Genomic DNA, 72,045 nt, shown 5'->3' with positions numbered 1-72,045 from the left:
ATATATATATATATATTACATTGCTTTTAGACTGGATATTTCTTTATAAATGATAAAGTAATCTTTATCAGGGAATTCTTAAGTGAAGATTTTCCTGTTGATTTTTGGAATATACTTTCAACTAATAAGGGACCTATATTTCATCCATAAGCATCATCCATCGATTATTCAGCTGGGGTCACTTAAGGCCAACCGGTTTTCGATAGTTTATTTTAATATGAATATTTACACAACTGTGTTATTCACTACAACTCATTCGATAAAGTAGCTTATCTTACATACACAAGTTAATGTACCCGGCTTTGAGCTACACTATTTGTGTATGAATTACCAATGAGTTTTAGACTTGAAGTCATATGTAAACCAGCTGAGTAATATAAAAATAAGGAAAATGTGATTTAAATTACTGTCATATTAGTTGATAGCTATAAAGTTATGTAGCTTCTCTGATCAGCTGATCTTACTAATGATACTAGTTATTTAGCTTTGACATTGATCATACGTTAATTGGGAATGTCAATCTTGATGATGTATATCTGGGTATGTATGCAACTTGAAAAAGATGCATACAAAATTTACGTATTTTGTCTGATTAGGTTAACTCTGTTTCTTTTTTTAAGGATTCATTGTATATGACATTCAAACTAGGCTATTGATATGAGGTATTTATATTTATTAATCTGAATTGGATACCAACTAACTGAACTATAAAAAGGCTAATTAACTTGAAAGTGCAATAAATATGATTGTGCTGTTATAATTCTGCCACCTGTCTTCGTTTAGTGTTGTGTAGATTGTCTTTTTTATCATTGGCAATGATAAGTTGCGTGGCTGATTCCTAATAGTTTGGTACTTTCATAAGGATGTCCTTCGATACAGAACAGTGATAAGCTGTTCTAAAATTTCATGTACCGTTTAATCATAACTGTTCCCTCCCACTGAAACAGATTGAGCTAAAGGTGAGTTTCGTTGCTACACAGAAAGATTAAGCTGTTACTATGTACTGTGTCTCTGAGACTCTATACAAGAACTCAGTATGATATATTGGATAATAATATGTTTATCTCCGAAGGTTCTCTGTTTGCATTCAAATCGGATAGCCGGCTTTATTCATTGGGAATCTACAATCTCGTACCACTAACATATGTTATGTCTCTAAAACTCGGAGTGAAGATCCGATTATGGACATTCACTTGACCACAGCTAATTAATAAAGAGAACTGGTGCGATTTAACCTCCATTCATCCGGCGACTTGCTGCTACTTCTCATAGCCTCGATAGCGTTGGTGTAGCACTAGGCTAAAGAGCAGAACAGACTCTCCTAATCTGTATTGTGGTATACAGTGTCTTGTGTTCTCCTCTACTAAAGGAAAAATTAAGTGTTATATCCGAATGAATAATAAATGAGTGGTAACTGATAGGAATTATTTATGAACTATTACATGTATTCTTATTGGATAACTACTAAGTAGGTATATTATATGTATATTCATATTCCTTTTATTATAAGCTTCCATTCGATTTATTGACTACTATTATACGATTTACTGTTCTTAAGTTATTCCCAGTTACTTCCTTCATACTTACAGCCACTTTGGTTTGGTCTTGTATAATTGTTATTTCCTATTTCATGGTATGATGCAGTCTGAATTGCTTGTATATAAACTGCGTATGTCTGAAATATATGATTCGTACTGTGGGAGCTGAGAATGTGTTCTGGACTCAAACGGGCAGGGCTAGGAGAGAAGAAATAATAGGGACTCTAGGCTTCTCGTACTGGTTAACGCGCCATTGATCTGGCACAATGCCAAGGTCATATAAGTCGGTGTTCTATTGGCGATTTTATCACGTGCTAATTAACAGGGCATAAGACCACAACAGTAAGGACGCAGAAGGAGAAATGCACAGTGTTGTTTTTTCGTCGTCTCTACTTATGCTCCCACCAATGGCAATCCGGATGAAGAGTAAGGTGAGGTTTACAGGAAGCTTTCTGAATTTCTTCGAGACGTTAAACGCCCAGACTTAGCAATCGTAGCACGTGGTTTACATAACCAAACAAGAAATCTAAACCAAATCGAAAGGTTTATATGAGTCTTAAGGTGCCCCATTTCAGCAAGCACATAACGACAATCATCCGCTCCAAATGTTCTCAAACAGGCATTTACTTCTACCAAGCACCAACCTTAGGCATAAGGCAATCCCCAGGATTAACTCGATGATGAACACAAATGGACCTTATCATCATTCATCATTGGAGAGGCTTGGTAGAAGACCCACATATTCTGGAGCAGATGTTTTAACTCTGATCATACTTCACTTAGGGCACGGGTTTGATAGCCGCCCGGGTTACGTTCCTAATGCTGGTTTGCAGGTAGAGCGTGGCATTTGAGAATAACGGATATTCGTAGGTTACTGGTATTAGTCTTGTAGGACCAGGCAGGAAGTTAGCTAGTGGAGGTCAAACGAAGAATTGGCACTAGTCCATGAAGTCATTGATAACTGGAGTGGAGTGTTAATAGGTGTAGACTGCCTGGTTTGAGCTCACTCTTTTATCGTAAATGATGGTTGAAAAATTTGGCTATTATGGTCCAGGTGTATTCACTCTTTGTCGTCCTTTAAAAATTCAGTCCTGAAGTATCCCTATACCGACTTATACTTTTTTGTGCCTAGTCTTTTTTTACCATTTCTAATTCGCTTACTACTTTTAATACTGTAGTATTTTTCTTTATAAAATTATTTCACTGAGTTAATATATTGTCGAAACATGAACTGCTGCACAAATGTGCCCGATACTACGTTGTCCATGGTAGACAGACTGAGTGACTCACTGAGATCTTAATCCCAGCCTTGGAAGTGTTGTTATTGTGCTTTTTGATAGTGTACCATCTTCATTTAGTGTATTGCTAAACGCATCTTCAAAGTTTTACTAACTACACATTTTCATTTTTTTCATGTATTGAGATCAATTGATAACATTCAATTCCCCTCATTCAATTACAGGCTTACTTGTGTTCTTGGCTTGTTTCGTGTGACAGAGCAAAATACAATTCCTGAATATACCTTTCGTTATAAAGAATTCAATTGTCGTTGGTGCGTTTTTACCTGGCTTTAGAGATACTCGTGAGTCTAGGATTATCGTATGATACTCGGAATCAAATGCAAAAAGCATATTATCAGCTATAGGATCACCATATATATATTAAGGATTTAAATTATTTGACGATTATGACGACAGATCTCGTTTATCACAAGTTATTTGCATAAAGACATTTCTGACGAAATGATTTTCTTTTAGATGTATGGATTACTGGTGCAAATTTCATTGTCTTTCTTTGTGACTACATCACTTGAAATTGCCCGGATTTTCCGTCTTCTCGACATAAAATTTCTTCCTGATTGTGTACTAATTGTATTATCTGCAGAGACTATATCATATTAGTGGTCTAACTACATAGTTCCGCACTGCAGAAAGTTCCAGATAACCAAAAACTTTGGAATTAGTTACCATCTCACTTAAATCTTAGAAGTGGGAAATCAGAATAAGATGGGAAGTTCACATTTTCCATTGCGACGTTCTAGTTAATGGGATCTTCTGATTTTATTTCCCAGTCTAATATCATTTCAAATCAAAACGTTTTTATCAGTTAAGCGTGAATTTAGTTCAGTAAAACATGTGTGAACACTCGTTCAGTGTGAAAATTATGATCTTCGTATTATTCTGTGTGAACTCCGTATTTGTTTCACAGTAACCTAATGGGTCTTTTCGTTTATATAATGTTTATGAACTATTCATCAAGTGTGGGTAAAACCAGCAAGCAAGTATGTATATTTAGTTTAACCACTTTGCGTCGTGAGAATTACAATGGTTCCTGTTTCCAAGTATAAGTAGTAGAACTGAAGATATAATGGAAAGCAATAAACAGCTGAAACAAAAGTAATTTAATATCAGAAGGGGTTTTGTGGATATTATAGTGATTTTAATAGTTGAAATCATGAGTCAATTGAGGGTAGACCATCATGGAAAACCTGGAATCACTGGACGGTCGTGTTGTCCTATTGTGGGACTCCTCAGCAGTGCGCATCCACTATCCCGCCTCCCGAGATTCGAACCAAGGACCTATCATTGACTCATGATCCCAACTATTAAAATTAATTTAATATTATGTTGGTCCAAACACATTTTTATTTCATTTTAGTCACACTACTACCAAGTAGTTTTAATAGTAAATCAGACTTCATAAATTTCAATTAAGTGGAACCTAAAAAGTGTTTAGTTTCAGATAGATTAGACAGAAAAAAACTTAGCCAAATTCGCTAGTCGTAAGCAGAATATGAAACTTGTTTACAAATACAAATCTTTCAGAAGTGACAAGTTTAAATGCTACGCAGCCTAGCGACAACTTTATTGTCATATAAAATCTTATTTTCAAAAGCGTTCAGTGATCACTGTTTGAAATTTCACAGTGTTTATTCACCTTCATTGAATTTGAGTATCGATACTTAAAATAAACGGATATCTTAGACTAGGCATTCTCCTTAACATTTAAGAGACCCAGGCTTGATGATGATCTTCATCATTGTACCACTTTAGCTAAGGAAATCATTGTGAATAAGTAGAATTCAACTTAAGAGTAAGAAAAATGAAGATTATTCATAGTTTTATTCAAATAGAAATTTTATGAATAATCTATGAACTATATTTGTACTAGTGAAAGACTATAAACTGTTCAATACTCTAGGGTTTTAATCATTTTACAAATGAAATTATTTTGCATAGAAAATTCATGACAAATTTTTTGTTTTATTCAATTCACAAAATTATCTCTATATGTTTATTTACATCAAAATATTCATTTTAAAAATATAAAACATTCAAATGTATATGCTGTAAATTTCCTGTCTAATAACTGTGGAATGTCGTAGTATTTAAATGTCATTTATTTAAATGCGCATAATGATAAGTAAAACAAAAGTGACAAACTTACAGCCATGTGTTTAGTGAAAAAAAATATGGTAAAAAATAACAATTAACACTATAAAGAATCTTATAATTTGATTTGTGTTTGTTTTTTAGCAGAACATATAGTAATAATAATAATAAAGCCCTCAAACGCCCTGGTACGGCCGAGAGTGGGGAGAGTCTGCTCTCCCTCTCGAAATGCTATCACATGGCCACGCGTATATAGCCTCTGCCAGGGAAGTCCTACTTACTACCTTCTCGTGGCAGGGGTGTTGTTTACGAAAATGAGAGGACGAAAAGCGAATGTTCGGCGATTTAACCGGGTTGGTGGACATGGATAGTCTAACTAGGGGAGTTGGAAAACCCCGAATACAAACCAATGGTGCACATGGGCTCCAATATCCTAAAGGAACAAATGGCGTATGAACCAATTGTTGGTCACCGGCTACCATGGGACTGCATCTCCTTACGTTGTTACACTGCCTTGTCAATCAGGCTTTTATGTCGAGGGCTCCGAGTGTGGCCCGTAAGAAAACCACCTGCTTCTGTTTGGGCACCCGGCCAGTATCACAGCCCACACACATAATGAATGAGATTTGTGTAGCGCATATGTATTTAATACCTCCTTGTACCAATACCTATGTGTTAAAATAAATAAATAAGTGATTTTACTAAATAACTTTAAAAGATCATCGTGGAAATGTTTTCTGAAAATTTATTATCTATTCAAATTGATGACATTTTCATTGTACTAAAATTATGCCTTAAAGTTTTAAAAGTTACAATGTGTTTTGAAAATAAAACCAATTTGGATTTTACGTTTTATGAATTTATTTCCGTTTAAAGTTTATGCTCTTTTTTAGTGGTTTTATAATCACTAAACTATGAGAAATATTCATCGTAATCATTATGAACCATGGAACTATTCCTTCGTAGTATGAGACTACTCATCAGAAATCACCTATAGCGCCAGGAGAAATAAATAAATGATATTAGAGCGTCTATACAATAGTGTTTTTCTTAGACGCCTGAATTGATTTCAATCTCAAACGTCATTTAGTTTACAATACTGCTGGAATGTCCCATACTACGACGAAATAACTCTGTTGATACCTGGTATTGAATGATTATCTAGTTGAAGTTTGTCAGGAAATTTAACTGAACAGTCTCTAAAAGCGTCTCATTTTTTTACTAGTACCTAAAGTTTAGAAAATTCATGAATTCCTAGCAAGAAGCCTTCACCGTTACAAGACAACCATATTGGACGTCAGATAAATATCATAAATAGTGATATATTATTTTGTAGAAATAGTGAATTTGGAAATATGAACCATTGAACAAAAACTTAGTATTTTGATGAAAATAAGAAGTCTGAAGATTTTGAGTTTGATTTGTGGAAGAGTTGAGGGTGCGCATTGTTGAAGTCCTATGCTAGAACGAAACATATGTCCATAACTTTCTAGTTTTCAACGCATGTGTGTCTACAGTTATTCCACAATGTAAACTCTCTTCAAAAAGATACATCTTTTCTTACTCACAATTTAAAAGCGAACAGCATATTTTTCTGGTCAGCTATAAAATATCAGCCAATCCCAATTTATTAACCAAGCTGTAGTTAGTCAGAATCTTTCTAGTTTCCCTCAATTAAAATTTCAGATATAGAGTTCTAGATCCATGTAATAATCTAGTAATGAAACTGCAATTAGAGACAATTCAGAAATCAGCGTATCACTAAATAACCTGTGAATCAGTTAAGCTAGGAATAAACGATTAACTCATAGTGTACATTGTGTGACGAAAATATATTATGAATTGACCAAAGTACAAAAATTTTGAATTATTGATTTATGGTTCAGTTGTTTCGTGATTTAATGATCACTGTGAGGTTCATCTTTTAGTTCAAACTAGTGAACAGTCGTTAGTGCATATTTCAGAAAATCTTAATTGCCAGTATAAGTGAATTTATTGAAATTGTAGAATTTTAATAATTTAAATCGCAAACTGATCTTAGGCATACCACCACTGAGAACCAGGAAGAACCAGATAATTGTGTTGTCTTAGTTCGAGCCTCCTCAGCAATGGGCACTCATAATACCGCATCTGATAAGTGAACCCAGAACTTTAGGTTTCGAAGCTTCAAACTAACACTATTAGATGCGGGTTCAATAGTCTAGAGTGTAGGAATTCGCATGGGAAACCGAAAGTTTTGGGTTAGGTCCTTGGATCTGAGTTTATTAATGCACACTGCTGGGGAGTCCCATACAAGAACGACATGGTCGTCCAGTTTAGGAAGGTTCTCAGTGATGGTCTGGTTAAGATCATTTCGAGACTCATACAATAAAAGGTCCTGTTTAGCCCAAAACAACTAACCAGCATAACTTGATATTCGGTGGTTTCGGTTTGTTATGGTAAAATATATTCGAACTAAAAAATCTTCATAAACCATGTTAGGTCGTCGGAAATGGTCTACAGGAAATCTCAAATTGCTTAATAGTAATATCTTACATTGTTAAGCTGAGTGAAACTAGCTCAGATGCTAGAAGAAGCATCAGTTTTCTCAAGATCGATGGTACACCTTAATAAAAAGTACTAACACGAAACCTAATTCACTTGGTTTCATGTCGACTATCTCCAACTACTTTACATCCTAACATAGTGCACGTGATGTCGAGTCACTTGGACTATTCACTCTTTATAACTTGATAGACAGAATTCGATTACCATTAAAGGACTCGACAAAACATGACATTGTTCATTACTCAGTGATCAATCTATTGTTCTTCATCAACCAAGTTGGCAAGAAATATTAACGATTACAATATATTTAAGATAAACGGTGACAATTAGTAAAATGGCTAACTATGGGATAAAAGTATTTCAGTTCTCTACTACTGAACAGAATCGCTAAAAATATACATCAGACAACCTAAACAAAATGTACTAAAAGCATTTGGCCTTTAACTGTCTTCTATTTTTTTTTCAAAATATGATAAATTGGTATTCAATTCGAACGACATATAATGTCGAAAATATTTCAAAATTTTCAGTTCAAGTAGATTTGGAAGTTTTAATTTTTGATATTTTGAATCCGTAAAAAAAAGACTTGAATGTTTTATTTCAAAGCATTGTGGGAAATGATTGAGCGGATCGCAACTGAGATACTAAGAATATTGAACAAAAGCTACCCCATTCTCCTACTAATACATAGTGTCTCCGTTTGTCCTAGGGCCGTAACAAAATACAACTAGTTTCTATTTATAAAACAATTGCTATTCGGTAAAAAGCAACTATTTTTATACTTTTTAGCCGATTTAAATTTACGGTAGAAAGAATGCTTTAAGGGTTAATGTTAATTAATTCAAAAACAAGGCATCCAATAAGCTTCTTTAGAACACATCTGAAGATAATTTGGAATCCAGATTAGAAAGAAACCAACTTTTCAGTTAAGAAATGATATGTTACTATTTAATCTACCAATTTATTTTAACATAATACTTATGTAATGGATAATACAGTAAAAAGTAAATTCCTGAAACTTGTAAATTTTACTACCCACTTAAACCCAGTATAATTGGACGATAATGATTTTAATAGAAAGCACTTTTAACGTCGCATGCCTTTTGTCGATTTAACATGTTTACAATAACCGGTAAATCAAAAGTCGAATACGAAAATAATGTTGGATACAATGTTTTCAGACACCAGTTAATGCAGACAAAGGGGAGACGCCAAACACTCTTACTCGGTGACTGATGAATGACTCAGTATTCGAAAGCATGAAAGAGATACAAATAGAGTAATAGACACACACGTACTATCAAACCCATAAGCCCGAGGTAAGATACATAGAAGACAGAATGATGGAAGGGTCAGAATAATTTTCCATCCACTGAATAAAAACTAAATGATCAGTGGTTCACTGAAATTAAAACCCTACAAATAATTTTATTCATTTCATTGTATGAAATTTAAAACGTATTAATTTATTGATTTTCTAAATAATCCATATATTGTCTATAATGTATTTTATACTTCTACTTTTTTCCCCTTACGTCTAAGACTTAATATGAATAACTATCTATACCAGTTGATTGCTGAATGGTTAGCTGAAAATTTTACAATCCATCAGGAATCACAATAACAGATACAACTTTCTTAATTTAATCGATTTTGCCGATTCAATTAGAAATATCGATGGAAATAGTAAAAAAATGGTCTCATTGGATGTTACTTCTCTCTTTACAAATGTTTCACTCACAGAAACTACGTTTTTCATGTGATTATATTGAAAATAACAACTTTTATACTTGTATCTTAAGACGTTATCTAAAAGAGCTACTTCTACAATGTATTATCAACGTGGAATTTAGACTTCGTAATGATTTCTATAGACAAACCGATGGAATTGTAATGGGTTTACCACTGGGCTACCTCGTGGTTCAATATTTCATGGTCAATCTGGAAAACACGGTACTTAGACCAATACTCGAGAGATTTCATTTATATTAAAGTTACTTTCACTATTTGTGAAGATATGGACCACAATGAAGTTTTGGGATCGATTCAATACTTGTCTTCACTCAATTCAATTCACATTGGAAGCAGTGGCAAACGAGAAATTTCATTTTCTTGATGTCTAGTTGAAAAGTTCAGGTGATTCTTTAGAGAGATTTATATATAGGAAAATGACCTGGAATGGTCAGTACACGAATTTTCATAGTTGGTTCTCATTGAGTTGAAAGAGAGACTTAATTCACTACCTATCCTCAAGGATTAGATGATTATTTTCCAATGACACAATAGATGAACTACTTCAATTTTGACAGACGCTCACCAGAAATGATTATCTACATAGATTTGTCAATAGTAACTTAACACCAAGACGAAATCCTTAAGAAGCACCGACAGTTTAAAAAAATCACCTTTTTTTATGAATATCGAATTTAAAGGAGACACGACTGTCGTACTCTTGAATAAACAGACTTGAAAACCTTTTACTAAGCTAAGCTCCGTATCGTCTTCTGAAGCTGGTCTACCATTCACGGATGTGTTATGGATAAACTTCTACATTGATCCACATCGGTTAGTATCTATAAATTTACTTGTTCCTGTAGGACAAGTTGCATTACCTGCACAAAGCGATCACTTTCTAAACGCATCTCGGAACATTATCTGGTGTGGATTTTAAAAGGAGAATGCAAAGCAGTCACTAGTTCGATACCGCAGCACATAATCATCTCCAGATAAGTTGCTCCAAAGGAGTCTTCCTTCAAAACAACGAACGCAATCAGAGGAACTGAATCGAGAGGAGGCCGAATCAAAAACTTATGCACTGCTTAGACGTTGGCGGTCCACCAACTCAAACCCGATCCCGGCGAACAAAAATGATACGTTCAATCTCTCATCCTTCTTTAGCCCTGTTTCCCTTCTGTAGGATGTTTTGGTCTTGTTTTTTTAGAAATTATTGTTCCGTAATTTTAAACCGTAATCAGTTATCATTATCCTTTAACAATTTTTGATGATCATTATTCAGTTATTATTATAACCTTTATGTTTTTCTTTTTTTGCCTTCATATATGTCAAGCGGACAAATATCTTAAATAATTCTGACCCGTAAATTATTTTCATCCTTCTACTCTTCTCTAAGCCCCTGATTACTACACAACCTCATTTGGTATTTGGAGTCTTAAATCACTTAATGATGCAATATTTTCTATCCTTCTATAGACATATATTTACCATACCACTATGAATACGAATGTACAGCTTAAGTAAATGGTTTCATCGAAAGGAAAATTTTCTTCGCTGAATTCTCTTTATTTCTATTCAATGACACGATTAGTTATTTTAATTATCTGGAGACTTTTACCCTTGTACAATGGTTTTTGAATTCCGAGTATTTTGGTAATTACGGTTAAACGGTTGCCATATTCTCATTTTAGGTTATTTTCTCTCACTAGACTACTTCAGTTAAAGTGCCATGGATAACTAGAGAACTGTGATTTTCAACTAATGTCATTACCTCTGGAGAGCAACCTATCTTGATAACAGTCATATGTTTATTCGTGAGCAGCATTGGGATTATTATCGTTGGGTCCCAGTAAAAAGTTATGACTTGAGAAATTAAACTAGTTGGAAGTGAGATAGTAACTCATCAGTCACATTTAAAGAAACTTATATCATATCACAAGTTGATTAAACTTGGCAATGTAAATCACTGACAATCACGAGTTGAATCTAATGTGTGGTTTATTAGCAATTACCATTTCGAACAAAACAGTCGATTAGTACTTTCAGGTTTTCAATGATTTTTTGGTTGATATCAGTTCCTGACATAAGATTATCCTCAAATTGTTATACTCATTCGAATAAGGGCATTCACACGTAATTTTCTTCGACAAATATAGATATAACAGAATGTCTTCAGTTTAATCAGTGATTGACGTAAAAATGTTGAGAGACCGTGATGTTGACATGATAGCTATAACAAAGACGACAGTAATTTCATGAGTATTAAACAAATTTAATTTTATAAATCTAATAGTTTTAGAGCGGTGGAAATTTCATCTATGATGTGATCCGAATTACTGCCCAACATAGAGGAATGTTTATGGAGATTTTGTTAATATTTCCGTCTCTGAGGATATGCTAAGTTACTTTCATCCTGTAAACGTTAATTAATTAGTTGAATATAAGGTTGAATCATGCAGAAACCGAAACTGTCATTAGCATTTAGATTTTATACCTCAAAAAAATTACTGACATGATTGATCTAGGTGATCAATTTAAAACTGTACTTGACAAATTCAACAAATTGTTATTATTTTAGAATTCATGAATCGTGATAAGCCGTAGACCATTAAAATTATCTGACAAAATCTTTGGTATCTGTCAAAACTGTTCATAAATCACTTTTATGTCCAACAAGTAATATAAATGATGCATTTTATTACTTTAGAAATGCTAATAGAAAACTCGGTAATTTAAACTGTCATTTAAAGATTTATCACTAATCATTCTTATATGAGACGAAAAACGTCATTCTTTTACCTAATCACTAATAAAACACTTTTGAATGAAAGCACAATCATGTTATGAAAATTTATATTTAAAATCTATGATATTTTATTTCCCAATGTAATGAAAAGTAACACCGTTCAAAACATACTAATGGAATGAAGGTGGAAACAGGTGGGGACAGCTATTGTACAGAATGTCTTGGTAAAATATGAGAATCATACATTGAATGCTTGTCCTTCACATTCTATACGATTCTTTCTATTTACAATTCCTTCTTATTTCCGTTTCCATTTTCTTCACCTTGATCTTCTTAGCCTTCTGCTGCCAGGTTTTCCACTTCCGACTGGATTTACATGCTACTTATGTCTACCGACATAAGTAGCATACACAACACCATCTAGAAATAGGATCATGGTATGACAATACGAACTAAAATTTCCCATAGAATATTTAAGAACAAAGAGTATTAGAGTGAATGATCGTTTCCCCTAACTTATTCGTCGGACTCTTCAGTTATAAATACAAATGAAGAATGTTTCCTATCAATCCATTGATTAGTACAATCAAATACAGGTTATTTAAGCATCGTATATGAAAATGTATGATTATTGTATTCTTTGAATCATCATTAGTAATAATATTGTGAAACTTTCTAGGTTAAATGTACTGAATCAGTTGCATTGAGTGACCTGAAGACAATAATTAGCACTACTCATTAAAGTGGTTTTGTAAAGAGTATGTGCAATTTGTAATCAAGTGTTTATCAGTAAAACGCTTTTTCATCTTTGTTTTTTTAATTAATCAACAACAGGCATTCTAAGTCATCCTTATGGACAAGTTAAAACTATAAGTATTTCTTAAGTATATTATGGGATTTAGGTAGTATGTTGCAATCCAACAGTTGATATTTTCCTAGTTTATATAACAGACTAATCTTAATAAGATGGCCGGTAAAAATCAAGAAGCACTGGATAGCTGCTTCATTCCAATATGAGACTAATCAGCAGTGCATGTCCATGATACCACCGGCAATTAAACCTAATACTTCCAAGCTTCACAGGGAGCCCTTAATCATTAGAACACTGAGCCGGCAACCAATGTTTTGCATGTCTAACTTCAATCAATCAGTGAATCCCGACTCAGTGGTCTAAAGTTTAGGCGCTGCGAAAACTGTAAGTGTTAGGTTCGATTCCTGGTGGGTTGGTGAATGGACATCGCTGTGGAGTCCCATAATAGGACAAGACTGTTTACCGGCCTTAGATCAGGTAGTAACCTTTTTATATGTAAATTGAGCATTCGGTAGAAAGTTAATAACAAAATTAATAATATCTTTATGATATCCGATGGAGTAAAAGTTTGTATTTTTACTCATTGGGATATTACTAATTTATGATTACTTTCTTAAATGAGTTTTTGTTAGTCCACATTCACCATAAGTTAGTTGTACATTATTACCATTATTATTGTGTTTTTATATGAAAAACCTAATGACTAGTGATCTGAGTAACCAATAAAAATGCTCTGTCACTTTATTGGTGTATAAACACACAAATTATATTTTTACTTCCATTAATAATCGATCACGTACAAAAAAGGAGCAAATGACAATAGATGAAATACACTGTTATCAAGGTTGTTTGCGTGTATTTGTTTATTGATGTATGTATTGTGTGTCTAGTATGAAGCAGAATTTCAAAATAATTACACTTTACATGTGCACACTAACATATTTCTATGCACATTGTGTGTAGGCGGATAAAGCATAAATTTGACTAGATATGAGTTTAATACCTAACGACTGAATTGTACGTATTGTACGTATTATTCACATATTGGATAACAAATCATTTTGAGTTTATTATTATTTTGTAATGATGACACACACTAGAATATGATGAATCAGTATTGATATCTACATCATCGATACTCGTTTTTGTTTTATTATCTCAAATGAAAACAATGCCATTATACAATGATTGAATAGTTATCATTTTCATCATTACTTACATTGATGTATTGTTAAAAATGTTTCCTATGATATTATTCTTTAACAGTTAATATTGTCATCAAAAGTATTATGAATGCTAATTTCAATTTATTTAACCTAAAATGTTGTATTATGCAATAGTTCTTATTCAAAGGTTCCATAGACCAGTTTCATTTTAATCAGGAAATTTAAAACGGACGCAATAAAACTATAAAAATAAGTTTGAGAAAGAAAGTAAGAAAGAAAAAATAAACTACAAGACAATTTGTATGATCAATTACTAATTCATATTGGAATTTCAAATATTAAAAAAAATGAAAGTTGAATTTGCTTTACCTTCAGCTCTTCAATATGGTGATTGTATTGAAGTGAATGGAAAAGCCGGTAACAACAAGTAAGCAGTATATATAATTTTCTTGTATTTCAAATAAATATTTGGTTTTCTGTAGCATCACGAATGCTTTGGTTTTTAAGATGTGGCAATGCTTTATGCACACAGATACTAAATGAATTGGTATTTATTTTCCTCAAACCATCATATGTACTTGATATCATTGAGGTGGAAATTATTTTGAGGGGTATAATGATCAGTTGACAAATTTTTTTATTTTCCTTGAGATTTTTCTGCTAATACCTATCTACTTGTGAACACTTGATTATAGATAGTTTTTATTTTTAGAAGAGCTAGTTCAGTGGAAGTTAGGAATTTTCGATAACTCACTTTGTTTGTTTATCAACATTTGACATTGTACTGTATTTGAATTGAATTCAGATACAGGAAATATTTACGTTAAACTACATTTTGAAACTTCATGGATAATTTGTCTTTAAATTATTGTCTTCTACAGATTCTAACAGGTTTATATCAACTCATTGATTATCACGCTAAACACTGTATTGTCAGTTTGCAAAAGTTACAAGGAGACATCTCTATGACTCACACTATAGGTTGATAATTATTTGTATAAGATTAATATTTTTCTGCACACTGTAACAGCCTATATGAAGTCATACAAACCAAATAGATAAAAATCTCAAGTTTTTTAATTGATGCTGATAAAATACATACTGTAGTAGTGTTTCATTTACTATTTATATATTATTTATAATAATTAGTTAACAAATGTTGTGGAGATTTTTGAGTTTTAATGGAGATTATGAACCGAGTTCCATAATAGGAAGAAAGGGTTGTCCAGTGCTTCCAGGTTTTTAATAGTGAATATATAATGAGATGATGTGACCAGCAAGGTTAATCTGTGTCAAGTAGAGACAGACAATCGAAGATGGTCGCTCAAGTTCGTGGCTTAGTTGAAGTTAGATATCTAAACTGTTTGACGGCGGCTCACTGGTCTAGAGGTTATGTGTTTGCGCGCGAAACCAGAAGTCCTGGGTTCGAATCTCACATGTGGGATCATGGATGAACACTGTTGAGGAGTCCCACACTAGGATGAAACCGTCTTTCAGTGCTCCTAGTTTCTTAATGGCGGTCTAACATTGATTGGTTTATGATCTCAATCAAAAACCCAGCAGTCTCCACAACCTCATACTGATGAAAATGCTTCCTGAATTTACTACGAGCAATTGTTACAAACTTACATATTATTAATTTTTTTATCGTTTCTATACTACTAGAACTATTTAGATTTTACATGTGATAACACTTGCTATTTACAGATAAATAATGTAATTTTATAAAGCTTGACATTTTATTTAATACAATAAACTACTTAACATGGAAATGAAAACAATTCAATAACTGGTTGACTTATGTATGTGAACTTGTAAAAAGTCATATGAAATGATTAGTAAGGAAAATGCATATTCATATCTATATTTTTTAAAATATCATCGTTAATTATACAAATGAATGGTTATGTGGAATAATTATTTGTTCCAGATGTTCTCTTAATCAGATTATAGTTAGTTGAAATAAAGCATAGGTCAGTACAAGCTTTCTACTTCACTGTTCTCTGTTATCATGATTAAAGCTATGCTTTTTTAGCATAATGTTTTATTTATTTCAACAGTAAATTGAGTTGTGCGAAATGAAAAGATTTTTCGTAAATAAGTGGTTATTTTATAATATTTACAATTTTGAAAAATTCACCTTTTTTAAACGAAATCTAATTCACTCTAGGATAAATTAAAACAAACGTATTTTAAAAAAAACATATAATCACTGTTTATGTTGGTCAGTATGATAATAATGTTTACACACTGAAGATTATTCAAGAGTATATCCACTATAGGGACGGCGTTCTAGTTTTCATCGTGAACTTACATCATCTATAATGTAACAATGCTCTATGACCATATGAATAAATAATTTTTAAACGTAAATCCAAGAGACACCGTCTAACTAGTTCATCTGTAAAATATAGCGCGACTGGGTCTGGATTTGTCATAGGATTACGGATTGAGAGCTAGGATTTGAGTGAATATCGACTTACCTATTATATGATACAAAATTGAGCGTTTGATTTGTTTGACATTATTGTTTTTATTCTGTGATGATAAAAAGTAATTTTCCGTTATCAGTTTAAATGTTTTGAACAGTATACATAGATATTTCTACAACTTGTTATACGTGATATTTAGATTTTGTGCCTAAAACTTTAAAGTTACGTCTTTGTTTCTAATTGGCTTGTTCTTATATAATACTTTCACAGTGAATTGTTTATTTTATCTAGTCTTAATTGACTTTTGTTTTCGTTGAAATAAAAACAAAAGTTAATTGCATTATCGAATTAGCATAATTTTGCAACATTTTAAAATGTAGTAGTATGGTCATATATTAGAAATAAATGAATAGTTGTTTTGTTCTAATATACGATTTCTAAATAATATAACACTGATAATCTTATCAAGCGTGTGAAACACAGAAAAAAATCAGGCGTTCAACGATTGATCAACTTTTTCAAGGGAAAATAAACACTTTCCAATTTTTAATCTATATAAACTTTACAACAAGTAGTAGGCTAATATTTTGTAAATATTCATCTTATTTTGGGTATGATAAAATAAATTTCATATTACAAACTTAATAAGATAAAGAGCTTGTATCATTTTAACTAATTACAACAGAAACAAAGTACTCGAAATATATGAGCTATTTCAACCATACATGAACAATAATAAGTATTAAGTGTTTCCAGTTTATTCAACTATCGAAAAACAAAGACTTCATATGGTGATTTGTGGAGAGTGTAGTAATTTTAATAATTAAATCCATGAGTCGATTTAAGACAGACCACTACTGAAGTGTTTCCAGTTTTTCAATGGTGGTTTAGCTTAGATCAACTCATGAATTCAACTATTAAGACCTCATATATAACAATGAAAACTTAGTCATTATATTGTTTACTATTAACTTGTAAGCTGACTTTCCTAAATTTTCTAATTTGTATAATGATCTTATCATATTCCTAATGGTTGTAAGTTAACAAAATTGATTTATCCAACTTTTGTTTGGCTTATAAAATGTTGTTTTAAATCCTGCTTTATGATTTAAAACTAATATCAAGCCACATAATAGTATTTAGTGAATATTATTATTCTGAGGTTGAGACTATATGTTCTTTTTAAAAGGAATGTTTACATCTTATCAAAATCAATATGATATAGTAAGCAAAGAAATTTAGATGGTTAAATTAATCGTATAACTCTTTAAAAATATTTGGCAAAATATGATTATTATTAGTATTATTATTATTACTGTTGTAATGAACGAAGATTTGATTAGTGTAAACCAATTTGGTGTATTAGATAAAATTACACACTACATTTGTACAATATGAAAACAATACATTCAATACAGCATTTGCACACCTTTCTTGAATTGTCTCTTACAAACTCTATCGTTCTTTCATTGCTGTTGTTACTCGGACTGCTTTTATTTTTTCTCTTCACTTCAGGTTCTCCTGTCAGTAAGAATCTTACTTCCAATTTCTGATACATGCAACTTATATCTATCCCTTTAATAAATTTGGGTAGTGTGATAGGAAAACAAAGATTATCAGAACTATGTGAATGATTGACATCCCACTGTGTTTACCAATTTAAACGTATGTGTGGCCACATATGTATAAGAAGGAATAATCGTGATCTCAAAATTAGGGTTTATGAACATGTACCTAAATGGTTGCTGAAACAAATAAAATCAAATGATTCAATGGTAGTAAATGGTAAACATCCATCATCCTCTTTTACCAAACATATAGTTGAAAAAGGCCATAAGTTTGGCCTTAACATGGCTTTTGTGATATTGTACAAAAGTTTGAAAGGGCGTATACTAAGGTTTACTGAAGCCTTAGTCACATGGAAACTCAAACTCCCTTTATGTATTCAAAAACGGTTTGTTCTCACCTTAAACCTACCCTGGTAATATTGGCTTATTATCCAGAGTGATGGATTTTCATATCGTGTTTCATATTAGAGCACTAGACATCTACTACTTTCTAGTATGGTACTCCTTAAGCACATAAAGAGGAAACAGTTATATATATATATATATATATATATTTCAGACCTATTGAAAATAGGATAGTATAACTAGATAATAACCTAGTGTTTTTAATTGTTATGTGTGTTTCTCGAGAATTATCCTTCCTAAGTCTGGTCTCTGAAGTAATAGTGAATTCATACTGTTGAGAAGTTTCGTACTTTATGATAATGGTTGACTGAATTGACTTGTCATTATTTTAGAAGCAATATGGCATTAACATTTATGTCCTGAAGTTTGCGTTGTTTATTTTAAAATATTCGCATTACTAGGTATACTTTTATACTTCTAATTCTATCCTACATTATTCCTGGTGGTATTTCTATAATTTGATTGTAGTTACAGACGTGATATATATATACCATGCTAAGAAATAATTCTATTAGGATTCGGAAAAACTTGAACATTTCATTTCTATAATTCTGATTCTTTTGTTCAAATGTATTTTATGCTATCATCTTAATAAATAGATGTAAATGAATATGAACTACTGTTTCACATCAAGAAATAGACATAAATTACATCAAAGTGCTCAGATTCTTTCAACTATACATCCTTAATTAATTTTTAAATGTTAAAGTAATCTATTTCAAAACATGTTTGATAAATGAACTAATCTCTATATTTGTTATGAAGTAGAATTTTCTACATTTTATATATTACTCAAAATACAACGTGTTAAATACAGTTTAGTTATTTTCACATTCACCATTATTATAATCCTTAATGTTTAAAAGTATAAATATCCAATAATGGTTTTAAGTATTCAATAACTGTTCAACTGATAAATAACTATAATTCAAATCTTATGTAGAACATTCATATGATCCATTATTGTTCATTATAATTATTATATCATTATCATATTAGTATAATATTACTTATAATTTGTTATCCAATTAAATAATATCATAAATATAATAAGAGGAGAAGCCTTCTATTTCGAAATCAATATTTTATTAAACAATATTTCATTACTTACACGTATTATATGTACTTTTATTGAAAATTAAACGTGAACTTATATTAATTAAGAAATAGATACAGAAAGTACAGCATATTCTGAAAATTCTTTATAATAATCTCTAAGAAATTTTAAGTATTAGTTACCTATTATATTTTTTTATGTTGAGTGTTTTGAAACATGTTTTCTTAAATTTAATTGAAGACAAATGTTAATATCTTATAGAAAACAAAACGACTAAAGTTAATTAATTACGTAATATAAATTTTTTTCGTTGAAAGTTCAATACTTTTCGAATTCCGCGAGCGGGATCGTGAATGCGCACTACTGAGGAGTCCCACAATAGGACGAAACGGCCGTCCAGTGCTTTCAGGTTTTCAAAGGTGGTCTAACATCAATCAGTTCATGATCTCAATCAAAAAACTTAGTAACCTCCACAACCCCTCTACTAGTAATTTATGTGGGCTCACTAGTGACAAGCTTCGTGAGGGAATTCTCGGAGTCCTAGTGAGAAGCCTTGACCAGTGGAGCTAATCCATGTCGGGTTGAGACAGGTATGTACTTCAGTACAATGGAAGATGGTCGCGCAATTTCGTGGATTGGTTGATGTTAGACACTATCACCATTGGATGCCGGTTCAGTCGTCCAATAGGTTAAGCGTTAGCGCGCGAGACCGAAGGCCCTGGGTTGGAATCCCGCGAGCGGGATCGTGGATGCGCACTGCTGAGGAGTCCCACAATAGAACGAAACGGCCATCCAGTGCTTTCAGGTTTTCAAAGGTGGTCTAACATTAATCGGTTCATGATCTCAATCAAAAAACGTTTTGGACAATTGGTTTAAAGATGTTAGCAGTTTGTGGATGTCATTAGGAAATATAAATTTTTAAAAAAATGTTGAATATATTCTATCTTTAATTTGTAAGTAATAGATATTCTCTTCCCTTTAGTAATTTATTGACTGATTTTAGTGTAATACTACAATGTTTTACACAAAATATAGATTTTGAACAGTGATGGATTTTGTAATACATTCATATTGTCAAATATTATTGGTTGTATACATACTAATTTTTGTAATACAAATATTGATTGTGACATATTCCTGTTTTAAGAAATTTCATATAGAGAAATGTAAAGACTGAAATTCAACCAGTAAACATTGATAAATTGTGTCTAGAGAGTAGTTTATTTTGTAATTTCATTTTTTTTTTAAAATACTATTTATCATTTCTTTATTTTATTTTTGCTGTAAACTGAAATCTAATAATGAATACAAACATGAAATTGGCAAAAAAGAAAATCACATCTTACAATGAACACTTACATTAAGTAAATTTATACCCTAAGAAAAATGCTATTATTAGCTATCACTGATTTTTCATAGTATTGAGTGACCTGACATTCGATAAAACCTATTATTATTATTCTATAGAATAATGCTTTCATTCATTAGGATTAGTTTTTATGTTGTTATTCTCTAATATCTAAATAAATGATTGTGGAATTTCTCTTAAAACATATTTCCTTCTATTATATCATTTATGTTTGGAATTGTGTTAGAAAATAAATTATTTTGAGCAGTCAAAAAATGTTTAGATTTCACATAAGTTTAAATAGCTATTCAGTGTTATTTTAATGCCAAGACATGAACTGATCAATATGTACAATAGTACATAAAATACTTATTAATGTTTAGAAGTTAGTCAAGACATTGTAAAATCTCACTAAAGTTAATATCATGTAATGTCCATTTGAATAGTAAAAAAAATATTGCAAAACACCGGAAAAAATTAGTTTATCAGTAATAAAATGCAATTTTAAGTTCATTTGAAAATAATATATTTGATCAACTATGAAATCCAAGATGTACTTTTTTGTCTTATTTTCGACTTGTCAGTTATTATAGTGTTGACATTTACATTGTCAATACCACTTACTTCAGGAGTCTAACATATACCCTCTGAGCTACTAAGTTCGGATTGACATTAGCAAGTTAATTCAAAGTGAATATCAACATAAAATAATCAAATGAAGTTAGAAAAACAATGTATCTATGTATTTCAATTAACTTACATTTATCCGAATATTATCCTAGATAACTGTCATTTGAATTTTGAATTTCAAACAGAATGCATTGTAAACTTCCATTCAATCATAAAATGTTTTCTGTCATGAATTGGTTTCGCGCCAAATATTGTTTTGTTTTATTTACTCTTGAATTGGAAAATAATTAAAACCTTTACATTTTTAACACCGTAATAAATGATTTCTTGAAGTTCAATTTTTTAGTCTTGCAAACATTGGTAAACGTTTCAATTTGTTTACGACTGTTAACTTGATGAATTCGGACTGACGGGAATTTCATCGAATTTTTCAAGTTTACACAAATCTTCAAAGTAACAAAAAACAATAATTAAAAAAATAAAATATAAGAGATGGTCGTCGGTTAGTAGGAAAATGAAAAATAAAAGTACAATCGATACCTAACAATTCGCAAAATTAAAACTGGTGTTAAAACTGTGAAAAAATGGTGACGTAAACACGGTTCTATTGTACATGGAGTTTAGTTTTGGATCGATGAATTAGTATAGCTTTATATATGCACTATTATATGATTTAAATCATTTCTGAGGCTGTACGTCTTATTATTAGCATGTGACTAGAGTTGACCGTGTGTTTAAGGATTGAGCCGTTAACTGACTTGTGTTCCGTTTTAGACTGCTATGCAGAATAGTATTCGGATATACAATTGCTTAGTGAATACTTTGTACGATAGTAGACTGAAGACTTGTGAGCGACAGTCATCCTCTGATTCTTCATTCTCCTTAAAGTTGTAAAGCAGAAATCTATCTTTTACATTTAATTATTGTTTTTACTACTTTTAAAACCATTACGTAATTTGGAATCAGTCCTTAAAAACTTCCAGCTATTTTTGATAAATTGGTCAAACGACAATAGCAGATTATATAAATGATAACGTCGAAAAAGAATTTTCCTCATGTGTTTTGTTTTATTTGGTGTTGAGTGACAAATATTTTGTCGTACTACATAATAATAAAGCGTTGTGTCTGAAATATGTTTTTGTGACATTAATTATATTTCATGTAAGTAACAGAATCCTAGATCTAACACACTAAACAGATGGTAAAACAGATATTGATTTTTGGCAAACTCTAGTTTTCCATTAGGTTTTTTAAAGAAAATAATAATCATTAGAATCTAGTTATTGTTTAAAAAGGTCACTTACTCTGCGCTTTTTTCCAACTGATTCTAGACGTTTGTAAGTGTAATGCTGTCATTCCTAATATTAATCAATTCAACCGATAAGAAAGTGTTTTTTTTAAACATGTCTAAACAAAGTATGTCATAGGATAAACGCTCGGGATAAATGATTTTGAATCAAATAACTTCTTCAGAATTAGGATCATATTTGCAGATGCTTTTTAACCAACTGGAAACATGAAAATAGGGGTTCTTAATTATTTACTTGAAAGCACGTAACATTACATACGTCTATCATTTAGGCATATATATGTATATATATAAGATTTTCACAACAGATTTAAAATGATGCGGTCAATAACAACCGGTAAAACAGATCACCCTATTCAATTACACATCAATTTTGCAGTATGTCAACTGTTATTACCTAACACAAGCGATAACAAAAGTATTAACAAGAAAGCTTGTTACTTATAACATGAATACACAACTCACTAATCAATGTCAACAATATTTCTAAAACGTCTTCTGAAGGTTTGTTCCATAGTATCTTTTATTTTGGAAATGAGTGTGAAATTCTAATTCTCAGAATGAATTAACTTAATACATCGATCGATAACAAGAGAGATAAATCAAGAAAATTCGACTAAAAATAATGCCGATTATTGTCATTAGCAACACAAAAAATGATATTAATCACTTTGTAGAAAACAAAACTATGCACCTATAAATATTTACATGCAGATGTTTATGCGCTAACATTCATTAATGTTCTTACATATTGTGCTACCAAAGAATACTGTAGAATATATATATCCTAAAATATTTTATTATCTGTAAGATATGGTGCACTTCTCCAGAGAATAATGAAAGTATTCATGGGTATCTGTTAGAATCCTAATAATTTCAGCATACACATTCAACCGTTATTGGAAAAGATGCTATTACTTTCCAGTTATAATATTTTATTGGAAGATAACTTATTCCATATTCTTCTTTTCATTTTCAATGAGTTCGTACTAAAAAAGCACTAACGATTTCATATACTGTACATTGATAAATGTCGTTAATTTAAAGATTTCCATGAAATATTCGAAAAAGTAAATGGTTCATATGGAATGATTATTTTCAATTATTCAAACATTATAGTTATCAATAAGTAATCATTGTATAAGGAATGCATATATAAGTCATGACTGAAGTATTCTGTATTATTAATTACGAAACAGTGAACTTTAAGTTAGTTACATCTGAAGTACTTAGAAAAACTATCATTACTAAGGTTAGAAGGATAAATATGATCAAGTTTCAAGATATTGATCCAAAAAGATGGAGTTACATGAACAATATAAGTAAACTTATGTGATTAAAAACTTTATATTAAAGGAAATGTCATATCATTTGATAATTGAAATATTACTATTAATTAGAATTCAATAGACTCTGAAAGAATATTTCACAGAAAGGAAAAAATGAGGAGATTGTTATGACGGGATGAAAGATCAACATTTGATTGATTTATTCATTATGATTCTTATTCAACATTAATTCCGTTTTAATTCAATGTGATGATCACTCAGTATAGTATTTGTTTCGTCTTTCTTTATGACGTATATATATTTGGTGCCCCCTTGTACCAATATTTATGCGTTCAAATAAATAAATAAATATATAATGACATTTTATTCTGTATAACATATGATATTCTTGTATGAAATATGATTCATATATGTTATTTATTCTGATTATTAATCAAAAATGGATGTATAACCTAATATATAAATGAGTGTATTTCCGACTAGACTGGTCGAGATCACTCATGCTTCTGGATACTTGCGGAATATAGTTCCCTGTTGGGAACTTGAACTTCTCTCTATAGTTAGCGGGGCCGGGATACATTAGAATATCTAGCTTATTGGTCTTTGGTCACAAAGTTTTAGTTACGTTTGTAGATTAGGTGAACTCGTAATCGCTTCAAACATATAGCAGAGACTAACAAAAAATTATTGAAAATTATTGAATCTCTCAAGTTGCCTTTATATATATATATATATACTTATATAATCTTATATCTTCAACGGATGGTACTTTGTTTAGTTTATGGGTAACTTCCAGGTAACCTTCAGTTTTCTTTCAAATATTTCATTGTTTATTATATTAATTCATAAACTATATTTTATAATGTTCTCTATTAAATATTAAATATTTTGAAAGGAATTGATTGTTTTATATTTTCTCAGAAAAGTTTTTCTTTTCTCTTGTATTATTTAACAAAATATTTCTTCATATATTCTTTTCTCATACAAAATCGTTGACATGAATTTTGTTTTTGTTTTTTTTAATTTAAGATTTTTCAATGTTACATTCAAAAATATGACAAAATGGCTACAAATTTAAATCATCATTAAAATATACCATAATTATTCATTGTTGACCTTGTTAAAACAAAATTCATACATTTTTATTGTTTCTTTTTATTGTTTACTTTAAATTTTCTATTTTTTGAATTTTAAAATTAATCTAAGTTTTCCTTTTGTAAGAGAAGAATATTTTTAATAAGAATTAAACAGAGAAATTTAAAAAAAACTTATATGGGTACATAGTTTATAAATTTAGAGAATACAAAAAAAGGTGAACTGTAAATGTCAAAAGATTTAGTTGTCAAGAAATAATGTTTAAACCATTGATTACTTTTATTATTATTTTTTATTGAAAAATAGTGAAGTTGTAAGAAAAGTTGTTATCAGTTAGAAAATAATAATTTTAAAATAAAAAAGAAACAAAATTGGGCGGAAAAACACCAACATGCTTACTTACTTACGCCTTTTATTCCTCGTGAAGGAGCATAAACCGCTCACCAGCATTCTCCATCCAACCCTGTCATGGGAAATCCTTTCCAGCTCTCTCTAGTTGTTATTCATTATTTTCATATCTGATTTTATTTCCCGACGTAATGTGTTCTTTGGCCTTCCCGTTTTCCGCTTCCTTTCAGGATTTCAAGTTAGTGCTTGTCTCGTGATGCAGTTTGATGATTTTCGTAATGTATGTCCTATCCATCTCCATCGTCTTTTCTTGATTTCCTCTTCAGCTGGAAGCTGGTTCGTTCTTTCCCACAAAAGGCTGTTGCTGATGGTATCTGACCAATGGATATTAAGTATCTTGCGTAGACAACTGTTTATAAATACTTGTACAGTTTTGATGATGATTGTGGTAGTTCTCGAGGTTTCAGCTCCGTACAGTACATGCTTATATTGATGTAATTCATTTTTAACACATTAATTTGAACAAAAAAGAATTGTCTCATTCACATATGGTTACATTCATTATCCTTAAGTTTGCAAATCCAAGTAAGGTAGTACAATGCTTTAGATGAAACTTTTCGGTTAGCTGATATGAGTGTATTTAGATATTGTGAGTCATTCATATTTTTTACAACTAGTTGTGTTTTAGGTATAAACTACATCACAACAACAGATATGCAGACATTAATTACTTCTAGCTTTCATGTAAACAAGCAATCTGGTTACTTGTGTGTGATTGGGGCTGAAGTAGCCTTGTCATTCAGCTGCATTTCTCTTTAATAATTCTACTCACACATCATTTTTCATAAACTGTACTTTAAAAATAATTTTAAAGCTTTAACTATCGGTTTTCAGAGAGTACTGCTGTTTAAAGAAAAAGGTACCACAAGCATTGTAATGCATAAATATATTCCCTGTTTCGCTAATTGATTAAAAATACTCAAATATAATTAATTTCACCATGAAACGTAGGTTTTTACCCTGTCCTCGTATAGATTGCAGTCAGAATGATTCCTTACCCTAAAACCACAAACTTTGCTAGTTTACATAATTCAATCAATAGAAAAAAAAAGAGTAAACACGAGATGATATTCAAATGTATGATAAGTAAGGCAGTCAAGAACTATTTATACTAATATACCAAATACTATTTTCACGGAATATTGAACAGTAATAATACAAATTAATGGGATGTGAATAGACTGTTAGTTGGTCTCATGATTAAACGTTTTTTCATACCATACTTCATTATGAATGAGCAAATAGAATGGATTTATACAAAACCAGTGATAACAGTCGATCACACAGTTATTATACTATGGCATTCAAAGGTGTGCCACTGTTAATATATAACAAATTAATTAATATTATGTTATGTGTTTGAATTGTTATCTTTGAAATAATTTATAATATTTGTATGAGAATAAATCATAGTAACTAAAATAATGATTATGTATGATTAAAGGCATAAACCTTAAAGAAAATCTCTTTTTTAACATGATTAAATGATAAAAGTAATTCTTGTAATTATTGTAACAAAAACATTTTAATCATCATATCATAATCACTAAATCCATTGTTTTGTATCAGAAGGGGTTTTGTGGAGATGGTAGTAACTTAAACAGTTGAGATCATGAGTCAATTGAAGCTAGACCATCATGGAAAACCTGGAAGCATTGAACGGCTGTTTCGTCCTATTGTGGGACTTGTAGTGTTAAGCCCATATACTTTATTCTAACTTTCGGACAGCCCAATCTATTCATTCTACTTGAGTCATATTTTGACCTTGTTAATTATTCGCTTATCAGTCTTGACTGTTTTTATATGAGCGTATATGTGTGTACACTTCATATCCCATGTCTCATCACATGTCTGTAGTTTATTTTGTCTGCCTATAAATATTGAGTAACACCTGGCTAAAAATGAGTTGTCTTACCAGCCATCTCCACTGCGCATCATTTTGCTTTGTTCTATCGCATTCACTTTACACACAAAATATATGTATTAAAGGCCATTCTCGTTAATTGACATATCTAAATTCCGTTTTTGACTAACGTGATTTAAGTCGATGATTGTATACGAGGATGGGTGATAACAAACATCCATACGATCTTATTGGAGTCAGATCCACGGGCCACTAAAGACTCCTCAGCAGTGCGCCACCACGACCCCGCCTCGCGGGGTTCGAACCCAGGACCTATCAGTTTCGCGTCAGGCACCTAACCAACTGTACCACTGAGCCGGCCGGTATCCAACAATGTTAATGTCTAACTTCAACTAATCCACGAAATTGAGCGACAAACCCACTATTGTCATCAGTGAGTTACTACCCGCACAACTGACCCGGTTGAACTGCACTGGTCACTGCTTCTCACTAGAACTCCAGGATATATATCTATTGTTATTAGTCGTATCACGTAATCTAGTATTATAATCTTTCTATTACGTCATCTTGGTTATTTTTATTCACATAACCCAACGGAATTAGTACTTTTACAAAAACAAAAAAGAAATTTTCATATATATATATATATACGATTGTACAACTTGATAATAAATTCGTTGAAAAGAGATCCTTTCCCTGAACTTCATATTTTTAATTCTTATTAATTTATTGATTTATTGACATTTAATAGTTTCAAATAATTTATTATGAAGAATTTCAAATTTTTAAATTTACGGAAAAAAATATGCCAGCGAATGGTTTCTTTATATAAATGTGTTAATAATAGGTTTTTATACGCTGCTTAGTTGATAATGAATCAAAATTTCCGTTTTTACAATAGTGTGAGAAGTAACATCAATTCACATTCTTATTTAGATTTGTTAGTGGTGAGTAGTAAGATTCAGAACATGCATTTTGTTCGATATAAATATCATCAACTGGGTATAGCTCCATTCCATTGTGGATGTTTATACTATGATTTGAATCCATTAAATTTTTCATCAAATGAGAAACATGAAAAAAGTAGAGTCTTGAATTCTACTTCAAAGCACTATGCAAGTTTAATAAAACATTTGTGGCTAAATGGCAATATTGTGTTCATTCGTTCAAGATACAATACAGACTGGCCAATTACAGATCTGAAGACCAACTAAGGGAAAATATAAATATTACAAATAAAATTTAATTTACAATCTCTTGGAAATTTTGAATGATATCCGGAAATCTAGTGAAAACAATTTGTGCTTTCCAGTGTAGTTGTTGTATTAATTTTATAGACTCAAATCAGCTATGAACAATTAAAATAAACTATTGATAAGTAAACTAATTACCTTCACAATTGATTGATCACTGGGTGGTGATCAATCTCATGCTTGTCTAGTCCTTAATAGTGCAGATCGAATGCTATCGATCATGTTGCAATGTGGCCACCAGTCTAGGTGACTCGACACTGCGGGCACTATGTATTGAGATCTAATCTAAACTAGTTACCTTATAACACAAATTTTGTACAGTAAATTTAAGTAAACACTGACTTACTTACTTGCTTACTTACTTACGCCTGTTACCCCTCATGGAGGAACATAGACCGCCCACCAGCACTCACCATCCAACCCTATCCTAGGCAATCCTTTCCAGTTATTATTCATCCTTTTCATATCTGCTAAGTGGACAACGCGATGGCATTTGAAGCGAACGGTACTGGGTTCGAGACCCGGAGTCAAAATCAAGTCTGGGATGCAGGTACATCCATCTGACGAGTCCCAAATAGGACGAAACACGCTTCCTATATTCCACTGCTATCCACTATCCATATTATTATTAAAGAATATTTGTACATACTTATAAATGCCTATTCAATATGTTTAATATTAAAATTGGTATTTTTCTTGGATACTTATCTAAAATGTCATTTGTTTTTTTCTCAACTTTTGACTAAATTACTGTAAACATTTATGTGTTTTACAAGGTGAAAGCAACAGAAAAATGTCAAATATAAAATTATTTTTGAAATTTTAAAGTTATTTAACAAATATTAATATTGAGTAGTAGATCATAAATATGTCGAAACATTGAGAACGTCTAGTGTCATTTTGTCTTGTTATCTGAAAAAGAATATCCGAAATTCAAGTAAAAAGCAATGAGATATCCTTTCTTTAATTCAAAGTCAAATTCATTTTTTAGTCAAAATAAATTGATGAATAACATTTGAAAAACAGGCAGTAATATTGATCATAGAGAATATAATATAAAATTTAACTCCCTGCTGTTACATATGTATATACATGTATGTATATATATAAGCCTTTATATATGTTTATATGTACAGTTACTGTATTCTTTCAGATAAGAAGAATCTATAGATCGGAAACAAAGTTAAATTTTTGAAAATCTCAGTGATTGAAGATGCAAAAAAAAGCGATTCCAGAAGTTTGTTTTTCTGAGTTTTTATGTTTCTTCAGATTCTTCTGGAAAATTACCAAAGATGATCTCAATCGCCTGAGATGTCTTTTTTATACTTGAAGTCCAACTTTACTGAAAATATTTATTCTAACTTGAAGAAAGGTTGATATAAAATTATTTAGTCGATAAACAATTCAAGATTTTATGTGTTTTTAAAACACATACTAACTTCATTTAGGCAGTTGATGAAACCAGGAAGCACTGAATAGTTGTTTCTATCTAACACGAGACTCGTCAACACTGCGCATCCTTTAGCTTACCGAAAATCGAACCTAGGGTCATCGACCTCGTGGAGGGCTTTTGGCCCTCAGAGCAATGAGTCGGCGTCCGATATGCATTGCTGAAGACTCCCACATATGAATGAAATAGCTGACCTGTGCTTTTTTGTTTCTGATTGTTGTCTTACTGAAATAAGTCTGTAAATCAAACTATAAAATTGCAATAATCTCCGAAAATCCGTCTTAATAACAGTTAACTAATTTATTGAATTTTTGACCAGGTAAATTCGGATTACTTGGTAACTTTTGATTCAATTTATGACAATAATTCATTATATAAATTCCTTAATATTTATTTATTACTCATATGATCCAAATTTAAACCTTTCAAATTTTTAGCTAACTCGAACATTTAAAGTAAGCTTAGCAGTGTCTGGTATTAATCATGCTAAAAAAAGACGACAAATTGTAACTTTGAACCATAAGTCAAAAAACACAAGTAAAAAACGATGATATACGAGGATTTATGATATTTTAATATTGAATTAAATTAGTATCGGAATACATCAATTTTTATATGATAAACTCGGAGTAATCCTCAGTCAGATTTGTATGAACTGAACCAAATTGTACTTGACATTATTTAATAATAACTTGAATCATGAACTCAAATATTAACTTAGTATAATATCCATAAAACCCATGTCTGATAATAACCATTATATGCTCACTAGTGACTATCTTCAAGAGGTATTTCCTGGAGTTCTAGTGAGGAACAGTGACCAGTAGAGTTCAGTCGGGTCTGTTGTGAGATAGTAACTCACTGAAGACAACGGTGGATGTGTTGCTCAATTTCAAGGACTGGTTAAAGTCAGACATTAATACCGTTGGATGCTGGCTCAGTGTTGTAGAGGTTCATCGTTTGCTTGCGGTACCGATAGGTTCTAGCTTCAAATCTCGCGAGGCGGGATCGAGGATGAGCACTGCTAAAGAGTCCAGTACTGAGACGAAACTGCCGTCCAGTACTTCCAGGTTTCCCATGATGGTATAGCTTCAAATGACCCATGAACTCAACTAGTAAATCACTATAATATCCACAAAACCCCTTTCTGATAATACTTACTTACTTACGCCTGTTACTCCCAATGGAGCATAGGCCGCTGACCAGCATTCTCCAACCCACTCTGTCCTGGGCCTTCTTTTCTAATTCCATCCAATTCTTGTTCATTTTTCTCATGTCTCTCCATTCCCCGGCGTAATGTGTTCTTTGGTCTTTCTCTTCACCCCCATTGGCCTTGAGGATTCCATATGAGGGTTTGCATTGTGACGCAGTTGGGTGCTTTCCTTAATGTGTGTCCTATCCACTTCCAGCGCTTCTTCCTAATTTATTCCTCCTCTGTGATCTGGTTTGTTCTCGCCCACAGTAGGTTGTTGCTAATAGTGTCCGGTCAACGGATCCGAAGTATTTTGCGTAGACAACTGTTGATAAACATGTGTATTTTCTGGATGATGACTTTCGTAATTCTCCAGGTTTCTGCCCCATACAGTAGAACTGTTTTGACATTTGTATTGAAAATCCTGACCTTGGTGTTGGTTGACAGTTGCTTTGAGTTCCAGATGTTCTTCAGTTGTAAATATGATGCTCTTGCTTTGCCGATCCGCGCCTTCACATCTGCATCAGATCCACCCTGTTCATCAATGATGCTGCCCAAATACGTAAAGGTTTTTACATCTTCCACATCTTCTCCGTCAATTGTGACTGGATTGGTGCATTCTGTGTTGTATCGAAGAATCCTGCTTTTCCCTATGTGTATATTGAGACCTACTGGTGCTGAGGCTGCTGCCACACTGTTCGTCATCTCCTGCATCTGTTGTTGCGTTTGGGATAGAAAGGCCAGATCGTCTGAGAAGTCTAGATCATCCAACTGCATCCTAGATGTCCATTGTATCTCATGTTTCCCTTCAGATGTTGGCGTCTTCATGATCCAGTCGATCACCAGGAGAAAGAGAAAGGGTGAGAGTAAGCAACCTTGCCTGACACCGGTCTTTATTTCGAACGACTTTGTCAACTGTCCTCCATGCACGATTTTGCAGTGTAATCCATCATATGAGTTCTGTATGATATTGACTATCTTCTGAGGTACGCCGTAGTGTCGAAGAAGTTTCCATAGTGTTGTTGTGTCCACGCTATCAAATGCCTTTTCGTAGTCGATGAAGTTGATGTAGAGTGATGAATTCCATTCAATTGATTGTTCCACAATGATCCGTAGAGTTGCGATTTGGTCTGTACACGATCTATCCTTACGGAATCCTGCCTGTTGGTCACGAAGTTGGGCGTCTACGCAGTCCTTCATCCTGTTTAACAATACCCTGTTGAAGACTTTTCCCGGTATTGAGAGGAGAGTGATGCCCCTGTAGTTATCACAGTTGATGAGACCGCCTTTCTTCGGTATTTTGATCAGAAGTCCTTCTTTCCAGTCTTTTGGTACTTGTTCCTCATCCCAAATCTTATTGAAGAGAATGTGGAGTATCCTTGCAGTTGTCTCTACGTCTGCTTTTAGTGCCTCTGCTGGGATGTTGTCCGGTCCTGCTGCTTTGCCACTCTTGATTTGTCTGATGGCCATGCTGATTTCTTCAATTGTTAATGGGCCAACATTGATTGGGGGGTCCGTGGGTGCTCCTTCGATGTTGGGTGGGTTCAGTGGAGCTGGTCGATTCAAGAGTTCCTTGAAGTGTTCTACCCACCTGTTTTGTTGCTCTTCAATGTTGGTGATTACCTCGCCTTCCTTGCTTTTCACTGGTCGTTCTGGTTTGCGGCGATTTCCAGAGAGTTTCTTTGTCGTGTCATACAATTGTCTCATGTTTCCTTCTCTTGCAGCCTTTTCCGCCGTCGTTGCTAAATCTTCCACATATTTACGTTTGTCGGTTCTGATGCTCCTCTTCACTTGTTTGTTTACTTTTGTGTATTCAGCTTGTGCCTTGGCTTTTTCTGCTCTTGTTTGACTGGTATTGATTGCTGCCCTCTTGTTCCTCCTTTCTTGAATCTTATCCAGTGTATCAGCAGTGATCCATTCCTTGTGATGGTGCTTCTTGCGACCCAGGACCTCATGACATGTTGAAGTGATTGCCTCTTTGATCCCCTTCCAGTTGCTCTCCACAGTAGTTCCTTCTCCATTGAGTAGATCATGAAAGGCCTGGAACTTATTTGTGAGGAATATCTTGAATTTGTTGAGTTTGTTAGTATCCTGAAGAAAGGCCGTATTGAACTTTTGTGATATTGTCCGCCCCGTTGTCCAGTGGTTCTTGAGTTTCAATTTCATCTTGGCGACCAGCAAGTGATGATCTGATGCTATATCAGCTCCTCTCTTGGTTCTCACGTCCTCTATAGTCCTCCTGAACGTTTTGTTGATGCAAATATGGTCGATTTGGTTTCGTGTAGAGTGATCCGGTGAAGTCCATGTGGTTTTGTGTATGCGTTTATGTGGGAATATGGTGCCGCCTATGACCAGCTTATTGAAGGCACATAGGTTTGCAAATCTCTCACCATTTTCGTTTTTTTCTCCCAGTCCGTGTCGTCCCATGATGTCTTCATATCCAGTGTTGTCCGTTCCAACCTTGGCGTTGAAATCTCCCATCAGAATGGTCAGGTCCTTAGTTGGGCACTTCTCGACTATTGACTGCAGCCTATTGTAGAATTGATCTTTAGCGTCTTCATTGTAGTCGTTGGTAGGCGCATAGCATTGGATGATGTTCACTGAAATACCCTCTTTCTTTGTTGTGAACGAGGCTTTGATGATCCTTTGTCCATGAGATTCCCATCCTATAAGCGCATTTTGCGCTTGTTTGGACAGCATCAATGCAACTCCTTGTGTATGTGGTGCATTTTCTTCTTCATGGCCGGAGTATAACAGGAGCTCTCCTGTAGTTAGTCGTTGTTGTCCAACTTGTGTCCAATGTGTTTCACTGATCCCAAGTACCTCTAGGTTGTATCTTCTCATTTCTGCAGCAATTTGGAAGGCTCTCCCGGTGTCCCACATTGTACGAACATTCCATGTACCTAAATAAATGGTCGCTCTGGTTGTCAGAAGGGGCACCGGCCTCGTAACTTCCGAAGGAATTCGGCTTTCATCATGAGGCGTCATAATTCTTCTAAATGAAGACCTGACTCCCAGGGCAGAGTTTAAAAGGTTTGAATAATTTTTTCTGGTTAGCGTATTTTAGCGAGTTAGTTTTCTACGGGATGGGGACGCTAACCCTATGCCCAACCCTCCTCCTTTATCCGGGCTTGGGACCGGCAGTAGCCCCCGGAGGGACTCCAGGCGGAGTTTTTCTGATAATAACCTACTACATAAACACAGATTTACAGTATCACGATTTTAAATGTTTATAACAAAAGGATTACTGGTTTATTATTTTGTTTTGAAATAACTTTTTCTAAAAAAGGGATTAAAAAATATAGATAGTTGTAAAAAGGTTAATTTTCTTCTTGTTAACCAATGAAAGAAACATTATAAATATTTCGAATAAGTAACAAACTAGAAAATAGTAAACAAAAATCGTTCATGTGACCTTCATTATTTATTCTCCAATCGAAACTTATCAGCAGTCAAATTGTATTGCTGAATTCTTGAAAGACTGATATCTGGTTATACGAATCTTATTGCATGATCTACTATTCAAAACCTTTGAGTTTATAATTTGTTTGAACCAAACATTTTTTTTTAAATAAATGATCAGATGAAATAAGATATTCAAGAATTGAATTCCTGATTTTTTTTCATGATCTTTCTTTCGAAATACAAAAAGAGTAATTTACCATGTGTTCCTATAGAGAACACACTTGATGCTAAACACAGAAAGTTCACTATATTAGTATCTATAGCAACAATTAACATTTTTAATTAATAAAATGGGTTATATTATCGATACATATTTTTTAAATTGTTATAATTCATCTCTCTATTTTAATCTAGATATCACCATAATTTTTTTAAAAAAAAAGAGAAAAAAGAATCTCTTTCCATATGATTTAAGCACCAGTTTTGATTAGACGCCAATAAACGTCATGTAAAACCGAAAAAAAAGTTTCAATAATTTCAAATTTATTTAAAGAGAAAGCATTTGATAATTATTTAATATCACATTTTCAAATGTCATATAGGGTATTTGACAGAATTATAAAAAGTGATTCAGTAAGATTACATCTTATATTAAAATTATAAAGTTCTTCGTTAATTAATATGTCACTCTTATTGGGTTTTTTTCAAAAAAAATTCGATCAGTATAATGATCTGAATCTAGATAATGAAGAGAAATTAATCTTTTGTGATCAAGTTACTATTGCAGATATTATGAAGGGGATAGTTTCAGTGGATTGATGATTTCTTAAACGATATGTTGATCGTATTATTATTTTTTTTTATTGTTTATTTTTAATTGTCGATACATCTTAGTTCGATAATACTTATCAGTTTATTCTTTAATATAATACCATAGTATCTGTGAACTTAGATAATTTATGACAACTACCTTGACTACTGCTATGAGCTATGTGTTTTTTAAAGAAACTTTTGTATTTGTCGAAACTTTCATGTATGTTAGAACACGTAGTTAAGTAGTACGTGTTAATAATTTTAACTGACATTACAATGTATGAGTTTCACATACGACTGATTCTAATTGAAAAGTAATTCAAGCCATTCTAATCTCATAAATGAATAGAAACATGCTATTTTAAAAAATAATGAAAACTTTTTTCATTCAGTAATATGTAGTGTCAGTAGTTTATACGTATGAAAATTTATAGACTATTTAGTGTTTATCTGTTTTTCCTAATACTACACTTAATATTAATGTGTGACGTGAATCATCATTAAATTTAATATAGTGATGAATACGAACCAAAAGTGGTCTATTATATTTGTCAAAAAGACATAACATTTTGTTTAATAATTCACTGAGATTAATATTAATTGATTGCTAAGATATAGTCAACTAGGTTTTACTTACAGTAACCATTTAACGTTATGATTCTTTACTGGTAATCGAAATGTAACAGTTAAGTGTTGTATATACTTATTGAGAAAAACAATCTTATTAATTCGTTATTCAAACAAACAATTATATTTTTAATCCATAAAATGTTACTTTGTTATTAAACTCTTGTTAGATTTGAATATCACCTTACTAACCTCTTCTTAGTATCGAAATGTTTTCCACTGTTAGGTCTTTAAGGAGGGACGGAAAGTGGAGAGTATAGATAAAGATTCGCATTGTAGGTTGGATTATGTATAAAAAAAATGCATACTTTTTAAATCATATGTGAGGATAGGGTTCTACTAGCCTCTAGAAAACATTATGGAATTGGTAACAATTTCGATAATTATCCAATCAAGATATAAGAAGCAATGCACAGTTTTCTTCTAAATTTCTCTAGGAAGTTTACAGTAATGATTAGTTAAAGTTTTTTAAGTACTTTAAAGATTATGGAAACTTTTTCAACAAATAATCAAGGAAACCCAATTATTTTCTATAAATTTATTGACAAATTTAAGTTTTCAAAATCAATCATTCACAAAAGTTTTTCATTTATTACTGTAAATTTATTATTAAAATCAAAGATTTCTGCCATAAAATTTCTTTGACAGACGGTTACGTTCGTTTATGACGTTACTAGTACTTATAAACATCAATTTAACAAACTGTACTAGTCCTAATCAAGACAGTGGGTTTTGTGTTATACACACGTTTATATCTTGATAATAACCAATGTCGTCTTACAGGTATTATTGATTGTTCAATTTTAGCTAATTAGTCGCGTAATCTGCACATAAGCTAAGTAAATCGATCTGTTGATTTTTAGTGTATAGTGCAAACGGCATTTGCTACCATTTTTAGACGCCTAACTAAAAACTATTTATATTGTCTAAAAACGTAAACTTGTTGAATTCCAAATCATCAAAAAAAGAAACTGTGGTAGATACAAATGATAAACAAAATAATAGGACACATCATAGTTCTTTTAGAATAAGTTATTTACGATTTATAAACATTTATTATCGCTGAAATCCATCCATAACAGTGACTTACTAAAAGTGAATACTTACTATCCTTGGATTAATTTCACTCTGTTTACAGTTGAGGTTAGTAAACAAATGACGAGAACAAATCCCCATTGACCTTATAGCAATTATTCTTGTGTTTGTTAATAGATAATTTTTTAGAGGTAATTCTTGAGGTTCTAGTGGAAAGCTTTGGTTGGTGAAGTTTAACCATGTCGACTTTAGTCAGTAGCCCACTAAGTACATTAGAAGATGGTTGCGCACTATCAAGGGTTGATAGCAGCCAAACATGTCGGTGTTTGAATACCGGATCAGTGGTCGACGCTTCGTAAGGTCATGAACTCACACTGCTGAGGCGTATGATACTAATGTGAAACAGCCGACTGGTGCTTCATGGATTTGTAATCGATTTTCATTTAGTATCAGCCGGTGATATTATCTATCAAATAACGAGAAGTGGTAAAAGCTTTTTGTATCAGGGTTGTTTTCTACGGAATGGGTTTGCTAACCCTATGCTTAACCCCTCTTTTTTATTCGAAATTAGGACCGACAGTGACCCTAAAAGCGTTCCAGGTAAATAAGTTGGTGATTTATCGTCAGTGACCTATGCTAGGCGAGAGGTGACAGCCGTGAGCAAGTGAATACATAAGTAAATAAAATCATCGAGGAGTTACTTTTTTACTATTTTATAGATAAATAATAAACAATCCTATTGATTCTTTAGAAGTCTGTTTTAACCCGTAATTATTGCCTATCAATTATTCAGATTATGTAAACATAGTAAAACATTACCATCCCTAAGTATTCGTAATTAAAGTATGTTTCCAAAACGTTCATTTTTTCCCTGAAATATACAGTAAGTGGTTTTATTTCAGTGTATTGTGTTTAAAAGTGAACAAATTGTTTCCTCACTATTAACAACATATCAATCCTTCACTACCAAGTTTCTTATTCGGCAAAAAACTGTTTTAATCCATTATTTGACGATGTTTCACCTTCTTTTTATACTTTTACTGCTGATGTATTTGCATGTATGTCTTAATAATATGGTGCCGAATATCTGATTACGCATTATGAGCTTCCCTTCTTTATCTCTAACTGTTTCCCTCAACTGCTCATTTTTATTTATTAATAAATCAGTCATGGCTATTATTTCAAATTTAATAGCCAATAACAAAAAATAAAGAACTGTTCCGTCATTATATTCTTATATTTTTTAAGTGATCAATTATCTTTCACATCTTTTTCCATATTTTATTTTATAGATTGTTTTTGACACATGTTTGCTCATATCCTTTATCTTCCTTATTACAGTCAAGCAGATAAGATTCTGTGAATTAACTTCGTCCTTAGTGATCTTTAATGTAACTTTAATTTTGACTAACTCTTAGTATCTGTATTTATGACGAAACAATATTGTATTTTATCATTGATCATTAATAAACCATTGCTGGGATTAAATTCAATACACTAATTACATATACTTTAAAAAAGAACTAATATTTTTTTTGGCATAAAACAGTTTAAGTTCATTAGAAAATATGAAATAAATCTTAGTATCATTGGAACTCGACCTTTTTAAGATAAATAATTAATTCATTTTAACAATGAATTATGATTATTAAGTATTTTTATATTTGTATACATATAATCAATGAATATTCCGACCCAGTTATTTACCATCGCTTATTTCCTAAATATTCGATGAGTATGTTATTGGTTATGTAACTGTATACTATAGTTTAATGATCAAAAAAGAAAAAATGAAATTTTTTTTTTAAATGATGGTTGAATATATTTTTACATCAAATGACCACCTTAGAGACTTAACTGAACAAAGATCACTATGATGTTTATAAAAATATAAAATTGTATAATTAAAGCCATAATTGACTCATTTAACGTGTATAACAAGGAAAGCTTGTGATCAAAATGATGATTAAAGTGTAAAGATCACATTTGCGGTACTATTAAACTGTGTAATATGTTATATATAGATAGAATAATTCAGTTCATTCATTAAAAAGTCATAATGAATATGAAATTAGTAAAATAGAGTCGGTTCTTATGATTAACATCGATATTTTAATTGAATATTGATTTCTTTCACAAATAAGTTAACAGTTTATTATTTGTTTGATAATTTAGCTCGCATTATTCATAGATCGATGTGTTTCAGTTAAAAGTGCACAACGTTTTTAGTAATTTAATCAGATTATAGGGAAGAATCGTGAATTTATTTTTATCTTTTGCATTTTTGTAGTTGTACAGTTGTAAGGATAAGATAGAAAGGGATAAAATATTTTCGGCTAATCTTCTGTGATATGTAACCTTTGTTTCTTTAGAAAACTAGGTTAATAAGATTTACATCCTTTGTGGCATACTACATTAGGATGTTATTCAGGATCATTATAAACAAAAAAAAGATGGATGGTAGATATTTTTCTACAAAATATTAAGAAGAAATAAACGTGTAATAGACGAATAATTGCATTTTAAGTAACATGTCACATAAAGGTTCAATACACAAACAACAATGACATCTAAGTTAACTTCGTCAATGTTAAATTATATCACTGGGAATTTTGTAGTCATATGTGTTGATTACCAATTAATCGTTAACCATTAGTTAAACCAACGAATGGGTCATTTTTTTTCATAGATTTGCATACAATTTTATCTAAATATATTGAAGATTAAAAAATAATTCCGAAATTCCTTTAGAATATTACAAAACAAAGAACATTAGAGCAAACGATTGGTCCCAAGAACTTCATTTGAAAGAATAATAAGATAGTTTATAAATAAATATTAATTAAAACAAGAAATACTGCTAATAATTATCTTTATACAAATAATCGATTGTCAGACAATTCAAAAGTTTACTCGTCACATTTCATAATACTTACATCATCATCAGTTCATCAATTAAAGATCTATGTTAATTAAGTCAATTTCAATTTATTTTTGAATAATTAACTCAATTCAGTTACTATCCCTGGGTTTGTTTACTCGGGGTTTTTTTAGGTTATATGCATTTTTTGATAGTTAGTTATGGTACTCTGTTGTCTAACGAGAGATAGATGACTTGAAATTGAAACCTTAAGCCAAATCGCTAAACGCCAAATGGTTTGTTGTCTTAACTTTCCTATTTTACCTGCTTCAGTTTGAGCAACTTTTTATGCTTAACTAACTTGGTACTTGGTCAACTGTGAATCGAATGACGAAAGTAAGGAAAATGAAGAAGAAAGATAAGAATTCATTTGACTACCTTAATAAGTAGAAATTTGATATCTGAATACACTACTTCTTATGTGGTTTAATTTCAGTCAGGTTAACATTCAGATTTATAAAATTTGAAATGAGTAGTACTTAATGAAAAAAAACACATATTTACGATATTAGACAATTAAGCGTCTAAACTTATATAGTTACTCCTTCTGAAGATTACATGTTACAGATGATTGGAGAAAATTCGTTTCATATATTGTTTGTATTTCAATTAATTTAGTCCTTGGTCATCATATTACAGTTTGACAATATTACAAAATACTCCAAGAGAAAAAAATAGTGACCTGAAGTCGGCCTTAAGTACTTGTTCGTCGCATAATTCATTTCGCGAAACCAAATGGATTTCAATGTTCAGTCCATCAACACATCAGAAAAATTATACACTGAAAGTGAAAAATTCTTCGGACAAAAAATGCTCATCTGGTCTCATGACTAGGTGTAGGTTCATCTGACAGTAGATTGCAACCAATATTATATATTGTCTAGTTTTACAAAGTAGTTGTTTAACTTGATTTCGTCAGCGATGAAATTGGGAAAACAAAGTGAGCTTCATGGAAAAGCTATAAATAGAAAAAAACAGTTAACTACTCAAATGAAGTAATATTAACTTCATATTAAAATCAAAACTAGTTCGAATTTCATGTGCAGCAATAAAAATAATTTGTAAGGCTACATTATCAATAATGTACGCTGTAAAAAACATTACTGAGTAAACTTTATAAGAAGTAAACCTTTGTAGACAAATTATGTAAATGTTAATGTTTATTTTAACCGTTTGTATTTCAACTATGTCATTATATTAGTGTACATTATTATTTTATACAAAACATGGTTGATAAAAATAGAAGTTATATGATCTGATCGGATAAATTCAATGAGGTTCATTTTAAATATTTCCATTCATTAGTTTTTCAATGTATTATTTATTTGCCAACTTTGTTGGTTGTTAAGACAGTTTTATTTTTGGTACTTCTTACTAGTTACGAAATAAGGGTGAATAAAGATCATCTGAAAAATCAAATCATGCATGGGGGGAAATCTTCCCATTGGTTTGCCTAAATAATGAGGTTGTTTACCCTTTGTTATAGTCTCAAAAGTATTGATAAAATGAGAAAAAATTGCTGTATTAAAACTTAGTAGTTTTAGAAATATATGTAAGACATATTTATGTTTGTATGAATAAAAAACTGAACTTCCAGCAAACCAAACTTGAAAACAGAATACTAACCAAGAATAATAATATCTAAAGTGGTAACACTTGAACACTCAAATCTTTTTTTATCAAAAAAACAAGAACTTTCTTCTATAGATAAACTTTAATCTGGTGTATATACTTAAAACTTAATCACTAATAAAGTATGTATACAAGTTAGAATTAAGTCGGATCTAAGCAATAAAATTTAGCAAGATTTATAAAAACGTTCTTGATTTGTTTAGTTATTTTTAACGGGAATGTTTATTAATCGTTTATTACATTGGGTTTGCAATAATTTATTATAACTTCCCTTAAGATGCATTCTATCTAGAAGTTGATGTAAAAGCAAAAAACGTTCAACGTGATGTTTTGGTAAAACTGTAAAATAGCTTATTAACATCAGTCTGAAACAAAATTACAGCAGTTTTTACCTAAATATTAAACTGATTGTCAAATTAATCAATATTGTAAAGAACGTTGATTCGATCGAGAAAACTGGAGTAAATACTTTGGGAGATACAAAAAACCCAAGTAATAACCTTCATACATCTTGATAAAATTTATATACAAGCCTTTAAATTTTGAATTATGAAGGGTGAAGATGATCATTTAAAATGAACATGTGCTTGTTAATGATCTACATTTAAAAAAGTTTAGTGAAATAATCTACCACAAAGAAGAGGAATACTAATTTAAACAGTTCAAAAATTTGTACGTATATGAAACGCCTTGATGAGATTCATGGAACACCATCTGAATGACTAGACCTTAATCAGAAACAGGTTTTATATATCTCAGTTTTTTACTGAGTTTATTTTTCAATAATTATGTCACAAAATGAATGACAATTTAACATTATGATCTTTAATTTCGATTTCTTTATTGTCCAGTTCAATCAAATGAGTTGTTTCATTCGCAAGAGATTTGATATAATTACAATACTAAAAAGAAAATTAATCTCGCTAATTCATGTTACGTATTTGAATAGAATGAGGAATCCTGAATGTAAAATGTAAAAATATGAACATAGATTTCTTTTAACCTACATTTTATATAGAAACGTTGCAAAATTACGAAAGGGTGTTTTTCATATAAGTATCATTAAACATTTATCTTTAACTGTAAATGTCTTTGATTTTGAAAATGTTTGTTTATTTCATAATATATGATATATAAATATATACATTATACTTTTAGTGGCCCGTGGATCTTACTCCATTTAGATCGTACGAATGTTCGTTATCACCTATCCTCGTATACAATTATCGACTTAAATCACGCTAGTCGAAAACGGAATTTAGATATGTCAATTAACGAGAATGGCCTTTGAATACATATATTTTGTATGTAAAGTGAATGCGATAGAACAAAGCAAAATGATGCGCAGTGGAGATGGCTGGTAAGACAACTCATTTTTAGCCAGCCGTTATTCAATATTCATAGGTAGACAAAATAAACTACAGACATGTGATGAGACATGGGATATGAAGTGTACACACATATACGCTCATATAAAAACAGTCAAGGCTGATAAGCGAATAATTAACAAGGTCAAAATATGACTCAAATAGAATGAATAGATTAAGCAGTTAATAATGAAGTTGGCAGAATAATATTATCCGACCGGCCATTTTTTTTTAAAAAAAAACCTCCACCCAAAAAAAAATTTTTCCAACCTCAAATTACAATATTTTTCATCCCGTGTTTCGTCCAATGAAATGGCCAGTTTCAAAACTTAGATCTAATTGGTTAGTTATGCCTTGAAAATTGTTATAAATTATCAGTACTTGTCGACGAAGCACATTCCAATCGTCATTATGGAGCAGAGTAACGTGCCAAGTACAAGCGCTGGTGTTTCTCATGTAACGGAAATGGAGGAAGTCTTTTTGACTACCTTGTTTCTGGTTGCGTTTCCATCGGTTGAAGCGTTAAAGACCACTATCACAAATTTTGAAAGGTCGACTTACAGTCATTATGTAGTGAGAGATTCGCATATTGGCAGAGATCAAAAATCGTACATTAAATTTGTGTGTTGGCGAAATGGGCGTATAAGACCTAGCGGTTCGTCACAACGTCTTAGACGGAGGAGGTAATTTGGTAAATGGTTTTATAAATTTTTTAACGAAGGGCTTCTATGAACACCCAATGTCCGGCCTTCATCTTTTGTAAGATTATAGACGGCTACTGGACTGTTGTCCGTGGGAATGTGCATCACAATCATGAGTGCAATCCCCTGAGGTACCAAGGTAATTCATGGGTGTGCAGGTTAACGGATGGGGAGTTTGAAACTGTGAGACCGCTGCTAATATCTGGTACCGCTGCATTCCACATAAAGAATTTTGCTTACCAATCTTATGGGAAACGTCTGAGTGATCAAGATGTCTGTAATATGCGGTACAAAGTGTTCTCACACGCGAACCTTCCAGGTAAGCAATTTGCCTATTTATAATATACACTATAGGTGATTACGGGAAATTGAAAGCTCACATAACATCCTTGGGTGGGCTTTGCCAATACGAATTGGACGATGAGAACTGTCTATCGTATTTCTTCTTCATGACTGCTGAGCAGAATAATATCTGCTTAGGCGGTAAAAAATGTTCGTTCACACATATTTCATGTAAGAACAACAATAATAAAAGTACAACAAGTTGTTATAGGTGCGGATGACTTTGTCCGCTAAATAAGTTAGCAAAAGGGCTTAACTGAGTTAAATGAGAATAAACTCAATTGCACGTGAGTCGCTATATACTAAATTTACAGAATTCTAATGAACTTATCACAGGATAAAGAAGTAAATAAATACCAATTACTATAATGTATTCTCTTGATTTTCATAGTATTTAGGATAATGATATTTGGTAAGTATTTTGTGAAAAAACACTACGTCGGTAATAAATCTGGTAAACAATATGAGTTAGTTTGAACAATATTTGAAATAAAAAAAGACAACATTCATCGCATTGTTTAAATAGTTGAAGAATCGGTAATTGGTTGTAAAAAAAAATACTTCGTATTTATGTTAGCACAGATTGAAGTTTCAGTGGTTGCTTTAGAAAAGTTTAAATAAAAAAGGTGTGTTAAATTGATTATAAGGATATTCACTCTTGTAAAACTCATGATTTTGCTTTAAAATGTTTTATACAAAATATCACTTTAAATCAGTTTGTTATTGCATAATTTAACTGTTTTTTTCTTTTATATAACGGATTACTAGGGAGTAAAGAGAAAATCCATTGATAAGGTTTTCTTTTTTCATAAATAAGCTGTCGGTGAAAAAAAAATTTATTTCCAATTTATATAGCAAGTAATTACTTTCAGCTATTTGTCGTGAAAAGGTTCATTCTGAATAATTTGAGCCGCTAAGAAGTTGATTAATATTACTTCTGGTATAAATCCTTAACATTTCAGTCCTAAACTAAGATTAAATAAAAAAAAGAACATTATGATTTTTGAGTTGCTAATTGACGTAGCTGTACCTCAATTCACTGACATATGTCGTAAAATTTTAAAAACCAACCTTGCATCTGTGTAAGTAGCTCTATTACAATAAAAATAATGACAATAATAATAAAAATAATGTCTAAGATAATGTCTATTCAAAGTTCACTTGTCCTTAGCATGTTAATTTTCAGCCTTTGGACCTCAAGGTATATTGAATTTTCTCGCAATATAAATATTTCTATAATCAAATGGTACAATGAACTTTATTCTATCTAATTACTCTAGTTTATTTAGTTACTGAGATACATACACATTTTATCATACATTAAGTAGCTATTATGTTTAAATAAACTTTCATCATTACTTATTCAAGAATCAGTCTAACTTTTAGATTTAAATGAAGACAATGTTAATATAAAGTGTTGAACTTAAATAAATTACAAATCTATATATATAATTATTGATTTATTGTATTACATGTGTAGAACCGATAGTTTTTCAGGGTAATATCAGTTCACCGTGTTACTTTCGAAATTCAACAATCTCCACAAACATCCTACAGTGAACATTTATCTGTTTTTCTTTCCATATTATCATACTTTATTACTGCTTAAAGTTGGGTTTTTTTACTGTACCTCACCTTTTGTGCTAAATCAACAATTTAAAACTAATTTCTCTTTTGGGATTTTAGTTTGTGAACTAAAAATATTAGTGGGGAGAGGAACTAGACAGTACATATATCCCAGATCTGTAATTTCCAGTTAGTCCGCACCGATATACCTAAATAGGATTTACAAGTTCTCCAGTTTCTACTAGAATTATTGGACCCTATTTTTTAGTCTGACTTGTTTGTTATTATTGATCTAAAACTTTTTAAATTAAGCCAAAACTATTCTGTACCGACTTGTTTTTCACCAAAAATTTGTTTTTCTTTCATCCTTATGAATTTACCTCAAGTACTATCTATTGTTTTGATCCCTAAAAATAAACATCCCTGACATAAATACGTACACGCAACTAATGTGTTAAAGTAATCGTCGATTAGCGAAGAACTATGTACATAGTTATAATTATTGAAAATTATTCTGAAACACTTATACCATAACAGTGTCTAATTTATATTCAATAATTTAAGGTTATTTATTAGTTTTACATTTTACACTTGAAAATATCAAATAAACTTCAATGATTACACAAACATATTTATTTACCTGATGTTATGATTGTTTACAGATTCAATGGGTTCAGTCAACTTTTCTTACCTTACTATTTTACCATGTTTACAATTTGACTACTAACAGTAAATTTTATAAAAATTAAACGAGAATTAATGTACAATATTGGTTTTTGAAGTTTATTTTTCTTTAACCTGAAGTTTACTAATAAATGATTCTTTCAGATATCTTAATAGTGAATACGTCAATCATAATAAAATCTGTTATTTTCTGCCTATTTGAATATGATAATATTCATCAGTAATATTTTGACCGGCAATTTATTTGGATGAAAAATTCATAATTTTTTTTATATTTAGGTTGAGGGTTTCACATTTAAATAAATAATCAAGTTCCCCAGTAAATGTTCTTTGACTTCCACTTTGCATAAGTCAAGAGCGTAATTATGTCAATTTCTTAAATTTATTTCAAAATCAAAATTATCTCCCAGATTTTTATTTTTTTTGTGTTGTTCCGTATGCGTTAAGTGTAAAGGAATAGTAATTTTCATCAATTCAATTACTTCTGATGTTCATGAATAATCCCTTTTGAATACAGTCTATGTGACTAACACTTTAGGTGCATTCGAAATGATGTACATACTTTTATAACCCAATCATCAGTAAAATTTATTTGGTATACCACATAAAAATTTGATTACTGAACAAGTGAACATTTAACTTGACAGTATAATCTGTCTTAATATTCAAATCATGAACCCTGTAATAGATTTTTGTATTTTGGCAGTAATCTACTTTCATTCTATTCACTGACGACTTATTGCCTTTAACTATTTTAGTTATTTTAATAAACGCCTTAAGCTTTTAAACGGTAATCCGTTACAGTGATGATCAATACTAAATTTACTTCTTATACTAGCAAAACAACACCAAGTTATACTATATTACTTGTTATTCTTACTGTTAACAAGTGTGTTTTCATTTTTTCTGTAACCAAAAGAACGACAAATTGATAAAACTTATTATAAGATTATTTCAAAAAAATGATAACCAAATTAAATTCTCATTAAAATTCATTTAAGATCATTTGAAACAAGTAGATTAGGAGACCAGCATAATTAGTTTTAAAAGAATTTAACAATCTGATTACAATGATGATTAATGATATAACTCCAGTTCACAATTTTTAATATTAATTATTATCATTATTTATTTATTTATTTCACACTGACTCTTGGTAGGAGTCAACAGTTACAGTAAAAGAATAATTATGACTTAATTAATTAATTTTCATATAAATGATTACTTCACTAAATACACTTTGTAATGGTCAGATGATATTATTTATTTAATAAGATATAGTTGGTATTAAAATGCAAAATAAAAACATACGTTTATGTGTATCACTACTTACAGCATCAATAAATCAATTAGAATTGTATAAATGGAAGATTTCATAAAGAATAGTTATTGATTTCTCGTAATCATACAAAGTTTACTGATCACTAGATGTTATGCGGTGATTCTATGGGGCTGACTGATAATTACTGTTGGTGTTGGGTTGTGGAGATTGTTGAGTTTTAGACTTACATCATGAATGGATCACTGTTGGACCACCAGTGAAATCCTCAAAGCGCCAGACGGTCGTTTCACCCTAGTATGGGAATCCTCACTAGTGGAGTTCAACTGTATCTGTTGTAGGGCAATTATTTACTGAAGACAATGGTGGACGGTCGTGCAATATTGTGGATTGGTTGAAGCTAAACATTATCATCGCTGAATGCCGGCTCAGTGGTCTAGAGATTAAGCGTTCGCGCGCTAAACCAAAGGTCCTGGGTTCGAATCCCGTATGCGAGATCGTGGATGCGCACTGCTAAGAAGCCCAATACTAGGACGAAAACGTCATCCAGTGCTTCCAGATTCTCAATGGTGGTACAAAATTGATCCATTCATGATAATTATCAACTTAATTGAACTGTTAACTTTAGTTTTCAAATAAACTGCTATCAGAACTGCCCATCAGAGGAGGTTTAGTGAAAAAAACACTCATATGTGCAGCATATAACTACAAAAGTCATTGTAACTAGATCGTATTTGAATCATAAGCAGTTGGAAGACATGGAGTTTGTTGACCACTGGCACACTTATGAAATTAAGACTAAGCTGTTCGTCATATCAGAAAGTATGGTTCTGAACGTATGGGCGATTTTAACTCGATATTACTTTCTGCTTTAAATGTATTTACCCAATCTAATAATAAGCGCAAACGTTTTAGAGCAAATTCCTTCTTTTTATCAACACAAATAAATTGATGACTCAAATGCTTTTTGGCTTTATTTTAAAATGAATTTCTCAATATTTTGGGATCACTTTGCAATATTTTTGCTTAAAACAGAAACAACAACTGACTAGAAAAAGAAAAGAATTACAAAAACATCATCGACAAGTGGAGATCTGTTTATCATATAAAAAGAACATTTTATCACTTCGAATTTTGTCTGTTCAACATATTCCTGAAGTTAAGTAATTACATTTTTGTTTTTACATAGGTGAAGATTCAAGACTATTAAACAGTTTTTTGGCCACAGATTGAGACTTATCAAAAGTACGCATTCATAGCATTAAACAGAATCAGTCTTGCCACCCCTTTATCATCAGGCTTTGTGACAAACACAGTATCATCAAACTTTAGAGTTGAAATACAATGGTTTATGTTTTTAACTTAAGCCAATTCCTGATTTAGAGAAATCTTCGCATTAAATCAAAATTCATCGAGTAATCAATAGACTCAAATATATTTCTACTCAAATAAATCATTAACTCAAAATTGGTTAGACTGTCTTTATAAATAGTTGATAAAATGTCATAATTTATGTATACGATCCAAGTTTAATCGTAGATGATAAAAATTTTAGTATGAATAATATGACAATTAATTCGCTATTTCACCTATTTAACTATATTCTATCTTTCTGACATTGAAATTATTCCTAGTTATGTAGAGTTAGAACTTGTTATTTGATGATAGGTAAATAAAAAACTGAAGTGTTAATTTAAAATACGCCAGCATGCATCTATGTGTCCACGTAAAGAAGTATTAAAAGAACAGTAATTGATATTCTTCTGAGGTTCAGCAAGCTGTGGAATTTCAGAATTTACAAATAGATTGCTGTGCGTTTTATATTTTTTTCAGGTGCTATGAATTCAAACCAATCAGTAACACAGAAAACTGAGTGTTTTTTGTTAAGTCAATTTCAAATAAATAATTTTTATAAATAAATAGGTTTTAATATTTTTGATCAACATTCCCTAAATTGAGTTACTTTTCAGGGCTTGAAAATTAAAAAATGGGTTGCATTATTGACTGCCGTGTATGTTTATTTAAAATAGTATTTGAATGGTCACCTGTTCAGTAGTTAAATCTATTGATTTTTATCATTTAATAGTTATATGATGTTATTCAACTCAATTTTTATTTCTTTCAACTTACAACTACTGATATGATTAGTTTATATCAGTGTGAAATGTCCTTGTACTACTGTGAGAAGAATGTTTGAAATATCACAGACTAACATCATATAGGCAGAGATGGATGGTAGCTAGTAGTGGAATGCAGGATACACGTTTCGCCCCGTTTGGGACACGTCAACTGGATATGTCTGCATCACAGAGTTGATGTTCACTCCAGGACTCAAACACCATACCCTTCGCTTCAAACAACATCAAGTTATCTACTTAGCTACTGAGTCGTGATAGCCATCAGCTTTTGAGATGGTGTGAAGTTTAAATTCATTTTGTACTATTTGTTTGAAACTTCCCAATGATGTTTAGGACTGCAAATGATCAGTCTCTTGTTGGCTTATGTGCAAAGATGGATGTTAGAGTCCCAAATAGGACGAAACATGTGTTCTAGATTCCACTGCTAGCCAACATCCATCTTTTCTCATAATAATTGTGACCAAATGACAATATCGAGGCAATTCGTACAGTATGCACACATGCTAACAAAAGACTGATCAATTTCAGCCCTGAATATCAATAAGAAGATTCAAATAAACAATACAAAATAAATTCAACATCATATAATCACGAATTTTTAATAAAACTTATTTATAACTTATTGAAAAATGAGTTGAAAATCATTGGTAATTTGTTAAGCTAAACTTTTTTCTAAATAAAATACAATATTGATCTAATGTTTAATTATTCAAATTTTATGTACTTTCTTAAAATTCGGTAAAATTAGTATGGAGATACACGAACATTTGTTTTTGAAATTAGCTTACATGATATTGATAAAGTCTCTGAGTAAAAATAGATCATTCTTATATATGTATATCGGTTAAAATGTTGTTTGAAACTAACCCGATCGCAATAAATAGTATTAGATGGATGATAAACTTACCCTTTTATTCTTCTACATTTCCAACTGTTTAAATGAAAAACAATACTATTAAAACACAATTATATGGGCGAAGAATATTGTTTTCAATAATTTCTCATCAGGTTCTACAATTATCTCATATCCAAATTAATAATCCATAAAATTGGCCAGATTTAAAGCAGAGTACATCATTCAAAATTGTAATATGTGAATCAAGAATTGTTGTTTGTCATACAAAATCAAATCATTAATGTTGGGGCTGACAAATATGGCGTGTTAACTTGAATCAGTTTATAAGTGAAATGAAATTGTGAGATATATAATAGTTGAAACCATGAGTCAATTGAAGCTAGACCTGGTTGAACTCCACTGGTAACGGCTTCTCACTGGAACTCCAGAAGTATCTCTTGAAGTCAGTCACTAGTGAGCAGATGATTATTATCAGAAGGGGTTTTGTGGAGATTTTAGAAAATTCACTGGTTGATTCAACCAAGTTTGTTGTGAGATATCAACTCACTGAAGACACTGGTATACGGCGACGAAACTTCGTGGATCGGTTGAATTTAGACATTAACACCATTGGATGCCGGCTCAGTGGTCTAGTTGGTTAAGCGCCTGGCAAGAGACTAATAGGTCGTGGGTTCGAATCTCGCGGGGTACGGGATAGTGGATGCGCACTGCTGAGGAGTCCCATACTAGGACGAAACGGCCGTTTAGTGCTTGCAGGTTTTCCGTGGTGGTCTAGCTTCAATTGACTCATGATTTCAACCAGTGAAATTTCTAAAATCCCCACAAAACCACTTCAGATATATAATGATCAGAATAAATATGATCAACATGGGGTGAGAGAGAAAATAACGAAACAAAAATAAGAAATTACGTAAGATGTAGAATAATATGAATTAGGTCAGATATAGTAGATGGGGGTGAATGTTGAATAAATTTCTCAAAAAGGTTATCAAGTGTAATAATAATAACTGATAAAGGTAATAATAATAATAAGATAAATTTAGGACATAAAAATGAACATTAATCAAATTACGTTACCATCTTATAAAACTGATTATTAACTAGTTGGCCCTGAAGTTGGCCAGGGTAAAAGGAGTGGCTGAACATATTTCTTTTGGATGCAAAGCTCTGGCTTTTTGATCCAAATAGCAATTGCTTCAGCAGTCTGCAATATTATTATTTAATTCGTAAGTTTTGTTGAAATAATGAACAGTCAAATATGTGAGTTTATTGCTTTAATTTGCTTAAATTTATTCCTATTACTGGTTTAATATAACTTTTTTTTTATATTTGATCACACCTTAAATAAATATGATTGGGAAAATTTAATGTAGTTCATTACATTGTTATAGAGCAAAATCTATAAACTTACTCTGGTGATAAGATTAACATTTTCGTTAGATTCTCTTAGTAATCTCATTAAACACTAAAATGTTACTTTGTTTGTTGTTTTTAAAAAAAATATTTTGTACCATTGATAATTTATCTAAAGGTCGGATTCCCTCTGTAAGTCATATCACATGATTTAGTTGACAACTAGTCATATATTCGTACTTTAAAGCATAAGTTAATCAAGTGATGATTGTACAAAATATCTTCAACTAAACTAAATAGATTAGTACACATTATATCATATTTAAGCTCTAAACGTTTTATTTTTCTTGATTACTTTTAACACTGAAATTGATAAACATGAAATTGTCTTTTGTTGGAGTTTTGTGCTCTGAGCTGAATGGTTTGGTCGTGGAGCTTTCATCGTTCACCTGAGCTACAAATCTTTTCCACCATCTCAAAATTGTCTTTTAAAATAAAAATATTTCGACTTCATTTACTACAGTAAAACCAAATGGAAACTGATTGATAATATCAATCAATTTATATCTCAACATTGTTGTCTCGAGTTAATAATCTCTTCACAAAATACATCGAACATAAGATTAGTTACTTGTTTCATATTGTTCAGCATTTAAAGATGATCAAATATTGTCATTAAGTTTCATTGTGATCACTATTCCAAGTCACTGAAATATCATGTAACGCTTTAAAAGGACGAGAACTTTGTCCAAATGTGATATTTTTAGTAGTTAAAGTAATTTATCTTGTAGAAAATGTTCGATTTGTTTTCTTTGGTTATTTTGTCTTCCGGTTTGCATAAAACTAGGCGAAGTGATTTACTGGATTGTGGACGACATATAATCCTAGTAACCGTAATATTCTATTTGTGATTTATAGTGTGTCCTTTATATGTGATAGAATAATCCGTTTATTGATTTCTACATATGATTTTGTGTTTATTGATAAGTCTGGTGAACATGTGTTGATGAAATAGTGTAGATAGCCGTTCTTTATCTCCTTTCTCCGTGTGGCAAGTGTACAGTTTGTATTCAGTTGATTCTGGGGATTATTCATAAAGTAGGATATTTTTCACCTTTTATAATTGGAAGAAATAAGTGGGAACTGAGGATCTCGTTTCCACTTTTTTTGATATTTATAAATGTTTTATAAGAAATCATGGTAGGTCTGATCTTTATAATACACTTTAAACATGTATCACTTGATATCAGACATATAGGTCACGCCTACTCTATACTGGTGACAACTGAGCTTCTGTGGGTCATATATACTGCATACTGACTGAACACTCAGTCATAGATTATGATAAAGATTATTAAAACAAGTATGCTCGAACGAAAAATTGTTAAATTTTTTTTCTTTACCCGGATAAGTACACCTATGAATAAGTCCTTATCTCATGAAAGAAATCAATCATTAAAGGATGGTTTTAAAAGAGCTATAAATTACTGAGGAATTGGTTTTACATATAAATTCTTTTAAAATGATCATTATGCAACGTATTATTAAGCAAATCTGTCAAATACAGTAATAAAGAATGTATGGTGACCAACATTTATACTCCGTATTTTATTCTCGTTTAGCATGCGATTCAATTTGTCTGCATTTTTTACACAAGCTGTAGCATTGGTTTAAGGTCACTGGGAATGTACATATCTGTCAGTAGTCAGATTTCATTGTTATAAAGCATAATTAATGTATGTACAGAAGTTTTTAAAAAACAATTTAAATAATTCTTTTTGCTTATGAATGATTGAGTTCGACGTAAATCACTAGAAACTTCAATGAATATCAGAAATCATTACTGTTTAATAAACATCGAACGAATATTAGTTTAAAAGTATTTTTTCTATTTCTATTTCTGTTCAATGTATTGAAATATTCAGGTTTGAAAGGTAAGGAATTTCATTCTTTAAAAGACAAGTAAATATTAAGATTGCTTTTATTAGAAACACATCCTATAATCATTGACCATCTTATATCTTGTTACATAGAATCTGACAAGAAATATGAATGTCTATTGTTCAGGTTTATGAAATACTTGAATTTTGTGAGTAATCTAAATGATATTTAATTTTGAACAAACAGTTTATTTCAGTTTAAAGACTAAATAACCTCAATTAAAATATTTGTCACTAATCTTCATAAGAAAGCAAATCACTAGTCTATTACTACATATAAATTACATGACATTCTGGGATTAGCTATTTTAATTAGAATTCACCTATCATACCCCTTGGTCTTTTCTATAATCCATGCTATTAAATCAATTTGTTTTTACAATAAGTCGAAATGATTTCTAAAGGTAGTACATACAAAATCTTTTATTCATCTGTTATTTAACAGAAGTGATTGCAATTCCGCATTTATATGTCATTTAGATAATGATTTTTGAGTACCAGTATTTGATGAAAATCTATTTATTGTCCTCTTGTGTAAATAATACTTTCTTAAAAGTACTCTTGAAGCAAAACTACTAAGACATTCATATTATAAAACTCAGTAATAATGGACAAAACTTTTATTTCAACGCCCAAGTACGCAAAAACTTCCTCTTGTACCAAAGCCCGATCGTCGAGTGTGGTTTAGTCTTTGCTCACTGTATCTTGCTTCTTCGCCTGTAAATGTTAAGGCTTATTTCTGTAGGAGCCGCTAATATACTGTTAGTATTTGTCTCCATTTATTGCTATCATACGGTACAGTGTTCAACTTTAAAGTCCTGCTTTTGGTAAAGCAAATGATGAAAGTAATATATTCATATCCTTCTTGAATGATAATAATTTAACCAGATTATTCGTTTTTCAAACTTGTTTTAAACAATAAATGGATTTAAAGTACACATTGATAAGGAATAGTTTCTACGAAAATTTTATGAGTTGAAAACCTATTCATAATTATACACCAAATGAATTACATTTTTATATCCATGTTTTTAAGTCAATAAACTTCACTTTCATTTGCGGTTTTATATTTGACTCAATTCTAAATGGTAGATTTAACTGTTCTTAACAATTATTGTTATTAATGGACTGGTGGATAAAGAAATCGAATGTTATTTTAATACAATCTAGCTTGTGTTTAGGTAATGAACTGTCGAACTTTGTTGATCTATGCATTTTATTTTGTTAACCCTAAACAGTTAATAAGCGAGAAACACCATTCAAACTCTATTTAATAGTTTACAGATTTATACTACTTATCAGTAGGTACTTTACAGTTCTTAGTTTATTCCAATGATTTGTTGTTATACAGCAGCATGTGCAACCGCTTATGAACAGATTAAAAGTTTGTATAAACCTCCAACGGTCTAAAGTCACACTTTTTTTCTTTGTAGATTTAATTGTTTGAATTGTAAAATCATTCATAGGTTGACTGATTTAACGGTAATTTCTGTCTATGGTACTGAATTGCATAAATTTCATTACCGAAATTTAAGCTTCCTATAGATTTTAAATAGGCATTACTAATGGATGTTAACAAACCAAAGCTTAAGTAATATATCTGTCTACTGACTTCCCTTGACTATTTAACAATTTATATTTCTATAGAAAAACATTATTCCATAAAGAAAGTCATTGTAGCACTTGAATGGTCTAATCAAGTAGAAATAAACGAAAAGCAAATAAAATATTTAGTGGATTTTACTATTTTTTTCGTTAATATAATGAGAACTATGATAACCACTAGCTGAAAAGTGAAATTAAGATAATAAGATAAGAACACTAATGAGTTCCTTTGTGGTGAGTAGTGTCAACTTATCTAATCATTTATGATGATGGAATTCACTCAATCAAGTTTCATTGAGTTCATTGTGAACACAGACAACATTGTGGTTCACTTTCATTAACGCTAACTAGTTGAAGACTATTGGTCACAATGAAGCTTGTTTGACAAAATTCGACCAACCTTAAGGACAAAACGAAATTATACTAATTACTACTTGGTGATCGAGTTATGTAAACACTTCGGTTCCTTAGTAAGTTAGTTACACCCCGGATATCTCATCAAGTAACGTTCCTAGATGTGACATGGAATGACAAAAGTTGAGTTCCCTAAGACGACATTAATTTTCTTGAGATTTCTGCAAGAAACACATGTTCATATCAATACAAATACATTATATATCTAATCACTTTTGACAAATCTAATTAAAAGAAACAGAGATCTTGTAGACTCCTAATAAATGATTTGATGACAAATTTCGAAATAAATTTGCTTTTTCAAAGTTCAAAGATTTATAAGTCGAAAAAATTATCAAAAATGTAAGTTCCCTGGTTTCTGACTAATTATATATGTATATGGATTATTATCTAATCCAGAAGGTTGTTCGTCATATCCAAACAGATCTACAATTACACATCTGGTAAGTACTGATCGATATAAGTGCCAGACACATTAAATTCTTTAGCATACTCATATTTCTTTTATTTACACTTTTCTTGTTTACTTAGCATCTGCACTCAATGAAACGCAAAAATGTAATTTTTGTCATTTAAACACAAAAAATTTGCGGTTAATTATCCATGTATCTTCCCTCATAATTGTTATGATCTGTTGATCCATATAATAATAGGGATATTATCTTAGACGCTATGTACTTGGATTTTAATCAGATTAAATTTGAAAAAGTAACTCATATAGCCTGTCTGCAAAATTCGTCAAATATTTTAGGCCAGTAATGACAATATGTTAACTAATTATCTTATTGATAAAACTGATATCGATAATAAAAATTATGTGATAACATTTGAGATTTTAAAACTTAGTGTTGTCTGTCATTGTTATGTTTGCTGAATGCTTGACTGACTTGTGTTTGGTACTAAAATACCAAAGTTGACGACGCATAGTGAAAACACAAAGATTGATAATATTGATTTGTTTTATCCTGGAAATAAGTCCATAATACCGGCCTTTGTGTTATCATCATGCGTCGTCAACCTAGACGTTTCAATATCAAGCACAAGTCAGTTAAGCATTCAGCAAAATAGCAGTGACAGACAAAACATTTCGGTTCGTATTAGTTGTTTGAATATGATTACTTTCTTTTCAATAGCGTGAAAACAAGTAATCTACTTCGTTTTTGTGTATGGTTTATAAGTACTGTAAGTCAGGGATCCCTACAAACTTTAAGTCCCAGTTGCCTTCTGTTACCTCAGCCCATCAGAACACTATTGCGTTACATCTATTTAATGACTAAGTATATTATTATTAATGGCTTTATTCAATATTATATTTTGGTACAATATAGAATTCTCAACACAAGGTATTTCAACAAGTTTCTTTTACGAAAAACAAAAAACAAAGACAAAAAGGGAAGGAAAAATGGTCGAAAAAAAAGTACATAGATAAAATGATTAAAATGTAATAAGTTCATATGTATTTAATTTATATTTCCCTAATGACTACTTCTCATAAGCTTATTTCCTTTCAGTTCGTTCAAACTGTTCAGTTTAATATTCGTCTAGTATCTTCACAACTCAACTCTTTTAATTGAGATCAACGAAGAAATTTCTCTTTTTGACGAAATCATTTACTTAAGCTCACATTCGTATATATAGTTATATGGAAAATATATATCTAAAGAAGGATAGAAAAGATTGCATCATAAAATGGATTCGAGAATAAATAACAAATGAGGTTAACGTACTAATCAAGGGGTAAGGACGAAAATAGTTTCTGGGTCAGATAATAGGCCAATTGACAGATATGAAGAAAAGCGACAAACACAAAGGTCATAATAATAATCTGAATAATAATCAAGAAAACTTGTATAAGGTAATAAGAATAAATGGAAAAATAATCAAAAAACGAAGAATATCTGAGCGAACACCTTATTACATATTATGTTCACACAACTATCTTATTATTATTATCTCAATTGACGAGATTAAATTCTCCTACTATGCATTTTATTCACACAAAATTTTTCGCATTTTCATCTTTGCTATAATACTATTCTCTACTTATTGTGACTGAACACTTTACTCCAAATCATCCTGACCTTTATTGAATGACCTTTCTAATTTGTCAAATATTACAATTTTGAATTATATATGTATCGTAACAGATGCAAACGTTCACCATTTTTAACATATAACATTGCCAAATTCATTAATTATGGACTTATAACTGTAGAGCCTGATGATGAAGTTACTGAAAACAATTGTTTACTCAAATATTCTTCATTTCTTAAATACTCTACGGCGATTTTTAAACTACAAAATAATCATTTGAAAAAATCAATAATAATCAAATAAAAGCGCGGAAAAAAGGAAAAAACCAGAAACATACCCATTAAGGGAATTAGGGCCAACGAAGGATGAGAGTTTGGACGGATCGTTTCTGCATGCAAAGTTCGGGCTTAAGTTCGTAGATTTCCAATGCCTTAACAGTGCATAAAATATTGATTTGACAGCCCTTCGATCATTTTATTAATCTGTGGTTTAATACAGCCGAATGCATGGTGTTACTCGACTAAATAAATGAATATCTGTCGGCAGAGAAAAATTTCTTAATGGACTCATTTTACTTAATTTTTGACTATCATGTTAGCGAAATATAAACTAGAAATATACTGTTACACTAAGAAGGTTGGATTAAAGTTTTAATGTTGGTTTGTATTAAAAGATCATAAAAATATGTTTTTGTCAATATATATCACAACGTTATCAAATTATCAGAAGGGGTTTTGTGGAGATTTTAATAATTTCAATAGTTGAAATCATGAGTCAATTGAATCTAGACCACCATGGAAGCACTGCTGAGAAGTCCCATACTAGGACGAAACGGCCGTCCAGTGCTTCCAAGTCTTCCATAGTGGTCTAGCTTCAAATGACTCATGATTTCAACTATTGTTATTATATTAGCTCACTATCACATTGCTACTACTTAACAACAGATGAAAATATCATCAAATAGATGTTTCTTTCACTTCAAGAGTTTTTCAACTGTTATAACTCATCATATGTTTCATGTTGAAATAAATGTTATCAACTTAATTGACATTTATTTATTACAGATGATATAAATAATTTTTGTTCGTATTCATTAATCATTTCCAATAAAATCGTAGATTAAAAAGTGGCTTGAAGAATAGATTAAAAGTATTTTACCACGTAATTCGTTTATAATGTTAAGTGAATACTAATAGACATTTCTTAATCTATATCAAGTTCATCAAAGCGATAATGTCAATCGGTTAATAATGAAAAAAATAAAGCATTAATGATACATATCTTAGATTATAATACGTAATGTTCAATATTAACCCAAGCACTTATGATGTGTACATATATTTTATTAATGACTTAAACATTAACCGTAATATTCCATGTGTTAAATGGTTTCAACGGTAGACAAATGTAACCCTAATTTGTACAATATCCAAAACTTCATAATAACTAATAATCTTTTAAAATGTCAATACCTATCAATATATTACATAAAGATTCAACAGTTCTAAACTTATCTAGTATTTAAAAAATAGTAAAAGTAATCCTATGGAATAATAATCAGTCACTAATATACTGTGGTCGTATTACCTCAGTAATTCATTCCTACATGAAAACAGTAGAATAATTATGACATCTTTAAATATTCAGAGAACTTAACAACAGGCAGTATTAGATAGTTATTTTAGACCCGCTTGAAACTTTTCTCTAGTCTGAATCAACGATTCTCCAAAAAGCAGATTCCATTTACACACAAACCCCAAAAGAAGATTATTAGATTTCACAGGGAACACTGAAATCTACTAGTTGGTATTTCAAATTCGGTCAGTCTGTGATACACCACAAATTCCAGCTAGTATTATTGATGAGTTCCTGTGAACCTATCAGTTTGTTTCACTCCACAATTCATTACCTATCACTAGAGCTTTAAATGTAAATATTGTTAATTTGTTCCTAGTTTTCATTGCTTCTTTATTTGGTGCCATTTCTTGATGAAAATTCTCTTCAAGCTGTACTAAATATTCATAAAGTTTCCTTTTTTGAAAACAATCCATAGATTCTAATATACATAATGTGAAGCTCATTTTTGTGGTATCTCGAAGGTACGATACTCATCAGTCAATCTCTACACATTCAATCAACACATGCCGTTCAGTTTCTGCTGCATATTACTTTCTCAGATTCGTTGATATTCTTAAATGGTTTTAACTATCTGTGACCCATTGATATGACTGATTTTCGAGTATATCAATCAAACGAGAATATTAGCGCTATTGAACTCAGAAAAAAGAATACAGTGAACTAGTGTCGCATCATTTGTTTTGACCCACTGACCTAGCTAAATACTGATTGTTAAAATATAACTAGATTCACTGCCTAATAACTCAGACCTTGTATATAGCAATTACAATTCATACTTTTCTAGAAGATTTATGTTAAGTTAGTCACTTAAGGAGTAGATACTAAACTACTTTTGTATCTTGAGTGGTTTTAATGTTATTTGTAAGATTTTATTTTCACTAACCTGGATTTATATTTATCTCCTTTTTACATATTTTATTTTTTTTGCTAAACAGGTTTTCAATCGACTTAATCTCTGATTATTTAGCTTTTGACCCAACTATACTGAGTGAACAAGATAGAACTGATGAATGTGAACTGCCAATTGTTGAAACACAACCATTGCAAATATTAATAGAAACAACTGGTAGCTGGGATATTAATGCTAATTCACCAGAGACTAGTACGTCATCACATGGCAGTTCAGCGAAACGATTTGGTTTTCGTGCCAATGAAAATTTTGTATGCAGAGTTGTCATTAAAACTGAATATTATGTTGTAAGTTTCTTCCATACGCAATTTACTTTCGATGTAACTTTTATTTTACATGACATCATAAATGCGTGCTCTACTTCCTCTACTCAATATAGATCATGTATTTTGGGTAGTGGATATCAGATACTTCCAAAACTCGTATTTAACGTTACCTGTAAATCTTTTTCTGATTTTGTTTGTAATGCAGTGTTGATGTTCATACTGAGGCTCGAACTAGCGCACATCGTCCAAAGAGTTAATATTATCGACAAAGATATTGAAACAACAGAACTACCAACTTACTCAGAAGTCTTAGTATTTATTATTAGTTGTATGTGTTTGCATTTTTATAGTGCTTATTATTGTGTCATAGGCGTCTGCTGGGTACTGGCTCGTAAATGGTACTAAAAATAACCCCAAATTTGACGACTTGTAGTGAACACAAAAACTGCTGATATGGATCCACCTGATTCTGGGTATAAGTCAGAATGATACGTGAATACATGTTACAATTAGAAGTATTTGAATTATAGTACAAACTAAGAATCCCAGAAATAATGCAATTTAACCAGGAAGTAATAGATGAGCACGAACAAACGTATTGTATTTGGAATTCGAAATAAAGCAGTCAACAAGTACAAAGGAATCATTATTTCATGCAAATACCACAATACACCACTTTTACATTACTTACCGTCAGGTTAGAAGTCAGATTTGTATAAATTAAACTGAGTAGTATTTAATATCCATTATTCATTAACTTTATGTATGCACGCATATTTACGACATCATACAACTAAGCATCTACAAATTACATCATTACTACTTCGCAGGATGTGAATACATGTTACAGACTATTGAATATTCAGGGCTAATTATATTTTGAATGGTGGATAGGAATAAAGCCCAGAATGGAGGTACATTCAGACGATGGGTTTCACATAAGAAGAAACATACGTTATGGATTCTTCTGATAAAGCTTCCCGAAAAATGATAAATTTGTAAGCGCAAATAGTGTGCAGACGTCCATTTAAGGAACGTGTTTGACAAAAAAGGGTAATCAGTCCGTTTTTGAAGATTAACAGTGTGAAACTAAAAGCCTTTATAATTAATATTAAATAAAACGTGTACCTGATGAATCATCTAATTTTTCAGTATTTCATTTACATAATATTATGTAAAATCAGTTAGCCACATTTAAACTATTCAGAAATACATTAATTTATTGGAGGAAACTAATTCCGGTACATGAGCAAAAAATCTAGAAAACGTTCAACTGATAATCTTTCTGTAATTCGGAACCGACCAGAAAAAAACTGTCATATATTTTGAGAACAGTTCATATACCAATCACGGTCAATGTATATTGCTGACACACCAGTGTAGAACCCATGTATAGTAGTTTTTAGATGAAGAAATGTTTACATTCTGTTCGATAAGTTAATTGTTTTTGAGAATTTAATTCACTATGGAGTTATGAATACACAATGCTAAAGAGTCCCAGACTTAATTGAAACGTCTATTAACCATTTCTTGATTATCAATAGTTCCACAACTATTATTAGTATGTGAATAAAACCATCTTCAAATAGAAGGAATCTTCACAAATCAACTAACTGAACCGTAATACTTGTTAGAATAATTATAATAAGTTGCATCCGGAAAACTGACTGCACAATAATAATAGCAACAATGTCAATGTATTGGTTAATTAAAAAAGGATAAGGCTGCTTCTACAATAATGAGTTAGATAAAATTGTACGTGTGGTCACTTAAGACAAATATTCAGTTTTCTTTCAACTATAGATATCAACCATTATTATAGTCGTAAAATGTTAGGAAATTATCTTGTACTGTTTTCTATCTTTAATTTTTTTTTTCAGGTTTATCTAAACGATATGATGTTATCGAACTCTGAACACTTAGTTCCTGTAGGCTCTATTAACGGTTTTGCAATCGATGGTGACTCAGCCATTTCAACTATATTATTTGGTGACTTAAATGCCATTGAAAAATACAATTCTAAACATATCGTACAACATGTTCAGTCAAACAATCCAAAAATTATTGAATGTCGACTAACGTCTGATGACTTATTAGCTACTGTTTTATTCAACGATAGTGAAGAACATTCAGAAACTTACGATGACTTCAGTGATAACCATGTTAAGAATAATAATATCAAAATCAATGTTTTTACTGGTGTTGAACATAACACTAAACAAGATGATATTTCCAATGGGGAATTTACAATTAAAGAGAATCATTTAGATAGAGAAGAAACATTGGAAGATACATGTACACAAAATTTAAAAACAGGAAATACCGGTTTTTTGTGCAATGCATCAAATTTACTTCACTCTAACAGTGAATTAATAAGTCAGTGTCATGACAATAATACAAACAATTTTGTAATTAATAATAACAATCAAAAGTTAAGCAATTCTAGCAAACTAATTAGAGCTTCATCATATCAATTAGTATTTGATGTAGACAGTGATTCAAATGAAGAAATAGACCGAAACGATGAAGTAAATGAAACATCAATAAAAACTGTTAATCTATCTTTATTCAATCAGACAAGAGCTAAAAGTATTCAAAATCTATTTCATTTTCATCATAATCATTATGATAATTTTGATCATATAAATAAATTTATTCATGAATCACAACTATTAATATCCGAAGATCAAGGCAATAACATTGATCGTTTAAAAGATACACTAAATATCTCAATGAATAATTTAATATGTCAGAACAAATCACTAGAATCAAAAGATTTTAATGAAGTGAGTGACTCAAATCAATTATCTGGAAAATTTCCAACATCACAACTATTAGGACTGGTAAGAGAAGAATTTGAATTGGATCAAAATAATGAAGGCAATTTAGAAAGTATTCAAACTAATAGGAGCAAGTTAAAACAAGAAAATCCGGTTGTTAAAAATACAAATGGAGTATCTTGTCATATGGATTATATGTCTAATTTTGTTAAATCAATAAACAATTTAACAGAAGATAGATCAGAACTAACTGGAAGTACAATGTTGAATGGTGAAAAAATAAATGTAGTAAGTAATCGAACAAGCGAAACTATGAATTTATTAGATAATCAAGATCATAAAGAACATATTATGCCAAAAGAATTAAACAGTATGACATGTGAGTCAAAAATACCCGTATTCAGAAATAATTCATCCAATAAACATACACCTAGTTTAATAACTAATGGATTACAAGAAGTCAAATTTAAACCTTTAAAATCAGCCCGTAAAGGCAGATTTCATCCACACGAAACTGATTCAAATCCAGATGACTGTTCAGTTTTATCCTGCTCAGATAAACAAGGACTAATCCATTCTAGAATTCCACAACCCTTATGTTTAATACCTAATAGTAATAGCAGTAATAATATAGATAAGTCACATAATGGTAGTCAACAATTACCAATAAATGAATCGTCGATAAAACCTGATTGCAACAAATATCCAACCAATAAGCATTCTATTAATGGTATGTCAAAATCAGAAGTTCAAAATGATTCAATTGCGAAGCTTAATACCAATAAAAATATAATTAATCGAAATCCATTAAAATCAAGTCAGTCTGTTAATAATCGAAAATCTTATCCATTATTAAGTAATGATATGAAATCATTTAGTAACCCGGTGAAAAATGGCACTGATTCTGTAAAAGCATCCTCAATGAACAAATCACCGACAAAATTCACATCTTTATCGTCATCATCTTTGTCATCTCCATCATCACAACCATCAACAACGTCGTCCTCTTTATCATCATTGTCAACAAAACTATGCTCGAATTCAGTTGCAAAACCATTATTACGTTCAAATGGATTAAAAAGTCGAAAACAGAAACTCATTGAAACCAATAATAAATCAACAAATGATCGACAACAAGAAAGTTTAATGAATGAAAATCTTGCTAAAATCGATTCGACAACAAAATTCACGTCTACAAATGATATATCATTGAGTTCAATTTCAACTGATCGAAAACAGAAAGATTATTTGAATGTATTCAATCAATCAATAAGTCAACAGTGTAAGTTAACTAACCAAGTCAATTCAACAACCACAAAATTCAAGGAAAGGGATCAGTCAGTACTATCTAACGGACTACTACCTTGTTTAAATGATAAAGAACTGATAAATTGTACACAACCATTATGTGAAAATAAGTATATTTTAAACAAGGTCAGTAATAATTCTACCACTACTGATAATAATAAAATGGACAAATTTAAAGATTGCGTAAAACAAGAAAACGGATTGCACAATGAATATTTAACATTGAATGATCAATCCAATGTAAATCACAATCATGATTCTAGAAATGATGTAAAAAAGCATTTAAATGGTAACATGATAACGATGAAATCAAAATTAACAGGGATTGATGAGATTAACAATTCAAATAATTTACAATCTATTCAAAATAATTATACAGACAACACTAGTATTCATATTCATGATGAGATGACGTTAAATGTGAAAGAAAATAATGATAATTATTTGCCTGCTTCAATAATATCATCATGTACACAGTCAATGACCAATTCAATCACAAACACGCCGGGAATATCTAAGACGTCAACAATATTGACCGAATCAACAACAAATGGTGGTTTATGCTGTGAGAAAAATAAAAATTCTAAAAAATTTATACAATCCCCTAAAAAATGGTTAACCCGTAAGTTATCCATGATTAAAAAAAAACAATGAAGTAGAAAATAATTTATGTGTGCACAGTACATCATTATCAAGTTGATTGCAATATATACAAAACCGGTACACATTTACTGACACGTTAAATAAACAGTTTATATTGGATAACTGTTTACCAATGACTGATTATTTATCTATGACATTTAATTACAGGTTAAATGTGATATGTATACAATTATTTATAGCAAGTCTTTCATCTACATAATTGGTTCATTGCATGAGAACCTACTCTTTGCTGTTGAAACATATTCATGTCAAGAGAATCTCATATGATATTAGAACGCAGAAAACAAACTGTTCACAGTGCAAAACTGTAAACTTTTTATTAGTGAAAACTCTTATTACTCAGCATGCCATTGACCTTTTTGGTTTATTTTAATATGAAAATAGTAACACGAGTATAATAAAACTCATAATGACCAATAAATCTGTCTTAGGTGTTATTTGGGTGCAAACTTCAAAAATTACTATAATGTGAAAAGAATGACAGCATTTAACTGACAGCCTAAGTGTGGTATGAGATCTTTTGGAAATAAAATATTGTAAATATCATTGCACTGTGTATGAGTGTTTACGAATATATCCGGATTGAATGAATTTACACATCTTTGCAAACGCCCAACAGTGATGAAAATTTAGGCTTAAAACTACAAACTCCAATCTGAATATCGAACAGCTGGATAAAATAAGTAGGGAGTCCTGTCTTGACCTGAATTCCAAGTCGAGAATTTTGCTAGACGGATACTTAATTTTTCATTCCAAACTGTTTGTCCTAATACTACAATTACAAAAAATATAGCCTGATCTGTGGTGGAAAATAAATGATATTGCTTGAATTACTATTTATGAGCCGATTATCAGGAGTGCTTAGTAGTTAAGGTATTCGATTTTCAGCTACTAAACCTGTTTCGAACCCAGCTCCTCCTGCTTTGATTTGCGCAGATGGATAGTATTATCAGCCTTCACATATGGTATGACGTATTGCCAAGAAACTGGTGAATAAATGTATCTTAATATTTTATTTAGCCTAATTTAGTTTAGATGATTGATATTCGTACAGTTTATACCAATGCTAAATATTTCTGGTACAAATCTCTGGTTAAGGAGAGGTTTTCCCATAATTGGAGATGTAGCTAATTGATAATTAACGATAGATAGAAAATCTAATTTAGATGCTGTATTCCCTACACATTTTCTCCACTTGCTCAATAATAAACAAATTACGCAATTGTACTAAACAGCTGTATGCTTCGTACCCCTATTCTCACCTTCATCGATAAAATTAGATTAGCATTAGGAAGTTATATATAGACGTTATTATTATCTTTGTTATTTAACAAAAACATTTGCTTGACCAAGAAATTTGTTTTTATACTCCTTACTTAAAAACATACATTTCATCAGCTAGAAAATTGCAAAATTTAGCAGTAAGCACAAGAAAATTACATTCGCAGGAAATACTGAGGCTCGAATTTTATGCATTTGAGTATCGACCAACTGTCAACTTAATTGACAGAACTATAGTTTCAGGTTGATTAACTTTAAAGACTCCTAAACTTTGAAGATAAAAGCTACCATACCTAAACATTTATTATGGTTTAGAAAATAGATGTAGCTTATGTAAATCACATTCCTCACAGCTTGTTGTAATCAGTGAATTCTCAAAAAAATTGAATAAATACCAACAATAACTACAACAAATTCTATGTGAGAAAATGTCGAATTTACAACACCACCATAATAATAAATTATTTATTCTTTCATCTACTTATTTTTTTCTGTTTACTATGACAGCACAAACAAGTCTACAGAGAGAAAACAAACAAACGATATAAATGTTAGAAGCGCCCTATTTTTTGTACAAAAGAAAAGTTGATGATAATAATGACATAATAGAAATAAACAAAAAGGAAGAATAAAAATGTCAATCAATAAATAAACAAAAATTCCGAAATATTTCAATAAGAATCAACTTAGAAGTCAGAATATCATAAAACCATTTATGATATTGAAACTTTTAATACGAAACTCATTTTATATATCTATATATTTTACCAAATGATGACAATAGTAATAATAATAATAATAATATGAGATTTGAAAAGTGTCATTATTTTTGTTTGAAACTATAAACAACAATTTATTTCACACACTCATTCATCATTCATTCAAGTTTATTTTTTATTAATCAACCAAACTAGTAGAGAAGAAAGAAAGAAAAAACATATTTACACAATCTCATTAATTTATAAAATTTCACTTTGTATTTTCTAGTTGACATTTTAAAGAAAGGCAAATTTTTCGATACATATTTTTCTATGGAAGTTAAAATTGAATTTTCTAAATATTAAACAAGGAACACTCTATATATATATATATATATATATATATATATATATATATATATATATATATATATATACCAGCTATTATTCAGGAGACTCGATTAACATTGTTAAATATTCAGTTAGTTTTACAGGTTTATATTGTGATTTGTAAGTGTAATCAAAAGGAATGTAAAGATTTTCTTTTTACTACTTATAAAATTTAGACCTAATAGAATTACCTTTTATATTATAAATGTTATAAATATTCAGTTTTATATTGTTTGTGAATAAAAGTCTATTCATATTTTATTCTTTATTATTCGTGCGAATTCTTAAATAAATAAATAAGTTAAAAGATACTTTGATAGGAAATATCTGTCGTGCTCCACCTATTTCAGTCTGAGTAATTGGGTAGTATCACTTACCTTTACATATAAAGTGTGGTTCAACATCGAGTACGCGAATCTGTACTTGACAACTTGCATTGTCATTTTTTTTATTCACTAATACTTGTATTATTAAAGCTGATACATAAGCACGAGCATTTCACTTGAGTGACAATGCATTACTCTTTTATAATGCCCATACAATTTACTGAAAATACAAAACATGAGACTTAGAAGTAAAGGATCATTATCATTACTGTAATCAATAATATAAATGACGCATTGGTGAGAGTTTTGAATATAACGAAAATACCAACATAAGGTTTGAGTTATTGAGATGCCCTCTCTGAGCGTGTTTTCCTAACAAGCCATCTATCATAGTTCGTAAAATTGTAATATGACCGGTCTTCTCAAGTTGACAGCTTTTTACTAACAATGATAACTAAAACTACATTTGCTAAATAAGGAAGGAACGAATTGAGCGAAGAAATTTCTTTTCAATTAGTTTTTCATCATGGCTCTACACTAATATATATATGTTTTACAATAATAATATAATACTCATCGAGTGGATACGTTACGTAATAATTACATAATGACATTTAAATTAACATTGAGTAATTGGAAGAAAGAGGATTATTAATATTCAAAGTAATCAAGAAGTTGTTATGTTGCGTAATATAAGAAACAAAGAAGGAATAGAATTTTACCGGATGGTCAATAGGATAGTAGTTACGTAAGAATCAAGAGATGAATGTTGAGAAGTTATAAGGCTCAAAAGCGATAGAAACAAAACTACAAAAGTTTAAAATTAAAATAAAAAATGGAAGAAGTATGAAAAATAGTTCTTCTGACGGAAATTTTATACTGAAGGCCAGGGTAGAGAAAGTGGTTGTACGAATTTCTTTTGGATGCAAAGGTCAGGTTTGTGAACATGGATTGCGATGGCTTCCACAATGTGCAAAAGGCGCACTCGTAAACCATGTGGTAGATTTGATGGAATATTGTAGATAACCTTAAAAGCTTTATTCAATTCGACTTGATGACCTGTGTCAACCAAATGAGAGAGAATAGAACTTTTAATCACCTTCACCTGTCCTTTGCTTAGCCATGTTGGATGATGTTCTGTAATACGGTGACGGACCTGTCGAATTGTACGCCCTATGTAACTGGCCCCACAGGAGCAGTTGAAACGATAGATACACATAGATTTGGCGAATTCTGGCAGTCTGTCTTTAATGGATGTTCTTATTTTCGGGTGGTTGTAGAAGATGACATTTAATTTGGCAGCATTAAATGTTTTTTGTACAGCTCTTCTTAGTTTCTGAGTCATGACTTCTTCAATGGTGTCATTTATGAATTGTAGTTTTATGAATAATACCTTCTTGGGGACAGTGGGTATTTTTGTCCTTGTTTTCTTCTCCGTCATATGTTTTTCGATGAATTTCATTGGGTACCCATTCAGACTGAGTAGGTTCCGAATATTGTTCAATTCATCTTCAATAGTGTCTTCAGAACAGATCATTCTAGCACGATGTGTCAAGATCTTTATTAAGTTCCTTTTGTATCTGATTGGAACTGCACTGTGGGAATGAGTGTATTGACCGGCTGCTGACTTTCTGTGTACTCTTCTTTTTATAGTTCCGTCTGTTCTTCTAGTTAGTTGGACATCTAGAAAACATATGCTATTATTCTGTTCATCTTCTGATGTAAAGTTAATTGATGGGTGAACGTTATTAAATATATTAAGTAAATTGTGCTTATCAGTTTCTTTTTCTAATACTATGAAGGTATCATCTATATAGCGATAATAAGTTGGTAAATGGGTAATTGTACTTTTAAGTGGTCCATTTTCCAGTTTTGCAAGGAAAATGTTAGCCAGCAGAGGGCCCAATGGTGATCCCATGGCGACTCCATCTAGTTGTCTATAGTATTCATTGTCAAATCTGAATTGGACGTTCATAGTGCATCTAAGAATTAACTGTTTTATCGCGCATGCGGGAATCGGGGTTTCTATGCGTATCGCCGTTAGTTCATTGCAAATAAATTCAACCGTTTCGAGTAGTGGAATATTAGTGAATAATGATGATACGTCAAGTGATATCATGAATTTATTCTTGACTGATAGATTTTTTATGTTTTCCACAAATTCAAAGGAATCTTTGACACTATGTCTGACAATTTCTTTGTGTAATGGTTGAAGAATTTGCACCAACCATTTTGCTAAATTATGATACGCCGAGTTATTCCTATTTAATACTGGTCGAAGGAGCAAGCCACTTTTCGGTAGGCCATATAGTCTTGGTGTAATTGTTCCTGTAGGTTTCAACATTTCGAACACCTTTTCTGAAATAAAACCTCGTTGTTTAATTTCTTTCAGTGAATCAGTTAGTTGTTTTTCAATCTTGTCTGCTATGTCGTTTTTCACAGCCAGTTTCTGAAATTTGCTTTTATCATTTAGAAGGGCTTTCATTTTGTTTATGTAGTCATTTTTATCCATGAGTACTATCCCATGTCCTTTGTCAGGTATCGTGATTAATAAATTGTCATTAGTTTTAAGTTTTCTTAGAGCTTCTGTATGTTTTTTCGTCAAAATCCCTTTCGTGTTATGTCTATGATTTACGTATTTAAAACAACAGTCGACTAGTGTTGATTTAAATCTTTCGACATTATCTTTTGATGAGGTTACTAGTTCTGACGTTTGAGCATAAAGATCTTCGAATTGAATTTCCACGTCCATTTTATTGACTGTTTTCTTAAAGTCACAAAACTTAGGGCCTAGTGATAACGCTTCTAACGTAGTTTTGTCCAGCATAACACTAGAGAAATTGTGTGCGTACTGATCTGGATTAGATGGGAATTTCATTTCTAGAATTTGTTTGTCTAGATTTTTCTTAAGTCTCATTCTTTTCTTTTCTTGAGTTAACAACCATCTCGACATAGTCCAGATATTGTTCCCTTAATTTATCAGGGAGGTCTTCTACAGCGTAAATTCTCTCATTGATATTTTTTACTACCTCGGTAATGTATGAGTTTAGAGAATCGATTTGGTTAAGAGCGAAGCGTTTGAGAGTCCTTCCATTTGGTCGAACTCGAGAGCGACGTAAAGATTTCCAATACAACTTTGGATACAAGTTGGTTTCTATACATTCCTTTATAAAATCAACATTTGTCATCGCCTCACTGAGCCTTGAGCTATACTTCAGATACTCATTGAGAACCTTTAACGCAAATGTTTGCTCAGAACGTTTCAATATAGTGAAAATTCCCATTTTGCCATTTGGTAAATAAGGAAGGAACGAATTGAGCGAAGAAATTTCTTTTCAATTAGTTTTTCATCATGGCTCTACACTAATATATATATGTTTTACAATAATAATATAATACTCATCGAGTGGATACGTTACGTAATAATTACATAATGACATTTAATATTCCAGTGAGCAGTTATTTCAATAAATTGAAGATGACACTGACAACTTAATAATGTGGTGTTATTAAAAATAAAATTGAACACCATTTTGGTCGTAAACAACTCAAGAACTTACTTAAATCCCTACCGCATTTAATCACCTTTATGGATTCTGTCAAATCGTTTTGTAAGTCCAAACGATGTATACTATATGGGTGCATTATTAATGACACCTTATTATGCTTCCTAGTTAAGTTACTGATTGTATAGTGAATGCCGACAGAAATACTTATCCCATTATAAAATGTAGATCACTGGATTCTAGCTACATAATCTAACTAAATCTTGAGTTCCATACCATTAGCGATTATGACAGTTCAAGAGAACGTCATATTTACCCCAAAGTTGTCTGAAGT

The 72,045-nt window shown here is 31.1% G+C and overlaps 1 protein-coding gene across 1 annotated transcript; it reads left to right on the top strand.

Annotated features, from left to right (window-relative positions):
- The first annotated feature begins 13,785 nt into the window (after positions 1–13,785).
- Positions 13,786–68,132, top strand: MS3_00010796 (uncharacterized protein). Its single transcript, XM_035730822.2, has 4 exons — positions 13,786–14,361; positions 60,519–60,780; positions 62,640–65,469; positions 67,299–68,132. Exons 1-4 carry the CDS (start codon positions 14,282–14,284, stop codon positions 67,337–67,339), a joined length of 3,213 nt encoding a protein of 1,070 aa, XP_035585495.1. The 5' UTR covers positions 13,786–14,281; the 3' UTR covers positions 67,340–68,132.
- The last annotated feature ends 3,913 nt before the right edge of the window (positions 68,133–72,045 follow it).

Source organism: Schistosoma haematobium, chromosome 2 (genome assembly GCF_000699445.3).
Source record: "Schistosoma haematobium chromosome 2, whole genome shotgun sequence".
Lineage (NCBI taxonomy): Eukaryota > Metazoa > Platyhelminthes > Trematoda > Strigeidida > Schistosomatidae > Schistosoma > Schistosoma haematobium.
Note: the sequence above shows the minus strand (reverse complement) of the source record. Positions and strands in the feature narration are given on the sequence as shown.

What these genes read in the sequence shown, in the direction of transcription:
- MS3_00010796 (XM_035730822.2), top strand. Translation starts at nt 14,282, where the DNA reads ATGAAAGTTGAATTTGCTTTACCTTCAGCTCTTCAATATGGTGATTGT. An exon ending in GGAAAAGCCGGTAACAACAA is followed by an intron (nt 14,362 to 60,518) that starts GTAAGCAGTATA and finishes TTTGCTAAACAG; the next exon opens with GTTTTCAATCGACTTAATCT. An exon ending in TTAAAACTGAATATTATGTT is followed by an intron (nt 60,781 to 62,639) that starts GTAAGTTTCTTC and finishes TTTTTTTTTCAG; the next exon opens with GTTTATCTAAACGATATGAT.